At 47.6% G+C, this 70,491-nt stretch overlaps 6 protein-coding genes, 1 long non-coding RNA gene, 1 other non-coding gene and 1 pseudogene across 8 annotated transcripts; 6 read left to right on the forward strand and 3 right to left on the reverse strand.

Annotated features, from left to right (window-relative positions):
• Positions 1-7,332: 7,332 nt before the first annotated feature.
• Positions 7,333-8,076, reverse strand: LOC127320783 (uncharacterized). The gene is made up of 3 exons (XR_007863534.1): positions 7,868-8,076; positions 7,526-7,789; positions 7,333-7,454 (listed from the first exon to the last, which is right to left on the reverse strand). It is a non-coding gene; the product is annotated as an uncharacterized lncRNA (long non-coding RNA).
• Positions 8,077-12,591: 4,515 nt separating this feature from the next.
• Positions 12,592-13,377, forward strand: LOC127320785 (probable CCR4-associated factor 1 homolog 9). The gene has a single exon (XM_051349854.1). The coding sequence runs from the start codon at positions 12,592-12,594 to the stop codon at positions 13,375-13,377; it is 786 nt and encodes a 261-aa protein (XP_051205814.1).
• Positions 13,378-14,644: 1,267 nt separating this feature from the next.
• Positions 14,645-15,971, reverse strand: LOC127320786 (uncharacterized mitochondrial protein AtMg00810-like). The gene is made up of 3 exons (XM_051349855.1): positions 15,780-15,971; positions 15,570-15,666; positions 14,645-15,480 (listed from the first exon to the last, which is right to left on the reverse strand). The coding sequence occupies exons 1-3, from the start codon at positions 15,969-15,971 to the stop codon at positions 14,645-14,647; spliced, it is 1,125 nt and encodes a 374-aa protein (XP_051205815.1).
• An 8,110-nt stretch (positions 15,972-24,081) lies between these two features.
• Positions 24,082-25,065, reverse strand: LOC127320795 (germin-like protein 8-7). Its single transcript, XM_051349860.2, has 2 exons — positions 24,874-25,065; positions 24,082-24,787 (listed from the first exon to the last, which is right to left on the reverse strand). The coding sequence occupies exons 1-2, from the start codon at positions 24,998-25,000 to the stop codon at positions 24,225-24,227; spliced, it is 690 nt and encodes a 229-aa protein (XP_051205820.1). The 5' UTR covers positions 25,001-25,065; the 3' UTR covers positions 24,082-24,224.
• Positions 25,066-26,061: 996 nt separating this feature from the next.
• On the forward strand, positions 26,062-27,081 carry LOC127320793 (germin-like protein 8-11). Its single transcript, XM_051349859.2, has 2 exons — positions 26,062-26,223; positions 26,364-27,081. The coding sequence occupies exons 1-2, from the start codon at positions 26,109-26,111 to the stop codon at positions 26,924-26,926; spliced, it is 678 nt and encodes a 225-aa protein (XP_051205819.1). The 5' UTR covers positions 26,062-26,108; the 3' UTR covers positions 26,927-27,081.
• Positions 27,082-29,746: 2,665 nt separating this feature from the next.
• LOC139835678 (uncharacterized) lies at positions 29,747-30,418 on the forward strand. Its single transcript, XM_071825537.1, has one exon. The coding sequence runs from the start codon at positions 29,747-29,749 to the stop codon at positions 30,416-30,418; it is 672 nt and encodes a 223-aa protein (XP_071681638.1).
• Positions 30,419-31,463: 1,045 nt separating this feature from the next.
• On the forward strand, positions 31,464-32,069 carry LOC139835679 (uncharacterized). The gene has a single exon (XM_071825538.1). The coding sequence runs from the start codon at positions 31,464-31,466 to the stop codon at positions 32,067-32,069; it is 606 nt and encodes a 201-aa protein (XP_071681639.1).
• An 8,360-nt stretch (positions 32,070-40,429) lies between these two features.
• On the forward strand, positions 40,430-40,568 carry LOC127320818 (small nucleolar RNA Z247). The gene has a single exon (XR_007863561.1). It is a non-coding gene; the product is annotated as a small nucleolar RNA Z247 (small nucleolar RNA).
• Positions 40,569-47,514: 6,946 nt separating this feature from the next.
• LOC127320794 (uncharacterized) lies at positions 47,515-49,241 on the forward strand (annotated as a pseudogene).
• The last annotated feature ends 21,250 nt before the right edge of the window (positions 49,242-70,491 follow it).

The following is a 70,491-nucleotide window of genomic DNA, read 5'->3' on the forward strand; positions in this document are numbered from 1 at the left end:
CTATTAATAAATGCGTTGTAGTTGAAACTGCTGATCATGTTATTCCTGAAGTTTATATTGAAAAAACTCCTTTCCCTGCTAAAATGAAAGAGTACTCTGTTATAAATAGTGCGGTTCATAAAAGTGAAAAGAAACCTGTAGAACCTGAAGAACAAATAAAAGTTGAACCTGCTGTTGCAATAGTTAAAGATCTTGTGACTGAAAATGTGGAGGATGGTCATATTATTTTCTGTGAAGATGCTTCTAATATTGTTTCACATCCTAATAAACCCAAACAAGCTAGTGTTCCTATGCTATCTGTTAGAATTGGTGATCATTGCTATTATGGATTATGTGATATTGGTGCAAGTGTTAGTGCTATTCCGTATGAGCTTTACACGGAGATTATGCACGAAATTGATTCTTGTGAACTTGAAGATATTGATGTGGTTATTCAGCTGGCTAATAGAGAAACTATTTCTCCAATTGGTATTGTTCGAGATGTGGAAGTTTTATGCGGTAAGATTAAATATCCTGCTGACTTCTTGGTACTTGGTTCTGCTGCTAGTGATTATTGTCCTATTATTTTTGGTAGACCTTTTCTAAATACTTGTGGAGCTATTATAGATTGCAAGAAAGAGAAAATTTTGACTAAATTTGCTGGTGAATCTTATGAGTTTAACTTCTCTAAATTTACTAAAACTCCTTATAAAGCTGATTTGCCTAGTAATGATTTTAAAATGGAGCAATGTGCATCTATTGTTCTTGTTCCTAATAATCCTTTGCAGCAACATTTGGAGGATAGCGAGAGTGAAATTTTTAGGAAAGAAAGAGATGAGCTTGAGGAAATTTTTCTTTGCCAACCTATTCTCAAGCATGATTTACCGGTGGAAGATTTGGGTACAACACCGCCACCAAAGGAAGATCCTGTTTTTGATTTAAAGCCTTTACCTGATAATCTTAAATATGCTCATATTGATGATAAGAAAATATATCCTGTTATTATTAGTTCTAAGCTTTAAGAGATTGAGGAAGAAAGGTTATTGGAAATATTGAAGAAGCACCGAGGAGCTATTGGCTACACTCTTGATGATTTGAAGGGGATTTCTCCGTCTATTTGCCAACATGCTATTAATATGGAAGATGATGCAAAGCCTGTTGTTGAACATCAGCATCGTCTAATTCCGAAGATGAAGGAAGTGGTAAGGAATGAGGTATTACGACTTCTTGAAGCTGGTATTATATATCCTATTGCTGATAGTAGATGGGTTAGTCCTGTGCATTGCGTTCCCAAGAAAGGAGGTATGATCAAGTTGTGCCTAATGATAATGATGAGCTCATCCCTCAAAGAGTAGTTGTAGGGTATAGAATGTGCATTGATTTTCGAAAAGTTAATAAAGTTACTAAGAAAGATCATTACCCTTTACCATTTATTGATCAAATGCTAGAAAGGTTGTCTAAAAATACTCATTTTTGCTTTCTTGATGGTTATTCTGGGTTTTCACAAATTGCTGTTAAAGCTAAAGATCAGGAGAAAACCACTTTTACTTGTCCCTATGGAACTTATGCTTATAGACGCATGCCTTTTGGTTTATGTAATGCTCCTGCTACTTTTCAAAGATGCATGTCTGCTATTTTTCATGGTTTTTGTGAAAGTATTGTAGAGGTATTCATGGATAATTTTTCCTTTTATGGGAACTCTTTTGATAGTTGCTTGCGAAACCTTGATAAAGTTTTGCAGAGATGTGAAGAAACTAACCTTGTTCTTAATTGGGAGAAATGCCACTTTATGGTTAATGAAGGAATTGTATTGGGACATAAAATTTCTGAGAGAGGTATTGAAGTTGATAGAGCTAAAGTTGAAGCAATTGAGAAGATGCCCTATCCGAGGGATGTTAAAGGTATTCGTAGTGTTCTTGGTCATGCTGGGTTTTATAGGAGATTTATTAAAGATTTCTCCAAGATTTCAAAGCCTCTTACTAATCTTCTTCAAAAAGATGTACCATTTGTTTTTGATGATGATTGTAAGGAAGCTTTTGAAACTCTTAAGAAAGCCTTAACAACTGCTCCTATAGTTGAACCTCCTGATTGGAACTTACCCTTTGAAATTATGTGTGATGCTAGTGATTTTGCTGTAGGCGTTGTTCTTGGACAGCGAGTAGATAAAAAACTGAATGTTATTCATTATGCTAGTAAAACTCTTGATGCTGCTCAAAGAAATTATGCTACAACTGAAAAGGAATTATTAGCTGTAGTTTTTGCTTGTGATAAATTTAGATCTTATATTGTTGATTCAAAAGTTATTATTCATACTGATCATGCTGCAATTAGATACCTAATGACAAAGAAAGATGCTAAGCCGAGGCTTATTAGATGGGTACTTCTTTTGCAAGAATTTGATTTACATATTGTAGATAGGAAAGGTGCTGATAATCCTGTTGCTGATAATTTGTCTAGATTGGAAAATATTGCTTATGATCCTGTTCCTGTTAATGATAGTTTTCCAAATGAACAATTGGCTGTAATAAAGGTGAGCTCGCGAGACAGTCCTTGGTATGCTGATTATGCTAACTTTATTGTTTCCAAGTACTTGCCTCCAACCTTTTCAGCTCAGCAAAGGAGGAAATTCTTTTATGATTTGAGGCATTATTTCTGGGATGACCCACACTTATATAAAGAAGGAGTGGATGGTATTATGCGAAGATGTGTCCCCGAATATGAACAACAGGAGATATTGAGTAAATGTCATGGTAGTGCTTATGGAGGACATCACGCCGGAGAAAGAACCGCGCAAAAGGTTTTACAATCAGGTTTTTATTGGCCAACTCTCTTCAAGGATGCGAGAAAGTTTATTTTATCTTGTGATGAATGCCAAAGGGTTGGTAATATCTCCAGACGCAATGAAATGCCCATGAATTATACTCTTGTTATTGAACCGTTTGATTGCTGGGGATTTGACTTCATGGGACCTTTTCCGTCTTTGGAAGGGAAATTACTCTCGAAATGGGAAGGACCATATGTTGTCGAGGAGGTGTATCGTTCAGGAGCAATTAAAATTAGCTCTCTCCAAGGCAATGCTACGCAAGTGGTGAATGGACAAAGACTCAAGCATTATATCTCAGGTGATTCCTATAATGTTGATGTTGATATTATTCAAGTGGAAACACCGGAAGCTTTCATCAAAGGGCAAATTGACAGTCCGCCAGAACTCGACTTTGAATAGGTAACAGTACTGGTAATGAAAAGTACGAAATTTACTTTCCGAACAATATTTTCGCTGTTTTTGGAAAATATGAGAAATTACGAGTTCGAAACGGAGTGGAAAGGACGCACGAGGGGGCGCCACCATAGGCCGGCGCGGCCAAGCCTGGGCCCGCGCCGACCTGTGGTTTGGCCGCCCCGTCACCCCTTTCCGACTCTGGTTCGATCTGGTACTTTCCGTTTGTCGTGAAAAATTTTGCTATATAATCCCCCGGACCCCTGGAGGTCCGTATATCGTGTTTTCGACGTGTTTTGTTTCGAGCTGTTTCTGCCAGGATCTGTTTTCAGTCTAGAAGCACCATGGCCTCCAACAACAAGGGCAAGGGGCTGTCGGAGGAAGAAGTGAAGGAGGTGCCATCAAGACAAGAGCAGCAAGCCGGAGGGAGCAAGCAAATCTTGGTGGGATCTGTTGACACTCGACGTTCTTTTTCTCATAACCTGCAGGGACCTTTACCACCCGCTCTTAGCCTCGACTCCTTCCCCATGATGGAAGAAGTGCTACGGATTACCGATGAGTTTTGTGATCAATATCAGGCTCTAAGAAGAGAAGTGGAGATACTCCAGGAGGAGAATTGCCGTCTCCGAAGAATGATTGAATACCACTCGATTCGCATCACAAGGTCGTCATCGCCAACTTCAGATAACAATGAATCTCTTCGAATCTTAGTGCAGAATTGTCAAGCTGAGAAACTAAAGTTGAAGGAGCTTATTAAGAAGCGCGGGAGGAGTTCATCACCACCATCGCCGCAGGAGTAATTCATCATCGGTATTGGCATCCCCTTGGTTCGTTCCAAGCTTGGGGGAGTGCCGCGGTATCACATTATCACTACCTTTTACTTTTTATTGTCAAGTAGTGTCATATCATGAGTAGGGAAGTTATCATATAAGATGGGTTGCGTTTGGAAGTATCTCTCCTTTAGTTGGTTATCTATGTATCCCTTGGTGTGAGTTATCGTTATGGGATATTAATGAGAAGTCTTATCATTTACATATTGCACATCTTATTTTAGTTTGCAATCTCTACTATATGATTCACCTTGTTGTTAGTATTGGTATCACTTTGGGAGCATTGAATAAATCTATTTGGTTTTGGCAAACGTAGCATTGGTCAATAGCAACAACACTTTGAGGTTTAAATAGAAAAGAGAAATACATGTAGTTGTTTCATTGTCTTTCTTGTTAGCTCATAGCTTATTATTCTGAAGTTAAAATTGTTTGTGCTTACAAGGAAGATGCATGATTGTTTCTATCACATGTATATTTGTTTGTTTCCCTCGACTCTTATGCTTGCTAATTAACCTTGCTAGCCAAAGACCTGTACTGAGAGGGATTACTTCTCGTGCATCCAAACCTTAACCCAAACCTATGTCATTTGTGTCCACCATACCTACCTACTACATGGTATTTTCTGCCATTCCAAGTAAATACTTCATGTGCTACCTTTAAACAATTCAAAACTTAGTATCTCTTATTTGTGTCAATGTTTTATAGCTCATGAGGAAGTATGTGGTGTTTTATCTTTCAATCTTGTTGGGCAACTTCCACCAATGGACTAGTGGCTTCATCCGCTTATCCAATAATTTTGCAAAAAGAGCTGGCAATGGGATTCCCAGTCCCAAATTAATCAAACTAAATAGACACTCCTCCATGGTATGTGATTGATGGACGGCACCCGAAGGATTCGGTTAGCCATGGCTTGTGTAAGCAAAGGTTGGGGGGAGTGTCATCATCATAATAAAACTAAAATAAAAAGGCACTCCTTCATGGTATGAGATTGTTGGCAGGCACCCGAGGATTCGGTTAGCCATGGTTTGTGAAAGAAAGGTTGGAAGGAGTGCCACACAAAATGAAAATAATATGGGAGCCGCTCTTAGGAGGTTGTCTGGCAAGGGGGTTAGAGTACCCGCTACCAGTCGTTGACAACAACAAACACCTCTCAAAATGTTACTTTTATTCTCTTTATATGATTGCAAAACTGAAAAAACTCTAGCACATGATTTAATCCCTGCTTCCCTCTGCGAAGGGCCTGTCTTTTACTTTATGTTGAGTCAGTAAACCTATTTCCCTCCATCTCAAGCAAGCATTTGAGTAGTTGTGATCAAACCATTATATTGTGATTTGCTACATCATGTCTTTTATTCTTCCTTGTTTAGTACAAGTTTTATCTGAATGAATATAGCTTTGCAAGTTATCAATGATCATGAGAAGACCATTATGATTGAGTATGCAAGTTGTGCCTCATAAACTTTAACATGAGAGCGCTGCTCAATGAGATAAGTATAATCTGTTAATTGTTCTCTGACCAAGAACGAAGTTTGCCATCACCAATTATGATTTCTTATGCACCTTTACTTGTGATTACCTTATACTTGTTTCAAGATGAGTTATAAGAGGTTGTTTACTATAATGTCCTGTGTGAATGAATATGATGCTTCTTGTCCGTATTTTATTTATCGACTCTTCACTCCATAAACATGTGGTCCTGTCTATCGAGCTCAGTTTCACTTGGGGACAAGCGAAGTCTAAGCTTGGGGGGAGTTGATACGTCCAATTTGTATCACTATTTTATATCATAATTTGCTGATATTCATTGATATATTTCATATTGGGACACAATACTTATGTTATTTCATCTATTTTGCATGTTTCATCATTATTGGAGGATCAAGCACCGGAGCCAGGATTCTGCTGGAAAAAGCACCGTCAGAACGCAATATTTCGGAAGATCAACTGTGGGAGGAAATTATACCAAAAATCCTATTTTTCAAGATGACGAAGGAAGCCAGAAGGAGGGGCCAGGTGGACCCAGGGTGGGCCCACACCCTAGGGCGGCGCGGCCCAGGCCCTGGCCGCGCCGCCATGTGGTGTGGAGGGCCCACAGCCCCTTTCGCCTCCTTTTCTTCGCGAAATCCTTCGTCCCGAAAACCTAAGCCAGAGAGGGTACCTCGCGAAGAGTTACAGCCGCCTCTGCGGGGCGGAGAACACCAGAGAGAAAAGAGCTCTCCGGCGGGCAGGAATCCACCGGGGAAATTCCCTCCGGGAGGGGGAAATCGACGCCATCGTCACCGTCATCGAGCTGGACATCATCGCCATCACCATCATCATCACCCCCACCATCATCACCGCCGTCATCACCGCTGGACACCGTTACCGCCGTAGCAATTTGGGTTTGATCTTGATTGTTTGATAGGGGAAACTCTCCCGGTATCGATCTCTACTTGTTGTTGATGCTATTGAGTGAAACCATTGAACCAAGTTTATGTTCAGATTGTTATTCATCATCATATCACCTCTGATCATGTTCCGTATGATGTCTCATGAGTAGTTCGTTTAGTTCTTGAGGACATGGGTGAAGTCTAAATGTTAGTAGTGAACTATGGTTGAGTAATATTCAATGGTGTGATATTTAAGTTGTGGTGTTATTCTTCTAGTGGTGTCATGTGAACGTCGACTACATGACACTTCACCATTTATGGGCCTAGGGGAATGCATCTTGTACTCGTTTGCCAATTGCGGGGTTGCCGGAGTGACAGAAACCTAAACCCCCGCTGGTATATCGATGCAGGAGGGATCGCAGGATCTCAGAGTTTAAGGCTGTGGTTAGATTTATTCTTAATTACTTTCTTGTAGTTGCGGATGCTTGCAAGGGGTATAATCACAAGTATGTATTAGTCCTAGGAAGGGCGGTACATTAGCATAGGTTCACCCACACAACACTTATCATAACAATGAAGATTATTTAGCTGTATGTAGCGAAAGCACTAGACTAAAATCCCGTGTGTCCTCGAGAACGTTTGGTCATTATAAGTAAACAAACCGGCTTGTCCTTTGTGCTAAAAAGGATTGGGCCACTCGCTGCAATTGTTACTCTCGCACTTTACATACTCGTACTTTATTCAACTGTTACATCAAAACCCCCTGAATACTTGTCTGTGAGCATTTACAGTGAATCCTTCATCGAAACTGCTTGTCAACACCTTCTGCGCCTCGTTGGGATCGACATTCTTACTTATCGAAGATACTACGATACACCCCCTATACTTGTGGGTCATCAATGAGCTTGCGCACATCGCAGACTCGGCTCTTCTTAATGTTGAGGTTGTGACAGATTTTCCTGGAGGCGGAGATGAGATCTTTGCAGTCTTCTCCGGCCAGCTGAAGCAGGTCATCGCGCGGGAACTGGCTCCGACGTTCCTCGTCATATCCGAGTGGATCTGGAAGACGCAAACTTTGTTAAAAACAACAAGTCACACACATGCGGTTATACAAAGTTTCAAGGACGTACCCATGACGTCGGAGTTGAGCAGGTCCCAGCAGCTCTCTGCTGTTTCCATATATTTGCGAAGACCTCCAATTTCTTTTTGCTGCTTCTGGATGATGTCGCTGTCAGTTTGTCTTTTCAGCTCAAACTCACCAGTTTTCCCGATAAGCTCCGAGTTCTTCTCAGAGATTTTCTGTTCTGCCACTGCGAGTTTTGCTTCGAGATTCTTGTGTGCAGCACGAAGAGTCTCCAACTCGGAGGAAGCTGCAGCGAGAGAAGAGGAGGCACCTGTTCATAGTTTTATAAAGCGTCAAAGTCGGAAAGTGCGGGACATAACCAACAAACGTCAGATGATCGGAAACCAACCTTGAGCTTCTGAAAGTTGTTTCTTCAGAGCCGCATTCTCCGCCTGAAAGTGCTGGATTTTCTCCGCCTGGCTGATGGTCACACGACGCTGCAGCGCAATGTTTTTGTGCAACTCGTAATGCAGGGCTTTTTGTTCCTGCAAACACAGTCAGAAATGGAGTGAGTTCCGCCATCATGGTTTTGTCGCTGGAAATTTTTTCCGCCATCATGCTTGGGGGCTACCACGACATTTAAAAATTTCCTTTCAGATTAAGTTCTCTAAAAGTGTTCAGACGCTAACTGATAAAGTTTCCGCCTAAATACTTGGGGGCTACTGGGGAGTTACCTTTTGCTTGCAAACAAGCTTGTCGAAGAATTCGCCAATGTTTTTCTTGGCGTCCTGGATCTCCGACGTTTCAACGTCCGGTTTGCCCCAGGCATTGTTCAGCATAGCATTGAGCAAATCTTGCTCCAGCTCCCACTTCTCCGCCTCCGTTAGTTTGTTAAAAAACTTCGTGGCATAGGCTTTTGGGGTGGAAGTAAGATCAGCCGGATCTCCAAAGTTTTTGGGGAAAACGACCATATCACCTGCGGAGGCTTCAGCTTTGCCGGAGGAATTGACTTCTGCCTCCCCTTGTTTTTGTCCTTCAGTTTCGTCATTGATGGGACCCTTGCCGCTGGAACCATCTCCGCTCACTCTGTCGCTGCTAACCGAAATTACTTCCGGTGGAGTGGGTGCGGCAGGAGTCGGAGACTGGTCCGCGGGAGGAGGAGAAGGCTGCAGGGGGGCTTGTGGAGTGCTCGGCGGAACTGGCGTCGAAGGACCAACGGCGGGAGATTTCTTCTGCATATACTTAGTGATATGCTCCTGAACATTGGTCCGCGCGGTGGTAGGGTTCGGATTCCTGTGAGCAAGTAAAAGGAAAGTATACGTAACACAGCTTACCAAGATAAACAACGCATGTTACTCGGAAGCTTACGCTGCGCCCGGAATGTTGGGACGTGAGGGTTTCCCTGCTGTCGAAAGCATCTTCAGGCGCTGGCGCTCCGCCTTCCTGGAGTCAAGCGGAGGTGGTTTGACCACCCTGGGTTTCTTGGCGGAAGCCTCGCCGCTGCCTCCGGCGTCGGAGCCAGAGACTTTGGCGCGGGGACGCTTTGAAGGTCGAGGAGCAGCCTTTCGGGGCACTCGTTCTTCTTCCTCCTCAGGGTCTTCCGGATCCTCTTCCACCGAGTCACCGCTAACGGGAACCCGGAGTATGGTGCGTAGGTTTTCTTCCGCCAAAGAGTCAAGCTGCGAAAAGGGTGAGCAGAACAAGTTAAACACTTAGAAGATTATGAAAGGATAAAGGAATGCGAAGGATTAAGTGCTTACCGGAGGACATTTGTCGTGTGTGCTAATATCCTTGATCAGTTCCGGGACCTGTTGGCCCCTAGGAATTTTCACCAACGTCTTGAACCTTCTCTTGAGGGAGTCGGCCGGAAGATCGTGGCGAGTGACTCGGAGGAGATCGTCCGCCCCGGTATAAGCACACATCAGGCGTGCGTTGTAGCGCAGGGGCTGGATCCTCCGGGTAAACCAGCTGAGGGTGAGCTGAGCCCCGGTTAGTCCATCGTGAACTAACCAGGAAATCCTCCGCGCGGCCTTCTCCAGTATGGGTGTTTGGGCAAGCGTGGGGACGAAGCTCTAGCTCGCCAATTCTTCCGGAGGCGTGTTGCTGAAGGGCGGGAGTCCATCGTGGACGTTCGGAACAGACGCGTTCTTCACATAAAACCATCCAGCGTTCCAGTACCGGACGGACTCGTGGGAATCGTGAGGCGGATACATATGGCCAGGTCGGAGCATGAAAGTCATGCTCCCGCAGTTCAGCATGGCCTTGTCCTTCGTCTCCTTCTTCACTCGGAAAAAGAACTGCCACAGCTTGACATCAGGTCGGATCCCTAGATGCCCTTCGCAGAGAGTTGCGAAGTTCGAGAGCAGGAGGTAGGAGTTGGGGCAGATGTTGTGGGGCTGGAGCCCGTACGTGTCGAGGACGGAGAGGAAGAACTCCGAGCAAGGGAGTGATAATCCACGCTCGACCCAAGCCTTTGTCATGACGCGTTCGTCTGCGTCGGGATTGGGAATGTCGGAGTCGCGCGTGAAACTCCAATGCTCCGAGATCATGCCTTCGTTTTGAAGCTCCCGGAGCTCCGCGTCAGTTGTCTCGCAGGGCCACCATTGACCCCGCACCCCCTCACGGCTCCGGGCCTTGGAAGCTTTCTTATTCTCCACCTTGTACCTTGGCTGCCATTCTAGCTTGGCCTTGAAGCTCCTCTTCGAGCTCTTGAGCTGTTGGGATCCGGCCTAGTAAAGTACTGGAAGAGGCGGAGAATGGTTGAGCAAGCCTAACGTCGGAAACATATGGTGGTAGATACGCAATGGGATCCGGGCAAAATGGTTCCACGGCACTGGGATCCGGGCTACTCGGAGAACTACCAGTGCAGTGAGGAGAACCGTGAGACATGCTTCCGGCTGCACCCATGCGAGCTAAGTTGAGTAACTGGAAAATCTACGCTACAGCTACTTCTTCTTCTACAAGACCGGTGCACGTACCGGCAATGGCGCGACGGTCCGGCGAAGTTCCGGCAAAGTAGAGGTCGATGAACTGGCGGTTTTGAGCTCCCGATGACCACGAATCGGCGGCGGAGTTGATTTCTTGATCAACCGTGGCAATCTTGGTTGGAGGAGAGGCTTGAGGCGGCGGCGCGTGAAGCTCCCGTGAGGAAGGTTCGCCGGAGTTGAGATCCGTCGGGCGGCGCGGCGCGAGGAAGAAGATGAAGTGGTGAGATGCGGTGAAACAATGAAGAATTACCGAGCCGTGGGGTATTTATAGGCCCCTCGCGGAGATTCGGGATTCGGATCCAATGGTGGAAACGGAACGGTCGCATCGTTGGATGAATGACACGTGTCTTAGGTCAAGTGTGGTAAAACGACGTGGAGGTAACTTGACCATGCACTCCCGAAAGTTCCGGCTAAAGATTTGCATCTGCGAAAATTTAGCGCGGGAAATAAGGAGGTTGTACGTGGGAAAAGCGGAATCTCCGTTACAATACCCAATCTGAAGATGAAGGATTTTCGAGTGAATGAACCCGGAATCAAGTAAAAGTTTTGAAGCTCTTCAAGATTCTCTTCGGATCCGAGCTGAATGAAGTCGGAGGAATGATGAATCTCGGAGAACTTCGGGGGCTACTGTTGTGGGTATACTTTATGGGTATATCAACGGCATGGCCTAGATCCGGCAAGCCCGGGTGGCCCATAGCTGGTGGTGAGGCATGTGGCCCATCGGGCGGCCCAGTTGCTGTAGATCATGAAGGATGAAGTCCAGCTCAGGAACAGGAAGCCGGATCTCAACCGACCTACGAAGGAGGCCGGATCTGTGACAGCCCATGAAGTATCCGGATCCAGCACGTATTTGGAGGAAGGCGGATCCTTGACGTACACGGCAAGACATTGTACCGTAGTTAGGCAACTTGTATTCCGGCTAGGACTCTCCATGTAAACCCTAGATCCGTGCGCCTATATAAGAGGGATCCCGGGAGCCCTAGGGGGACAACCACAACTCATTGTAACAACGCGAAAGCGCCCAGATAATTCCAGACAAGCAGCAGTAGGCCCTGTCATCGTGCAGGTGTTCCGAAGCTGGGTAAATCGCGTACCACCGTCCCGAGAGCACTCCGCCCTATGGCCCCTACTTCTTCTCCCCCTCGTGAGGATCCCTCCTCCGGGGTACCGTCGATTAGACAACGACATCGAGGATGACCGCAAGAATCAGGTCAGGAGACATGTTGGTCCCTATGAGTGTCAGGACCCTCTTGTGGAGGTTGATCCTGAGGTGCTTGGAGATTTTGCTAATTTTCTCGCCATGCACGCAGAGATCCGTGACAGCAATGTCTATGAGCAAGTTCAAAATGAACTCGTTGAGCATATATGGAGGGCCAAAGGATTATCAGCAAATGCCGCGGCGCCTTGATCTAGCCCCACTTATTATATTTGTTTAGTTGTTTTATTATTTATTGTAGCCTACCCCAACTCCCAACTTGTTTGGGACTGAAGGCTTGGTTGTTGTTGTTGTTGTTGTTTTATTATTTATTATATTTTAATTTAAAAACAATTTTAGGGTATTTGTGTATGTTTAATAAAATGGTTGTGTTTTCAAATACTGTATAAAAAAGTTTAGGGCTGCGTTTTGGGGAACGACGTCCCTAAATGCGACACGAAAAAAAAAGTCTCCTAGACTCTCGATTCGGCGTTCCTTTAGGGGCGTGGATGAAGATGCTCTGAGTAATCTTAGCGGTCACTCAATCCGACACAGTAGTCACGTACGACGGTAGGAATAACTTGTTTGACAGGCTGGTTACTGTACGATTCGAACACCAGCACTGACGCACTGTACAGGCTACAGAGTGCAGATCGACTCGGCGTCCATGAGTCCAGGTAAGGGGATTACGAGCCGGACACGTTCGCCTCCTTCACAGCTCCTGATTAAATCATGAAGTCAGGATAGGCCAATAGGAAACAGGTAGAAAAACGAAAGCCAAAGCCGAATCGGAACTCGAGAAGGCATTGCCACAACTCCGCACGCCCATATATTTCAACAGAACGTTCCTTAGCTCTAAATCGTTCTCGTAGGGAGGCCACCGTGTCGCACCGATCGTACTTGAAGAAATAGACGCCGTAGCACCGCGAACTCCCGTCGCCGTCGAGCAGCATGGACGGCGCCGTCCGCTCGGTGTGGGCGCACAACTTCGCGGCCGAATCACGAGTGCTCCACCAAGTCGCGCCGGGCGCCCGGCACGTCGCGCTGAATGTCCAGTACCCCGGCTGCGTCGTCGTTCACAGCAGCGGCCGGCAACACTACGACCTCATCGCCGAGGAGCGGTACGAGGTCATCCGGGCCAACGTGGCCCTGCTCAAGCCGCTTCAGGTGGGGATCGCCGTCCGCACCGTCGACGGCCAACGCTTCGCGTGGGAGTTCAACCTGCGCGGGTTCGACATCGCGTCCGAAGAAGACGCGAGAGATCCCACGTCCATCGCCTACCTCGCCGACTGCGGCGTCGACTTCAACCGGCTTCCCCAGGCCGGCATCGATGGGTTCAAGCTCCGGTTCCTGCTTCGAGACTCCGGCCTACTCAGAGCCCGGCCGTCGTGGGCGACGTTCACGGGCGCGTACCACGTCGCCTACTTCGTCAGGTTGATGTACGGCGAGAACCTCCCAGACGGCGTCGACGACTTCATGAAGATGGCGCATCAGCTTCTCGGTCCGTTGTATGACGTGAAGCGCCTGGCGAGGGAGCACGACAGGAGCTGCGTAGGATCGCTGAGCAATGTCGTGAAGAAGCTCGCCGTCGTGCCGCCCGGTGAAGGGATCTCCAAGTCCAAGCCTGCCGGAACAGGTAGCATGCTGGCTCTTCTGGCTTTCGAGACGTTGAAGCAGAAGCTTGGCGCCAACATGGAGAAGTGCCGCCACGAGCTGTGTGGGCTTCAGGCTATTTAACGACGGTTTTTTGTTTTGACTTTTGAGCAGCCATATAACAGGTTGGGTAAACCGGCTTACGTGAATACAGTACGATGCTTCAGTGGCCTCCCAAAGTAGAGTATGCGCGTACGCTGACAATCGACTATTTTTCAGCGTCATCTCACCAAGCAAACTATTTTTTCTTTACTTTGTAGGAGCACTCATGTCAAGTATGTCAAGTCGTCATGCTCTGCAACCTTGGTTCCATTGAATAAGACATTTTTATAGTTGTTGATATCCATGTAATTTTCTAGTTGTTGATAGTCTTTTGAAAGAGTTTAGTTAAAATTTACTCAAAAACAAGGTTTATTCATTGGAATAGAGGGAGTATGTAGAAACTATTGCATCTGTTGAATATACACAAAATCCAAGGCATTAGTTTTTGGTGTGCGCTGAACATGCACGGGAGGCTTGTACTTTACAATATTTCTTGCAGACTTACGGTTGACGTTGTTTAGTGGCATCTTGTGCGGCTGAATTATTATTATGTGAAAATGGGCCAAACTGTACAAAGATGTAGACAAATAAACGGGTAGCATGCTGGCTCTTCTGGCTTTCGAGACGTTGAAGCAGAAGCTTGGCGCCAACATGGAGAGGTGCCGCCACGAGCTGTGTGGGCTTCAGGCTATTTAACGACAAGGCTGTTTAACGACAGTCTACCTGAATACAGTACGATGCTTCAGTGGCCTCCCAAAGTAGAGTATGCACGCAGATTAGCAAAAAAAAAAAAAAAAAAAAAAAAAAAAAAAAGTAGAGTATCCACGTACGCTGATAATTGACTATTTTTCAGCTTCATCTCTAAGATATTTTTAAAGTTGTTGTTATCTATATAATTTCGTAGTTTTGATAGTCTGTTAAATAGTTTAGTTAAAATTTACTCAAAAATAAGTTTTATTCATTGGAACAGAGGAAGTTTTTTTGTAGGAATTTACTCAAAATTTTGTAGAAACTATTGCATCTGTAGAAAGGGATTGCAACACATTGGGTGCATATTACATATATAGGCCACATCCTCGACTATACAAGAAAGGAGGCAGACCCAACATAAATACAAAAGATATGTATCGCTACACATAACTACACAAGATATGTATCTCAACACCCCCGCAGTCGAAACATCACTAGAGCTGACGCAAAGACCGGACCGAAACTCCTCAAAGGATACCGTAGGGAGTCCCTTGGTCATAATGTCCGCGAACTGCTGAGAAGTAGGCACATGGAGCACACGGATATGGCCAAGAGCCACCTATTCGCGAACAAAGTGGATGTCCAACTCGATGTGCTTGGTGAGGCGGTGATGAACGGGGTTGGCGGAGAGGTAGACAGCGGAAACGTTATCGCAGTAGACCATGGTGGCCTTGTCGATAGGACACGGGAGCTCTCCAAGAAGCTGCCGTAGCCATGAGACTTCGGCGACCGCGTTAGCCATAGCTCGGTATTCTGCCTCGACGCTAGAGCGAGAAACTGTGGGCTGTCGCTTGGATGACCAGGATATGAGGGACAAGCCAAGGTAGACGCAGTAACCAGACATGGATCGCCGCGTGTTGGGGCAGCCGGCCCAATCAGCGCCCGAATAGGCGACGATGTCCATGGTGGTGCCGGCGTGTAGAGAGAGCCCGAGGCCGAGAGTGCGGTGGATATAGCGAAGGATCCGCTTCACCACGGTCCAATGGGAGTCACGTGGAGCATGCATATGGAGGCACACCTGCTGAACAGCATACTGCAGCTTGGGGCGGGTCATAGTGAGGTACTGCAATGCGCCAATGATGGAGCGGTAAGACGACGCGTCCGACGCCGATATCCCATCCGTGGCGGAGAGCTTGGCCTTCGTGTCGACGGGGGTGGCCGCGGGTTTGCAGTTAAGCATACCAGCGCGGTCAAGGAGCTCGTGGGCGTACTTGCGCTGATGAAGGAAGAAGCCATCGGCACGGAGGACGACCTCGATGCCGAGGAAGTAATGCAGAGGCCCCAAGTCCTTCAGGGCGAACTCGGCGCGGAGACGATCAGTGAGCTGTCGTAGAAGGTCCGCGGTGGATGCCGTCAGGATGATGTCGTCGACGTAGAGGAGAAAGTGGTGGAGCCCTGGCGGTACACGAACAGCGATGCATCAGAGCGAGTGGAGCGGAAGCTGAGCTGATGAAGAAACGATGCAATGCGTTGGTACCAAGCACGGGGCGCCTGCTTGAGCCCATATAATGAGCGCGAGAGCAGGCACACGTCGTCGGGGTGGGCGTTGTCGACGAAGCCGGTAGGCTGCTGACAGAAGACCTGCTCCGCAAGGTGGCCGTGGAGGAAGGCATTGGAGACGTCATCTGATGCACCAGCCAACGACGAGAGACCGCAAGCTGGAGGACGGTGCGTATCGTCCCGGGTTTGACAACCGGGGCGAAGGTGTCGGTGAAGTCAACGCTGGCACGCTGGGGATAGCCGTGAACCACCCAGCGGGCCTTATGACGGTCAAGAGTGCCATCCGGAGCGAACTTGTGCTTGAAGACCCACTTGCCGGTGATGATGTTGGCGTGGGGGAGGGGGGCGCGGAACAAGCTACCAAGTCTGGTTGCACTGCAGAGCATCGAACTCCTTCTGCATGGCGGTGAACCAGTGAGGGTCACGGAGCGCCGCTCGGGTGGAGGCGGGCAGCGGGGACGGCGTGGAGGTCGACGGCGTGGAAGTCGACGCGGGGCAGGCATACTCATCCGGGGGGTACCGGGTGCTCAAACGAGAGATACCCGCACGCGCGCGGGTGATGGGCCCCGCAATGGGGGGTGGAGGCGGTGGCGGCGCAGCCGTAGAGGCAGAACTCGAGGACGACGTGGCCGACGCGGGGTTGCCCGAGGCAAGGCTCGAGGGCGAGGCAGCCGACGCGGTGGCGCCCGAGGCAGAGCTCGAGGGCAAAGCGGTCGGTGTCGGAGATGGCGCAGTGGCGCCCGAGGCAGGGCTCGAGGGCTCCATGGGAGGCGACGGAGGGGCACCCGAGGTGGAACTCGAGGGCGCCACTGGCGGAGGCACCGGTGGTGCAGCGGCGCCCGAGGCCGAGCTCGAGGGCGCCATGGGAGGCGACGGAGGGGCGCCCGAGGTGGAACTCGAGGGCTCCGCAGGGGGCGCTGCCGAGGCCAGGGGCGCGGCGCTGTGTGACATCAGCCGCGGAGGAGGAAGGGGGCGTCACCTGGTCCTGTGCAAATGGGAAACAATTCTCATCAAAGTACACATGTCGTGATGTGATGACGCGGTGGGAGACCGGATCATAGCAGCGGTAGCCTTTTGTGTTAGCCGGGTAACCGAGGAAGACACACGGGATGGAACGAGGGGTGAGCTTGTGAGGGGCGGTGGCGGCGGTGCTAGGATAACAGCGACAACCGAAGATGCGAAGACCGTCATAGGATGGTAGGGAACGGAAGAGGAGATGGTGTGGTGTGTAGTTCCAGCGGCTGCGGCACGGGCGTAGGTTAATGAGGAGGGTGGCGGTGGCTAGGGCGTCCGACCAGAAGGAGGGTGGGATGTGGGCGTGAAATAGGAGGGTGCGAACAGTGTCGTTGATGGTCCGAAGAATGCGCTCGGCTCTACCATTTTGTTGGGAGGTGTAGGGGCAAGTAAGGCAGAAGATGGTGCCGTGGGAGGAACGGAAGGCGCAAATGGTGGTGTTGTCAAATTCCTTGCCGTTGTCGGTTTGAAGAGCATGAATGGGGCGACCGAACTGGGTAGAGACGTAGGCGTAGAAAGCGGTGAGGGTAGAGGCGACATCTGATTTCCTACGGAGCGGAAAAGTCCACACAAAGTGAGAAAAATCATCTAAAATCACAAGATAGTGAATAAGACCAGTATTACTAGGAATAGGAGATGTCCATACATCACTGTGAATAAGCTGAAACGGAAAAGACGCAACTGTGTAAGAACTAGTAAAGGGGAGCCTAACATGTTTTCCTACATGACATGCATCCCAAGAATGAGCAGCCGTTTTATTACAAGAGAAGGAAAAACCCCTCATTATTTGGCGGAGCTAGGGTGGCCGAGACGGGCATGCCAGAGGTCGACGCCGGTGGAGAGGGCCCTGGTTGCAGCGCGTGATGAAGGGGACGGCTGAATAGGGTACATATCGTCGGGACTCTCACAGCGGTGCAGTACCATCCAGGTACGGGTGTCCTTTACAGAAAAACCAAACTCGTCAAATTCCACAGTAACAGAATTGTCATGGGAAAGAGTTTTAATGGAGACTAAATTTTGAATTAGATGGGAGGAAACTAGAACATTATTGAGATACAAAGGTCTAGAGGTAGAAGGAAAGTTAGTGGAACCAATGTGAGAGATAGGGAGACCAGCACCGTTACCGACGATGATGAGAGAATGTGTGGAAGTTGCAGATGAAGTGCAGAGGTTACCCGGGTGAGCAGCCATGTGGGCGGAGGCACCGGTGTCCATGAACCAGTCACCTTCACCGTTGTAGGCGCCCGGTGGGGGCGCGTACTGAAGAGCGGTGTAGAGAGCAGGATCCCAGGGTGCCGGCGGGCCGTGAGGGGAGACGTAGAGCGGCATGCCACCGTAGGCGGGGGCGTAGGGCGGCCCGCTCGGGGCCGGCTGTGGGTAGGCGAAGAAGGCCTGGTGCGGGCGCGGACCAAGGATGCCGGGGCGGGGGGCGAGGGACCGGCATGGTGTAGGTGTGCACGACCCCCATCCAGGGGTTGTGACCCCCGCTCCATGGCGGCGTGGGCTGCGGGTAGCCGGGGTGCGGACCACCTCCTATGTTGCCGCCGTTGGTGCGACCGCCTCCACGGCCACGATGGCGGTTGCGGCCAGTGCCACCATTTCCCTGCGGGTGAACGGGCGCTGCGGGCACCGGGGCCGGGGCGATCCCCGCGGCAAGCACGCAGTGGACGGCGGGGACTCCCTTCAGCTGACGTTCCTCAAGCTTGAGGTAGTCGACCGCCCGCTCGAAGGTGGGGTTGATCATGAGGGTGAGGTTGGAGGCGGCGTTGCCGAGGTCCTCGCTGAGGCTGGCGGTGAGGGTGGAGAGGAGGAGCTCGTCACCGACGCGGAACCCGAGGTCCTGCAGCTGGTCGGAGATGGACTTGAGACGCAGGCAAAAGGCGTCGAGGGGTGATACGTGTGAAGCACACATCCGTTGGGAACCCCAAGAGGAAGGTGTGATGCATACAGCAGCAAGTTTTCCCTCAGTAAGAAACCAAGGTTATCGAACCAGTAGGAGTCAAGAAGCACGTGAAGGTTGTTGGTGGCGGAGTGTAGTGCGGCGCAACACCAGGGATTCTGGCGCCAACGTGGAACCTGCACAACACAATCAATGTACTTTGCCCCAACGTAACAGTGAGGTTGTCAATCTCACCGGCTTGCTGTAACAAAGGATTAGATGTATAGTGTGGAAGATGATGTTTGCGAAGAACAGTAAAGAACATTATTTGCAGTAGATTGTATTCAATGTAAAAGAATGGACCGGGGTCCACAGTTCACTAGTGGTGTCTCTCCAATAAGAAATAGCATGTTGGGTGAACAAATTACAGTTGGGCAATTGACAAATAAATAGGGCATAACAATGCACATACATGTCATGATGAGTAGTGTGAAATTTAATTGGGCATTACGACAAAGTACATAGACCGCTATCCAACATGCATCTATGCCTAAAAAGTCCACCTTCAGGTTAGCATCCGCACCCCTTCCAGTATTAAGTTGCAAACAACAGACAATTGCATTAAGTATGGTGCGTAATGTAATCAACACAAATATCCTTAGACAAAGCATTGATGTTTTATCCCTAGTGGCAACAACACATCCACAACCTTAGAACTTTCTGTCACTGTCCCAGATTAAATGGAGGCATGAACCCACTATCGAGCATAAATACTCCCTCTTGGAGTCACAAGTATCAACTTGGCCAGAGCCTCTACTAGCAACGGAGAGCATGCAAGATCATAAACAACACATATATGATAAATTCATAATCAACATAACATAGTATTCCATATTCATCGGATCCCAACAAACACAACATGTAGCATTACAAATAGATGATCTTGATCATGTTAGGCAGCTCACAAGATCGAACATGATGGCACAATGAGGAGAAGATAACCATCTAGCTACTGCTATGGACCCATAGTCTAGGGGTGAACTACTCACACATCAATCCGGAGGCGATCATGGTGATGAAGAGTCCTCCGGGAGATGATTCCCCTCTCCGGCAGGGTGCCGGAGGCGATCTCCTGAATCCCCCGAGATGGGATTGGCGGCCGGCGGCGTCTCTGGAAGGTTTTCCGTATCGTGGCTCTCGATACTGAGGTTTTCTCGACGAAGGCTTTTTATAGGCGGAAGGGTAGGTTTAGAGGCGGCGCGAGGGCCCCACACGCCAGGGCGGCGTAGCCCCACCCTTGGCCGCGCGGCCCTAGTGTGGCGGCGCCTCGTCACCCCACTTCGTATCCCCCTCGGTCTTCTGGAAGCTTCGTGGAAAAATAAGACCCTGAGCGTTGATTTCGTCCAATTCCGAGAATATTTCCTTTGTAGAATTTCTGAAAGCAAAAACAGCAGAAAACATCAACTGGCTCTTCGGCATCTTGTCAATAGGTTAGTGCCGGAAAATGCATAATAATGACATAAAGTGTGTATAAAACATGTGAGTATCATCAATAAAGTAGCATGGAACATAAGAAATTATAGATACGTTTGAGACGTATCAAGGGGCTGATCGCCCTGGGGCGTGCCGAAGAATTCCTGCTGCAAGAAAACAACACGTTGAAGTTTGTTGTTAGTGAAGAGGCCATTGATCTTAAGCCACACCATGCGAGCGTCATCGCCCTCGCGAACTACGGTCTTGAAGATGTACGATGAGACGATGAGGAAGAGTGAGCGGATGATGGTGGCGTCGATCACCATCTAGTCGGTGTCGCGGGAGAGCAGGTCGGCGGTGCCATCAACATGATCCCGCAGGTTGTACTCGCGGAAGATGAGGTAGTAGTAGGTTTTCCAGGCGTGGTACTTAGGTTCGGTGAGGGAGAGTTTGATGGGGATGTGGTCGGTGATGGGTACGGTGCGGAGGTGGGCGGGGTTGGTGACGGAGAGGTCGGAGGTGGGGGAGGGGGAGGCGAAGGGGTTGGTGGTGTTGGAGTTGGAGGACATGGCGGCGCTGCTTGGGGAGGGGCGGCGCGACGCTGGGGTTGGAGAGGGGCCAGCGGTGGCTTGGAGAGGAGGAGGGGGCGGCGGCCTGGCTAGGATCGAGGAAGGTATGATACCATGTAAAAAGGGATTGCAACACACAATGAATTGATTGGGTGCATATACCGTTACATATATAGGTCACGTCCTCGACTATACAAGGAAGGAGGCGGACTCAACATAAATACAAAAGATATGTATCGCTAATTCGCTACACATAACTACACAAGATATGTATCAAGATATATATCTCCACAGCATCTATTGAAAATAAACAAAATCTGAGGCATTAGTTTTTTGTGTGAGCTGAACATGCGCGGAAGGCGTACAGTATTTCTTGCAGACGAGGAAATTGTACATACCATCAACACTCGGGAAGAGTTTTGCAAGGACCAGCGACTCAAAATTTTTGTTGCAACGATCAGCGACTCTAGGTGTGATTCCTTGCAAAGAGCTTTAATTACCAGACTACAAAATTAAACAACACATGATAGCCACGTTACCTTGCAGCTAGCAATAAGCGTGGATGTTGGCTGTGGGCCACACCACACCGACTCGCTATTGCTGTGGCAGCTACACGGAAAACAAAATAACATGCACAATATGGCTAAACCCTATCAATGGTATAGTTCATCTTACAAAGACTGCAAATTTCTATGCCTGAGGGTCTTGCCCATCTTCTCTTCTGAACTTGTCATCAAAGTTGGAGCTGCCTATCTCTCCGCGAGGAGTCACCCATCTGGTATAGGTAGGTATCCTGGGCGTCCCTTGGCTGGCATCGGCCCAGCAAAAATCGGCCAGTTTGGTTACGTGGCCAAACCCGCGTTGTTGCACGAATCACTTCTCAAAGCACCCTCGGGCCAAACCCTGGAGGAATGCCTGGTTCGGCCGTTTCTAGCGAGCCACCCTGTTCCGGCAGACCTGGAGAATGCCGCGTTCCCGCAGAGCCACCGCGAGAGATGACGAGAGCTCGCGCGGGATGGCGAAATCTCGGCGGGATGAATTCGGTCACCGCGCTTGAAATTTCGCCATCGTATATAGGGCGGATCTCTCACCACCAAATCCGAATCCCCCATTTCCCCCCTTTTCGAGCTCATCCACAATTCCCGATCTAGCGCCATGGCCGGCTCTTCCTCACCCGCACGGTCGGCGAGGCGGTAACGGTGGCAGTGGCGACTGGCCGCGGATGGTCATCTTCTTCCTCTGTGTCGATGACTTGCTTGAACCTGATCCCCGGTCTATAATGATGAACTTGTTCGAGGTGGTATATACTAACCCCTCATGTGATAAACCTGCGATGTATCACAAAGTATAGTTGCTTCGCTCGTGATGCATCGGCCATTAAGTAGTTGTTGTGTATTACCAGCACCTTTTGTGATGAACTGAATGTTGTAATTCAGTTATTAGCACTGCTGAGTAACCTTACTACTCTAAGGGGAGGGGTTACCACAGCTCGCCCCTATCTCCAACCAAACAGCGCGTGGGCTGCACGAGCAGGGAAGAAAGTAGTTTGTGCAGGCACCCAAATAATGGGGTTTGACTTCCCTCTCCGGCTCAGAAAAGGCCACCTAGACTATCAAACGACCCGCGTTTCATGGCCCATGGCCCGTTCATACATTGCAAACATATCTACAATTTTTGATGCTCCATGCTTGTTTCACACCAATTTATATATATTTTTCTCACACTTCGTTGCACTTTTATACATTTTCTGGCACTAACCTATTAAAAAGATACCACAATGCCAGTTCCATGTTTTCTGCTGTTTTGTATTTCAGAAAAGTTGTACATGAAATATTCTCAGAATTGGACGAAACAAAAGCCGAAATCAATATTTTTCCGTAACGAAAACAAAGTCTAGAATGGGGACGAAGAAGAGGTGCAGGGCGTCCAGACCACCCCATGGCGCGGCCTGGGTGTGGCCCGCGCCTAGGGGTGGTGTGGGCCCTCCTGGCCTCCACCGACCTCGCCCTTCCGCCTATTTATTCACGATCTCGAGAAAAACCTAAACACCCGAGCCTTTATCCACGAAAAGTTCCGTTGCGGCCGCCATCACAGACCCTAGCTCGGGAGGGTTCTGAAGCTCTTCTCGGCACCCTGCCGGAGAGGGAGATCATCGCCGGAGGCCTCTACATCGTCATGCCCACCTCCGAAGTGATGCGTGAGTAGTTTATCCTTGGACTATGGGTCCATAGCAGTAGCTAGATGGGTTGCCTTCTCCAATTTGTGCCTCGCCGGACCCACCAAAACTCTCAGAGAAGGGTCCAGCAGTTGGCATGCGCCCCCTCAAATCTCTAGCATGCCGGACCCACGAGAACTCTCAGAGAAGGGTCCCAGCAGGCTCTGACCTGCGGGACCATGCGTCTAGAATTGACGGCAGGCAGACACTTGTGCTGACACGTGCGGATTTTTTTGGCATAGCAACTGACATGTGGAACCCATGTTGGTGGTACTGACAGTTCTGGTCCACTTCGCATGCTAGGAGGCTGTCGGAACGGGTGGCCCCACGCAGGTGGGTCATGTCGGCACCTGACATGCGGGCCCGAGTGGTGCAAGCCAAGTACATGTGTGCAGACAGTGGTTGTCTCCCCTTACAAATATGGATCCCAGTGCTGCAGGCCTTGGACTGTTGTGCGGGCAGACTCAAAAGTACGTGAACATGAGCATGTAGAGTGTGGGTCAGGTGTGTCCACCGGCCCGAAGCCCAGTTGTTGTGACGCGCGCCCACTGCTGACTCAGCAGTTCGGGCCGCCAACCACCCGCGACGCTCATTTCTGCACAATCGCTGACGTATAGACCTTGTCCGTCACTATTTTTTCGGGCCGAGCGGCCCAAATCGTCATCTATGACGCGAAAACGTCCTATCGTCATAGAAAAAGACAATCGCTGACGGATTTCCAAATCATCAGTATCATTTCGTCATTGAAGACCCGGATTTAACTAGTGGATAGAGAGGAAGAGAGATTGCCGAAATATGATGGAGGTTGTATTGAGTCTCATGGATGAGTATATATAAGAAGGCTCTCCTAGAAATAAGATAGGATACGGATTGCAAATCCTAAACTACCAAATACATGCACACCTAATATATCTCTAACAAGTACACCTGATGCCCCTAGTCCATACTATATGCCCCCCACTTTCTCTCTTTTTGACATAAATGCTTCCGCATCCTTCAAACTCTATGTCTCCTTATTCCGTCTCCCCTTCTGATGCAATCTTATGGGTTCACTTTTACAAATGAGCCGGGATTTGGTGTGCAAAACAGGCATCCTTCCACATGGCCTTTTCCTGGTGATTTGATATATTTAAACACGCTCTCAGTATAATATCATTGTTCAATGTTCTTAATTAAATCGGTGATTTTATATATTAAATCAAGGCTGGGTCGAAGGTCACAGGTTCAACATTCTAGAATTCCAGTGTAGCACGACGCTCACCATACTGAGCGGGTTAGAGTCACATCTCACATGGTACATTATTTGATGTTCTAGCATGAGCAGTTGGATGGTTACAAGAGAAAGAGAAAGTAGAACAATATATTATTCATGTTTGAATTAAACCAATACATCACACATACTAATGTGCTGATCACACATAACAACTTTTTGTTTTTACAATAGAATGGAATTTTATTGTGAAATGCTAGTGGCTGGTACAATGTTTAATTAATTGTGATTGTCAGCCCAGAATTGAGCTTGGAGCCAGTCAACGGTCTTCTTCTCCACCTGAAAGGCCTTGGCGAGCACATCATCCGAGATCATGGGCTTTGATCCGAAAACGGCATTGGCAATGGTAATTGCCCCCGGATTCTGGCTGCTTAGTGCAGCAATTGCGACAGCCGGCTTGTAAGGATTGGGGTTGAACTGAAAGTGGATGAGTCCTTGTGGGAAAACAAACACATCACCCTTGTTGAGCACCTTGGAGAAGAGCTTGTTGTCGGTGTTGGACGTGACAAAACCGACATACAGTGTGCCCTCAAGCACCGTGAGGATCTCAGTGGCACGGGGGTGCGTGTGTGGTGGGTTCTCGCCTAGGGGTGCATAGTCGATGCGTGCTAGGGAGATGCCAAGCGTGTTAAGGCCAGGAATCTTCATGACATTGATCAACGTCACGTTGGAACCGACCTTGCTCATCTTGGTGTCCCTTGGCATATCGAGCTTGGCCGCCAGGAAGAAGTCCTCCACTGTCACAACTTTTGGGTCCTTGCAGACGAATCCATTAACTAGCACTAGATCAAGAGAACCAACATGAGATTGATATGGTTGTCAGAACTAAAAATTCATATATAAACTGATGCAAGAATTAACTCCGTACCACGTGAGCTATTGTCTGCGACGCAGAAGTCTTGGAGAGGGCTAGGATCAGAGGCTACAGCCTGCCATGAGATCACAGCAAGAATAGCAATGAAGAGAAGGATGCACGAGGAGGAGAAAGAGGCCATTCTTCTGTTTGAAAAATCGATGTTGGAAACTCTTAGATCTTGGCTTTGTGTGTTCAGTATCTATGTTGTGTTAGCTGATTCTCTATGTTCTCAGCATGCAGGGATATATATAGCTCGCCTGCAGTGACTAAATGTTGCTGACCGAGTTCACGGTCGTGCCAATTAAAATCCAGCGTAGATTGACATGGTCTCTTGCAGGGAAGCTAGCCAATTTGCTCTGATTAAGTGTCTTCGGAACGCGGCTAAACTGGTTGACCGGTTCTCCTCATGCATGCAATGCATTAACTAATTAATTAGACACCCTGTTAAATCTTGTGTGTGTATAACTGTGTATGCGGTCAATGTCGATGGCAACAAGCCAAAAAATGACATGTTCAACGGCAAGAAATATTCATCAATTAGCTATAGCTTAATCATATGTCATGCATTAACTAATTGGAAGGAGAGGAACGAACACGTCTTCAACAACAAGTCCTCACTACCATCAATCGTTATGCACAAGATCCGGGAAGAAGGAAAAGACTGGATCCTTGCAGGAGCCAAGAGCTTAGCAGAGCTCGTTAGCTAAGCTGTTTCTGGGACGGAGTTTGTTCCGCCCCTCCCCCTTTTTTTCTATTTGTATGGCTCTTGCCATGTACCTGTTTGCTTCTCCTATATCAATATAAGGCAAAAGCTTTTTTGCCCGTTTCAAAAAAAAAATCATATGTCATGCATGACACTAACACAACGTTACAACATAACCACTTCAAAGTAGATTCACGAAAGCGTGTAATCCATAGATCATGGAGTATCACATCAGAACAGCACTTCTATGACCACGTCAGGTCATCTGCCTGAGGTAGAAAACATATACTGTATTAAAAGATATACAAAGAAACTTCCTGAAGTTGATCGATTCAAGGTAACATATGGCTATTTAGTCAGCGCACTCTACCTGCTCGATTAAATCAACTGCCTTCGTTTCTACTTGGCCGGCTACACATTTTTCTTGACTATTTCATGAAATCACCTGACCTTTTTCTGCTATAAATACCTAACGCCATTCAAAGGTGAAGCACACAACAATACAACAAACCCACAAGCACAGCAGCTTTCAGCAAATATTCAAATGGCCTCCTCTTCCTTTCTCATCGTCGCTCTTCTCGCCTTGGTCTCATGGCAGGCTATTGCATCTGATCCAAGCCCTCTTCAAGACTTCTGCGTTGCGGACAAAAGCTCACGTGGTATGTATTCTCAACACTGGGTGAATATCAAGTACATGTTAGTATCATATACATAGTTCTCAAGGTATATTTCACATGCATATTGCTTATTGTTGTTAGCATTCTGACTCACTGATGCTAATACGTCATCTCTCGTGCAGTTCTTGTCAATGGATTTGTCTGCAAAGACCCAAAAGATGTGAAGGCCGAAGACTTCTTCTTGGCTGCCAAGCTTGACATGCCAAGAGACACTAAAATGAGCAAGGTCGGGTCTAATGTCACCTTGATCAATGTAATGCGTATTCCCGGCTTGAACACATTGGGTATCTCCTTGGCGCGAATCGATTATGCACCTTTAGGTGAGAACCCACCGCACACTCACCCTCGTGCCACCGAGATCCTCACCGTGCTTGAAGGGACCTTGTATGTCGGTTTCGTCACATCCAACCCAGACAACAAGTTCTTGTCGAAGGTGCTCAACAAGGGTGATGTCTTTGTATTTCCACAAGGACTCATCCACTTCCAGTTCAACCCAAATCCCTACAAACCGGCGGTGGCAATTGCTGGACTTAGCAGCCAGAACCCTGGGGCTATTACTATTGCTAATGCTGTGTTTGGGTCAAAGCCAATGATCTCAGATGATGTTCTCGCCAAAGCCTTCCAGGTGGATAAGAAGACTGTGGATTGGCTTCAATCTCAGTTTTGGGCAGACAACCACAATTAGTTTAACATTGCATCGACTACTGGAAAGTAGTATCATATAGTTTGATATTACATTTGTTTGTTGTATTTTATTAGCTTCCAAAATATACCATGTACTGCCAGTACTGGTGAAATATGTGGTTGAATAAAAATATTGTTCCTGTATTGTACACCACACATGAAATGCTCCAAACATGTTAGTAATTTTGCCACTTATGATGGCTCTGCAGATCCCCTAGTCTGGATCAACCATTGTGAGAAATTTTTGTGTACACAACGATGGAGGAGAAAAGGTGTGGATTGATTCGAAACATCTGATTGATGATGCACACCTCTCAAACATGCAATTGGAGATGGAAGAGAGCACCCCATCTTGGAAATGTTTTGCAAAACTCATCAATCTACGTTTTGGACCTCAAATCCGCAGCAACCCGTTAGGTGAGTTAGCAGCCCTGCGTCGCACCATTAGTGTGGAGGGATACATCAGACAATTTTCCGCCCTGCATTGCCACTATCTGAAGCTTGAGTCTGAACAACATGTGCATATCTTTACTTTTGGCATCCTAAAACCCTTGCAGACGAAGGATCAAACTCCAAAACCCAGCTTCGCTGCAGATGACGATGAGCCTAGCCCAGGCATACAAGGAGCTATAAGTGAAGAAACGACGCCTACTCCGGCACTAAAACCTCCAGCATGTACACCTTTGGTGGGCAAAGCCGTGTGTCTCACCCAGCCTGCCCTTCCCGTTCCAATTTTGCGGTCAAAATCTCCTGTAAAAACCAGTGCTACAGCCGCACCACAACATTAGTTTAAGAAACTCTCATCATTGGAGATGGCTGATCACAGAGCTAAAAAAGCTTTGTTTTAATTGCGGTGAGAATTTTTCCTAGGGTCATCGCTGTCGGAAACTCTTTTTTCAATGACGAGGAAACAATAACAACCTAACAAAGGAGACGAAATGGTGGAGCACCTGACGCTCGTTCACGTTCAGGATGCACGGATACACACCCAGCCCAGATGCTTGCCTGGGAGAATGGTGGCCGAAACTGTCGAACGCCACACCTAAGCAGAGTAGAAAGGCAATGAAAGGTCAGAGTTGTGGTGATGAGTTGTGGCTTAAGCGAAACGTCAGGGTTTTCGACAAGATAGTGGTGATGCCTGCAGAGCTGGTGTAGCGTATTTAAGGCTGAGTTTGAGCAGTGGAAGAGAGCAAAACATTGTGGTAGAGTGGTAGTGGACATCAGAGTGATCACGTAGTTGGTGCATAGTTGTTGTGGAGTATGAGACCGATCACTTGTGATTGTGCCATGTTGATAAAATCTTGTAAAACTAGTTCTTCTATCTATCTTAATGAACGAAGACACGTGATGCTAGCGTGTGTTTTTGAAAAGCAACATCCTAACAATTTCTCTCTCTCAGAACACACAAGGAGACACCTCCGCGGGGGTGGATAATCGTGATGGCCTTCCAGCTGATCGATGTACCGACTATCTCATTTCGCGCTTTAATAGGAATCTGCATAGGACAAACAATGCAACTCATGGTAGCCCTTGTTGATTTGAGGTCAAGTTAGAATTTTCTTGCTGAAGAAGCAATTAAGGTGCCTGAGTCCAGCTACACCCCCAACACATGCCTGCATGTCGGTATGTCCAATGATGACTGGGTCGTAAGCCCCAGCATGGCCTAAGGAACTACACTCGATATCCTTGGCAAGTCGGCAAGAAGTTCTAAATCGATTATCATGCTATTCTGCTAGATGGCTTTAACATTATCCTTGGTGTACAGTGGCTCGGAACATTGAGTCCATTTCTTTGGGATTTTGAACACTTACTATGTCTCTTTGGCACGAGTCTACTCACGTCACATGGTGGACCATCAACAAGGCACCAGGGCAATTGCAGCAGAATGCAGCCAACATGGATGACCTGCTGTCCACATCCTTCCTAAGGAGTTCACCGATGTCTTTGCTAAACCTCGGGGTCACCATAGGCAAGAGTTTATGACCACCGCATCCATCTCCTTCCAGGGACTGCACTGGTTGCTGTTCGTCCATACCACTAACCCCAGTTGCAAAAAGATGAGATCCAACGCTAGTGTGCTGACAGGCTTGAACAAGGCATCATGGCAGAGAGTATCTGCTTTCTCTGCACTCTTTATTACTTGTGAGTAAACATGATGGATGTTGGTGTTTCTGTGTGGAATGTCGAGACCATGAAAGACAAATTTCCAATGCCAGTCATTGAGTCACTTGACAAACTTAAATGCGCCAAGTATTTCACTAAGCTAGACCTTCGGAGTGGCTACGCCTACCATCAGGTGCACATGCACCCCCAAGATACAGAAAAAGTGCGACTTCACCAAACAATCAGTAGCATATCTCGGACATGTCATCTCTAAACTTGGCGTGTTTGCTGCCAAAGAAGACCAACACAGCACAAACCTCTGACTACAGGCCTGTGAGCCTCATGCATAGCGTGGCCAAAATTCTTTGCAAGGTCTTGGCTAATAGGCTTGCCCCTGAGTTTCATCGTCTGATCTCGCAGAGCCAGAGTGCTTTCGTCAAGGGAAGGTCAATCCAAGACAATTTTCTTTATGTCAAGAATGTGATTAAGGAAGCACAAATTAGACATTGCTAAAGCTTTCGATTCAGTCAATTGGGGATACTTGCTGAAGGTGCTAGAGAATATGGGGTTCGGGCACAAATGGATAAATATCATTGCACTTTTGTTTGCCTCTTCCAGCCCCAGAATTATGTTGAATGGCAGCCCTGGAAACCTATTCTATCACCGTCGTGGGCTGCGGCAAGGAGACCCTCTGTCTCCACTTTTGATCATTCTGGCGATGGAGCCCCTTCAAAGATTGCTTGAGTTGGCAACATTGCATCAAGTCATCTCGCCTTTAAAGTTGCATGCAGCTCAGTTAAGGGTCAGCTTCTATGCAGAAGACGCGGCACTCTTCGTCAACCCAAAGAAGGAGGGCATCTCGGCAATTCAACATATCCTACATTTATTTGGCAATGCATCTGGGTTGCATACTAGTATCCACAAATGCGTGGCATACCCTGTTGCTTGCAATAACATTGACTTATCTGAGATTCTGCAAGACTTCGGTGGTTCCCAGGGGTCTTTCGCCTGTCGCTACCTTGGGCTGCCTTTGGGTTACAGAAAGCCAAGAATGGTGGAGGTGCAGCCTTTGTTGGACAAACTGGCTGGCCGCCTGCAGGGCTGGGTGGGAAAGTTGATGAACCGAACTGGCATGCTAACTCTAGTGAATGTCGTCCTAACGGCCACAGCTGCATATTTTCTGTCAGCATTCCCTGTTGATAAGTGGTTTATCAAGAAAGTGGATAAGCTGCGCCGTGGTTTTCTATGGGCAGCCGAGGAGGAGGCTAAGGGAGGGAAATGCATGGTGAACTGGAGGAAAATATGTGCCCCTCGTAGGTTCGGTGGCCTGGGAATCAAGGATATCCAAAATTTTGGCAGGGCGTTACGCCTAAGATGGGAATGGCTTTGATGGGCCGATGAAGATCGACCATGGAAGGGAACACCGACGCCATGTGATGGCGGTGACAAAGAACTCTTCAAGGCTTGCACTTCCATTACCACTGGAAACGGAGAAAAGGCGCAGTTTTGGCATGATAATTGGCTCGATGGAATTGTTCCTTGTCAGTTAGCTCCAGAGATTTTTAAGCTAGCTAGATGGAAAAAACTAACGGTCAAGGAGGCCTAGTGGATGAGGGGCGTGCACCACATCAATACTGAATATCAACTTTACCAATTCATTGTGCTTTGGAGCAAGCTGCAACATGTCCAGCTGGTGGCTCGACCTGACAACATCTACTGGAACGTGAACGCCAGAGGGGAGTACTCGGCCAGTTCTGCCTATGGGGCTCTTTTCCATGGGCGTTTGTTGCAACCTGATCTGGAACAGGTGTGGAAGACCAAGGCCGAAGGCAAAGTGGAATTCTACGTATGGCTACTGCTGCAAAACAGAAATTGGATTGTGGAGAGACTGAGATCGAGAGGCTGGCCACATGATGACACGTGCAGTTTATGTGATCAAGAGTTAGAAACAGCTGCTCATCTTGCCCTTTTTTGCCCTTTTGCAAAAGAGGTTTGGCATGGCCTTCAGGCCACTTTCCCGAGAGTGGCAATGGTGGCCAGCTCTTCTACGAGCATCTCCAGTTGGTGGACAAAGATTACAAGAGGAAGACAGAGCGAGGGTAAGAAGAAAGAAGTGGCCATGGCAATGTATGTGGTTTGGAACATCTGGAAGGAAAGGGGGCGGCGTATTTTCCAGCAAAAAACCATGACAGTGTTAGAGATAGAGTTGTAATAGGTTTAGTTAGGAAACCTAGTTACATACGATATAAACAAACACCACATTGTACTCCTATATATAGACGAGGACGAGGGACACGGAGATCATCCGGGTAGCTTGTATCTACCTGATCAATAAAGTATCGATCTATCTCGTTTTACATGGTATAAAGCCGGCTCTTCAGCCGATAAACCCTATCGAGTCGAGCTCCATCGCCGACGTCGACCTTCTGTCGACCATGGCGTCTTCTTCGTCCACTGCTGCGCAGATCAACCTCGGCCTGCCGTCGCGCGAGCTCCTCACGCGCGACAACTACCCGCTATGGCGCTCGCAGGTGCTGCCCGCGATTCGCGGTGCCCAACTCATCGGTCTCCTCGACGAAACCGACATCGCCCCTCTGTCTCAGATCGTCGATGTCGCGGCTGACAAGACCACGGACACACCGGCCAAGATGAAGGCCAATCCCGACTACACGGCGTGGCTCTCGCGCGACCAGATCGTCTTGGCCTACCTGTTTCAGTCGCTCTCCGGGGGGATTCTTCCCCATGTGCATCGACTTGAGTCTTCCGCCGGTGTCTGGCATGCCATAGATGAGATGTTCGCCGCCCAGAGGGAGGCAAAAGTCACCAACCTCCTGATCGCCCTTGCCAATACCAAGAAATTGCAGCTGACCACCTCTGAGTTCTTGTCCAAGATGCAGGGACTCGCTGATGAACTGATCGCTGCTGGCCATCCCCTGCCCGACAAACAGCTGGTCTCCTATATTTTGGCCGGTCTCGGTGCTGACTATAACTCTCTCGTGGCCGCTCTCGGCGTGGTGACCACGCCGATCTCCCTCGCCTAGCTGTACTCTCACATATATGGCTATGACCAGCGTCAACTCATGCTGCAAGCTAGGGCCGCCTGCTCCCGAGTTCGAGACCTCAGCCAACGCCGCTTCCCGACAGTGGCATCCCCGTTCTGCTCCTGATGGCAACTATGGGCGCAACCGCGGTGACCGCAGTGATCGCGGTGACCACCGTGACGACCGCCGAGATGGGCGTCGTGATGACCGCTCGTTCTACCAGGGACGAGGTGGCGGTTGTGGCAATCAAGCTGGTGGCCGTGGGCGTGGCTGCCGCCGCACCACTCCATGGGTTGATGCAACCTGCCAATTTTGTAACAAGGAGGGGCACTATGCCAAGGATTGCTGGTCCAGATATTCCAATGATGATGATTACGGTGACAAAGAGGTGCATGCCGCTTATGGTGTTGACACCAATTGGTACCAAGACTCTGGTGCCACACACCACATTACTGGTGAACTCAACAATCTGACGATGCGGGATGCGTACAAGGGGCATGACAAGGTTAACACCGCCAATGGGCAAGGTATGGGTATTGCACATATTGGTCACTCTATAATTCGTAGCCCTTCTAAAAAATTTGAACTCCGTAATGTTCTTCATGTCCCCAATGCATCCAAGAATTTGCTTTCTGTTCACCGCTTCACATATGATAACCATGTCTTCATAGAGTTTCACCCCTTTTTCTTTTTGATCAAGGATCAGGTCACCCGGAGAGTCATTCATAGAGGGCGGTGTGTTGGCGGCCTTTATCCCTTGATTTCATCCTTGGCATCCTCAAGGTCCCTGAAGCATGCTTTCCTCGCTGCCAAGCCGTCCCAGTCCCAATGGCATAGTCGTTTAGGACATCCTTCTCTAGTTATTTTTAGGCAAATTATTAGCAAAAATAAAATTCCCTGTATTAGGGATGATAGTAGTGCATCAGTTTGTGATACGTGTCAACAGGCTAAGAGTCATCAGCTTCCCTATCCTATCTCCACCAGTGTTTCTACAGTTCTCTTACAATTAGTGTTTTCTGATGTGTGGGGTCATGCACCTACTTCTGTTGGTCGTCATGATTATTACATAAGCTTTATTGATGATTATAGTAAATTTACCTGGATCTACTTACTTAAAAAAAAGTCTGATGCCTTTGATGCCTTTGTTAACTTTCAAAAACTTGTTGAACGCAAATTTGACAGGAAAATCCTTACTGTTCAATCAGACTGGGGAGGTGAATATGTCAAATTAAACTCTCTTTTTCAAACACAAGGGATATCTCATCATGTCTCATGTCCACATGCTCATCAGCAAAATGGCTCTGCTGAATGCAAACATCGCCACATTGTTGAAGTTGGTCTTGCCCTTCTTGCACATGCTGGTATGCCACTGAAATTTTGGGATGAAGTGTTTCTTACAGCCACACATCTCATCAATATGCTTCCCAGTCCAGTTCTTAATAATGACACTCCTGTTCATCGCCTTCTTGGCACTCGACCAAACTACTCCTCACTTCGTGTTTTTGGCTGTGCATGTTGGCCTAATCTTCACCCATACAACAAACACAAACTCGCCTTCCATTCCAAACAATGTGTCTTTCTTGGTTATAGCCCCGTCACAAAGGTGTTAAATGTCTTGAAGTTTCCACTGGTCGAGTTTATATCTCTCGTGACGTTGTTTTTGATGAAGTTGTGTTTCCCTTTAAACATCTACATCCCAATGATGGTGCTCTCCTTCGCAAGCAAATTCTTCTTCTTGACCCTTCTCTTCATAATTTTCATGAAGGGGACGAATTTTATAGTGACTCTAATATGCAAACTACCCGTGCTACTAACCCTTCTGTTAGCCCTGTTCCTCAGGTTGTGCAAGGTGCAGGACAACAAAACATTGCAGCTGGCGAAAATTTGAGTCGAAATGCTGCTTCGAGCCATTCTGGGGGCTCGTTTTCGTTCTCAGGTGAAAGCAGCAGAGGCACGCCGTCCCAGACGGATTCTCTGGGCGGATCTCCCTCGGGATCGGCTCCCGATCTCTCGGGTCGCGTGCACTCAGCGTAGTCTGGCGCGGCGTCAAGCGCACACGCGCGGGGGACTGACTCCCCAATCAGTGCGCGGTCCCCCTCTGTCACGCGGGATTCGCCCAGATTCTCTGCGGGCGAGACGACGCCTGGAGCCTCTACCTCCACACCTTCGGCCACATCGTCGGCCACACCGGGGCATTCGGATCCGCTGCACCCTGCCACCCCATCAACAACAACGTCAGGTGCGGCTGACAGCACCAGCGCAGCATCTGGATCCCCTCCGCCGCGCAACTCTGCGGCCCCGCCTATGCCTCTCCACCGCATACACGAGCTTCTCGTGGGCTTGTTAAACTGCGGGAATACAAAGACAACACTGTTCGCTGGCTTCTTTCATGCACTACTTCTGCAAAATCCAAAAATCTTTACTCGGCGTTGACTGATCCGAATTGGAAGGTAGCAATGGATGAAGAGTTTGGTGCACTCATGCAAAATAACACATGGAGATTGGTTCCTCCACACCGAGGTAAAAATGTGATTGACTGTCGTTGGATATACAAAGTTAAGCGCAAGTCAGATGGTTCTATTGACAGATATAAAGCTCGGTTAGTGGCCAGAGGATTCAAGCAATGATATGGGATTGACTATGAGGATACTTTTAGTCCAGTTGTCAAAATTGCTACTGTTCGTCTTGTTTTGGCGCTTTCTGGTTCCAGAGGATGGAGCTTGCGACAGATAGATGTAAAGAACGCGTTTATTCATGGCGTTCTGGAAGAGGAGGTCTATATGAGACAACCACCTGGGTATGAAGATCCAACTCAACCAAACTATATTTGCAAGCTTGATAAGGCGTTATATGGGCCCAAAGAGCATGGTATTCCCGGTTGAGTTCTAAGTTGATGGCTATTGGCTTTGTTCCTTCCAAGTCAGATACTTCATTGTTTATTTATCAAAAGTCCCATATCACTATCTGTATGCTCATTTATGTGGATGATATTATTGTTGCTAGTTCATCTCAAGCAGCTACTGATGCTCTGTTGAAGGATTTGAGTCATGAGTTTGCCTTGAAGGATCTTGGCGATCTTCACTTCTTAGGCGTGGAAGTTAATAAGGTTGACAATGGTATTGTTCTTAGTCAAGCTAAGTATGCTCAGGACATCTTGACCCGTGTTGGTATGGTCAATTGTACAGGAGTTGCTACACCATTGTCTGTTTCAGAAAAACTTAGTACACATCCGGGTGACTTGTTGGGTCCAGAAGACAGTACCAACTACAGGAGTATGGTGGGAGCTTTGCAGTATCTTACTCTTACTCGTCCAGACATCTCATATGCAGTCAACAAAGTATGCCAGTATTTACATGCTCCTACTACTGTACATTGGGCTGCAGCTAAGCGTATTCTGCGGTATGTCAAGCATACAAGAACGGTTGGACTTACATTTCTGAAGTCTTCCTCTACACTAGTCAGTGCATTCTCTGATGTCGACTGGGCAGAATGTGTTGATGATTGTCGGTCCACGGGGGGATTTGCAGTATTTGTGGTGTGATAATATGGGAGCTACATATCTATCAGCAAACCCAGTCTTCCATGCTAGAGCAAAGCACATTGAGAATGATTTTCATTTTGTGCGAGAGCGGCTGATGAAGAGGCAACTAGAGGTTCGGTTCATTCCTTCCAAGGATCAAGTTGCACACGGTTTTACCAAGCCCTTGTCCGTTAGAGCTTTTGAAGAATTTAAGCATAATCTCAACTTGATGAAGTTGTGATTAAGGGAGGGTGTTAGAGATAGAGTTGTAATAGGTTTAGTTAGGAAACCTAGTTACATACGATATAAACAAACACCACATTGTACTCCTATATATAGACGAGGACGAGGGACACGGAGATCGTCCGAGTAGCTTGTATCTACCTGATCAATAAAGTATCGATCTATCTCGTTTTACAGATAGCACACGCCCTGGTTGGCTTGATCTTGGCCGATATCAGTCTCCTAGAGTTGGCAAAGCGAAGAGTTCAGTTTTTGGATGTTTAGCGCCCCTTCGTGTATGTCTGCGTAGATTTTTCTTTTTTTCTTTTGAGCCTTTGTGCTCTTAGTTTTTTGAGTTGGGTTTGTTGATGCCTTGCATCACTCCTGTACATGTTTTGGTCCCCCTTCTATAATGCAAAGGTAGAGCTCCTGCCGTTCACCGTCAAAAAAAAGCTGGAGGTGGTGGCACCCTAGACCACGCCGCGACGCCGCGTAATGTGAGGGCCTTATGTGGATTTCTAGGACTTGCTAGTTACTACCGAAATTTTATAAAATATTATTGTATTGTTGCAAGCCTGATCACCAACATCCTTAACAAGGTCTTGTTTGGTCAGCCAAGGCAGTGGATGCTTTTCATGCACCTAACAAAGCCTTGCCTTCATCATCGCCTTTGGATCTGCCTGACTTCGATGCTCAATTTTCGTCGATTGTGATGCTTCTGGATTGTGATTCATTATTGTGTTTGTGTTACACCAAGGGAATCATCCACCACAGCAAGCAGGTTGCTCGAAGACATGCCAAACTTGCAGCATATGAGTGAACTTGTCAAAGCCTGAGGCATTGACAACCTTATTCATGGGGACGCCCATTCATAATTTGGACAGATAATTACAGTTTGAAGTATTAGAGCAGGTCTAACAGACCCCTTAAAAGGGCCAAACCCGTAAAATAACTGCCAAAATACGGGGTTGGGCTCTACCCGGCCGTCTAGCAGACCCCGTAAAACTGGCCCCTGGGTCGATTTTTTACAGTTTTGGATACGGGGCAGCTCTTCGCCCCCTACTTGTACGGGGTGGGAAGGGGAATACAGGGCCAAACCATCATTGTTTCCTCCACTGCGCGCGAACCATTTCAGTGAAACCCAACCGCTGCCGCCGCCGCCCGATCTCCTCGCTCGCGCCCTCCAGCCTCGGAAGGGGCGCCTTGCCCGCGGCGACGGCGACCGACTCGCGCATCCCTGTTCCCGGCGGCGCCCAGGCGTGGCGCAGTCCCACGATCGCCGCCATGTGGTGCTTGGCCGACAGTGCCGGAGCTAGCGCGGGCGGCCGGTGGGAGGTGGCACGAGCGGGAGCGTGTGGGTGCGGTCCTGGCTGCGGCTCCGCCGAGCGGGCGCTGGTGGCGTGCTGCGCAGCTGCGCTGCGGGTCAAGCGAGGGCAGGCGGGAAGCGTGCAGGGGCGGCGGCCGCGGCGGGGCGGGCGGCGGCCGCGGCGGGCGGGGCAGCGGCGGCGGGGGCGGCGGACGGGCGGGGCAGCACGCAGGGGCGGCGGTGGGGGCGGCTGCCGGCCGGGCAGGGCTTGGGGCAGGGGTGGTTGGAGGAGGAAGAAGGAGAGGAGGAAGAAAAGAAAAAAAAGAAATTGATTTGGCATATTTTAGGAATATGCCCTTTTACAGTTTAGAGATACGGGGTCTGCTAGCTCGGATGAGTTTTCGGCCGATCGAAATCGAATACAGGACCCTCTACTCGCGTTTTAAGGGGCAAAAAAATACGGGGTCTGTTAGACATGCTCTTAGCTTGACGACCAACCACTCTCAATGATTCTGCAACATCAATAGGCTAGCAAGCTCTTCGGCTATGACTTTCGTGAAGTATCTCTCCGGCCAGCAAAACGTTGTAGCAGATGCCTTACCACACAGACACTTGGGAGAAGAAGCAGTTCTGGCACTCTCCATACCAGAGCTTCAGATTTTTGCTGGCATTGGTGAGGAGGTGGTACGTGCAGATTTAAAATAATTGCATGGTAAAATTGCTGCAGGTACAAAAGTGACCATTAATTGGTCTACACATGACTGTCTTACCTTATTCCCTGATGGGAGTCTATGTGCCATCTGATTCTCTATTATGGCGGCACCTCCTTTTTGATGCTTACAACATGGGCAATGAGGGAGTTCAGAAAACCCTTCACCGCCTACGTGCAAGTTTCCATGTTCCGCTGATGAGAAAGTTAGTACTGTACAAGAGTTTGTTCGGAGCTATGTGGTGTGTGTCAGCACAACAAAACGGAACATCTACATCCACCAGGACTTTTTCAACAGTTAAACATTCCAACAAAGTTTGGACCAACATATCGATGTCTTTTGTCGAGTAATTTCCTAAGGTCAATGGCAAATAAGTTGTCTTGACTATGGTCGATAGGTTTTCTAAGTCTGCACACCTTATTGAACCGGTACATCCCTACACGGCAAGTTCAGTAGCCAAGGTATTTTTGAGAAGATCGTACTCTTCATGGGATTTTACTTCTCATTTTAGTGCTTGTGATCCTATCTTCACCAGCTAATTCTGGGAGGAATTACTTCAACTAACTGGTGCCAAGTTATATATAGGTTAGGGCAATGGGGTGACGTATGTTGGATCACAAGCCTCTAAACTCAACGCGATCACAGTGGATTGATTTGTGGGAATTAGCAACGCCACACAGACCTCTCCCTCGCTGACGAAACTGACGAACAAGGAACCGAGAGGAGACAGTTTTTGGCGACGCGCTCGTTCAGCGTCTTTTCTGATCTCTTCCTTTTATTCAGTCGACTAACAAACTTGATGATAGAATCGCCACGATCCAGACGAAGCGTGTGCCATCCCAGGTGCAGTAGATCGTGCCGATTGACTCAATACAAACGGTAAGTAAAAGGCTTGGTCGCAACGTGAACACAACACGTTTCTGACCCTATCTAATTCACAAGTAAACTCTTACATGACTAGAACTCTATCTAGAATACGTTAACGTGACAGTTTAACGAAAACAATCTAAACTGAAATTTTGTAACAAGATTAAACCTAACAATCACCTCCTAATCTTGTTACCTTCATCTTCATTATTGAGCTATACATGCTGAAACTTCATGCCGGCTTGACTCCTGCTATGCCGCGTCCTGCATCACCGCTCTTCACTTCTCTTGCCGCCATTGTCACCTTGGATGCCGATGAGCGTGCGCGTGGCGGAGGCTGAGCTCCAATGCCACGCATGACGCCCCTCTCACCAGTTGGTACTTGCAGCTTCTTTGCGCTTGGAAACACGCACACAAGTTTCTTCAGGTTCCACGCATAAGCCGATTCCTTGTTCTCTGTGCTCTAGCTAGGAGCTCTCCGGACTGATCAAACACGCTCAGCAGCCCGCGGTGCAGAACTGACTTGCACCCTTCTTCATCAAGCTGCCCCAAACTGACTATGTTGCTTCTAAATTCTAATCTTTGGAATGAAGTACACATTCTTGAGCACATGTTGTTTCCCAGTATGGAAGCTGAACAAGACACTTCCACGACCATGAACTTCAACAACAGATCCATCGCCGAACCGCACAGTGCCCTTGACGCTGGTGTCCAGTTTGCTGAACATCTTTTTATTACCTGACATGTGATTACTTCCACCTGTGTCAAAATACCAAATCTCGCCATTGTAACACTCGGCGGCACCAAGTTTGGGAGTAATTTTTCCTTCATTCAGCTCGATGGCATCAGTGCTCTTCTCCTTGGGCTTCACTGGCATCATCACGCCAGGTGTCTCCATCGACGGCAACTTCACGACTGACGTCACAGCCATCACCGCCAATGGAGTTGTTTTTGTACTTGTTGGCATGGCTCCTGTCATTGCCTTCTTGCGTTTGCCCTGTACACTTTGGACATGGCTGTTAAACATGAAGCTTCTAGAACCTCGCGTAGAGATAAGCTGTTGTAATCTTAATGGTGTAGATAAACCGTTCTAGATCCTTTCTTGTTGATCAATCCGATCTGTAACAACTCTGTAAATCTATCTGGTCGTTTGACCCCTATTTAACACGCAATGCGGCCGAGTTCCAAGGCACGCTTCAAACCATCTCATACAGAATTTCCACATGGTATCAGAGCTTGTCCTCTTGACATCGATGACGAGCTCATCCACCAACCCCACCGCCGGAACCAACTTCGGCCACAACATCACCGAGAAGCTGACCAAGAGCAACCATGTCCTATGGAAGGCTCAGGTCATGTCTGCCATCAGGGTGCTCAGATGGAGCCCTTCCTCGACACCGAGCAGGCCCTGCCTGCCAAGGAGATCGAGGTCACCCATGGCGACAACACAGAGAAAGAGGCAAACCCTGCCTATGGTATGTGGCTGGCAAGAGACCAGAAACTTCTGTGTTTCCTTCTGACCACCTTGTCTCGTGAGATCTCCACACAGGTCGTCAACAACACTACCTCGGCAACGTTGTGGGCGGCCATCCAAGGCATGTTCACTTCGCAGATGCGCGCTTGCACCATCAACACGCGCATCGCCCTCGCCAATCTGCAGAAAGGGAACATGACCATCGTCGAGTTCTTCGGCAAGATCCGAACCCTGGCGGATGAGATGGCCGCTGCAGGCAAGAAGCTGGACGAGGAAGACATTGTCTCCTACGTCCTCGCCGGCCTCGACTCGGACTACAACTCCATCGTCTCCGCCATGTGCTCCCGCGTCGAACCTATCACCATCGCGGAGCTGTACTCGCAGCTGCTCAGCTACGAGACGCGCATCGACCTTCTCCATGGAGGAGGCAACCAGTCTTCTGTCAACACTGCTTTTCGCGGTGGACGTGGAGGTGGCTTTGGGCGTGGTGGCGGTGGCCGAGGTGCACCTCCACCTCCTCCACAAGGTCGTGGCAATGGAGGACGCGGCAACGGCAACAGCAGCAACGGCTCCAACTACAACAACAACTACTACAACGAGAACACCCGCAACAACAACAATGGTGGCAGTGGCAGCATGCCACACCCCCAGCTGTGTGGCAAAACTGGCCACATGGCGCACAAGTGCTGGGAGCGCTACAACCCAGACTTCGTCGTCGGTGTTGAGGAAAAGAGCGTCGGAGCTGCAACCACTTCCCCGTACGGGGTTGATACCAATTGGCAGTCCAATTGGCACATCGACTCTGGCGCGATAGATCATATCATTGGAGACCTCCACAAGCTGACCATCCGCGACAAGTACAACGGCAATGATCAAGTCGACACTGCAAGCGGGTCAGGTATGGACATTAGCCACATTGGCCATTCTGTTGTTAGTACCTCTGGTCGTGATATATATCTCAAAATCATTTTTCATGTTCCTCAAGCTAGCAAAAGTTTACTGTCTGCTAGTCGCCTTGCTGCTGATAATAATGCCTTTGTCAAAATTCACCCTTACTCTTTTTTCATAAATGACCGGGAAACCAGGAGAACGCTCCTCCAAGGTTCGGGTAGACGAGGTCTCTACCCTCTTTTGTCCACTCAATCCAGCTCAAGAAAGCATGTCTTCAGCGCCATCAAACCGTCCTCGGAGACATGGCACTCTCGCTTAGGTCATCCGTCATCGATCATAGTCAAGAAAGTTATCAGTAGCAATAATCTCCCTTGTTCAAGTGAGTCCAGTGATGAGTCTGTGTGTGATGCTTGTCAGAAAGGCAAAAGTCACCAACTACCCTACCATAAGTCATTTAGTGAATCTAGCGCTCCCTTAGAGCTAGTTTTTTCGGATGTTTGGGGTCCTACCCTTGAGTCTGTTGGACGAAAGAAATACTATGTCAGTTTTATCGATGATTTCAGTAAATTTGTTTGGATCTACTTGATTAAACACAAATCCGAAGTGTTCCAAAAATTCCATGAATTTCAAAGTCTTGTAGAAAGGCAATTCAATAGAAAAAATCTAGCCATGCAAACCGATTAGGGAGGAGAGTATGAAAAACTCAATTCCTTCTTTAACCAAGTTAGTATCTCTCATCATGTGTCATGCCCTTATGCACATCAGCAAAACAGCTCGGCAGAGCGAAAACATCGCCACATAGTAGAAGTAGGTCTCTCTCTACTTGCTCATGCCTCCATGCCCTTAAAATATTGGGATGAGGCATTCATAGCCGCCACCTATCTTATAAATCGCACGCCAAGTAGAATTCAGAATTTTGACACTCCTTTGAATTGTTTGTATCATGAAAAACCAGATTATAACTCACTTCAAATTTTTGGATGCTCATGTTGGCCAAATCTTAGGCCATATAATTCAAGGAAATTGGAATTTCGTTCAAAAGAATGTGCCTTTTTGGGCTATAGCAATCTTCACAAGGGATTTAAATGTCTTGATATATCTACTGGCAGAATTTATATCTCTCGAGATGTCGTTTTTGATGAATCAGTTTTTCCCTTCTCCAAATTAAATCCCAATGCCGGTGCTAGATTGAGATCCGAAATTCTCTTGCTTCCTTCTGAATTATTGAATTCTTCAGATCACACAAGGGAACACTCAAATAGCCAGGCTAATAGTCCTATTTTTACTGACCCTAGCCGTGCAAATTTTGTTCCAAGGCGTCATTTTATGCAGCATGAACAGCCAACGGAGACAGGCACGGGATCCCAAGCTGATTCTCCCGCCCGCACCAATCCCGAGAGATCCGCTGCAGGGCCATCAGCATCGAAGTCCGCGCACTCCCCACCAGCGTGCGACACGCGGCGCATCGAGCCGACCGAAACCGCGTCGCCTCTCGCAGCTCGAGGCGCCACGAGCCCGCCACACTCCTCCTGTGGCCCAGAGCGCACCACGTTGTCCGGTCCCAGCGGCTCACCTGCGTTAGGCGACAGGGAGGATGGGACAGTAGATTCGCCTGCACCTGCCTCTGATTCGCTGCGTCGGCTCCTGCTGATTCACCTGACCGCCTGCCACACCGATCCTCTGTGGCTGCTTCAGGTGTAGCTTCTGTTGTGCCAGCTCCAAATTTGAGGGCGCCACGCACACGCTCACAAAGCGGAGTCTTTCGGCCACTTCAGCGTACCGATGGTACGGTCAGGTATGGGGGTTTTGCCTCAACCGGTGGACCTGAGAATTTAGGTGAAGCATTGCAAAATGTTGATTGGAAAAATGCTATGGATAGTGAGTATAGTGCATTTATGAACAACAAAACTTGGCATCTTGTTCCACCTAGTCAAGGAGGAATATCATTGATTGTAAATGGGTCTATAAAATAAAAAAGAAAAGCTGATGGTACTATAGATAGGTACAAAGCTAGATTAGTAGCAAAAGGTTTTAAACAACATTTTGGTATAGACTACGAGGATACTTAGTCCAGTAGTTAAGGCGGCTACTATTAGATTGGTTTTGTCTATTGTTGGCTCCAGGGGATGGTGTCTTCGCCAATTGGATGTACATAATGCGTTTCTTCATGGCATTCTTGAGGAAGAAGTGTACATGCGATAACCTCCAGGTTATGAAGACAAAGCTAGACCACACCATGTGTGTCGGCTAGACAAGGCATTGTATGGGTTGAAACAAGCACCAAGAGCATGGTACTCAAGGTTAAGCATGAAGTTGCAATAACTTGGTTTCAGCCCTTCAAAAAGTGACACGTCACTCTTCTTCTATAGGAAGGGAAAGGTGACCATTTTTATGCTCATTTATGTCGATGATATTATTGTGGTGAGTTCCTCTCAAGAAGCAACTACAACATTGTTAAATGATCTAAGAAGTGATTTTGCTCTTGAACATTTGGGTGATCTACACTACTTTCTAGGAATTGAAGTTAAGAAAGATGGTAGTGATATTCTGTTAACTCAGGGAAAATATGCTATGGAATTACTGTCTCGTGTGGGTATGACAAATTGCAAGATTTCGAGCACACCACTCTCCACGACAGAGAAGTTATCTTTGCATGAGGGAGAATTGCTGAATCCAGAAGATGCAACACGGTACAGGAGCATTGTTGGAGCTTTGCAATACTTAACTCTGACAAGGCCGGATATGTCTTTTTCAGTTAATAAAGTTTGTCAGTTTTTACATGCTCCTGCAACTTTGCATTGGATAGCAGTGAAAAGAATATTGAGATATCTTAGAGGAAGTGTACTACTGGTCTTAGGATTGGTAGGTCATCATCCTCACTTGTTAGTGCTTTTTCTGATGCTGATTGGGCAGGATGTCCTGATGACAGGAGATCAACTGGTGGGTTTGCTGTGTTCTTTGGCTCTAATCTTGTGTCATGGAGTGCTAGGAAGCAAGCCACAGTTTCTAGATCAAGTACTGAGGCACAGTACAAGTCAAGTAATGTGGGTTAAGTCTATTCTTAATGAGCTTGGAGTAGAGCATCCACAAACTGCTTGCTTATGGTGTGACAACCTTGGAGCAACATATTTGTCTGCTAATCTTGTATTCCATGCAAGGATGAAACACATTGAAATTGACTTCCACTTTGTGAGAGAACGAGTGGCTCGAAGATTGCTGAAAATTCGGTTCATTCCAACATGAGATCAAGTAGCAGATGGATTTACTAAACCACTGCAAGTTCGACAACTAGAAGCATTCAAGAACAATCTCAACATGTACACGTTGAGATCGAGGGAGGATGTTAAACATGAAGCTTCTAGAACCTCGCGTAGAGATAAGTGTAATCTTAACGGTGTAGATAAACTGTTGTAGATCGTTTCTTGTTGGTCAATCCGATCTGTAACAACTCTGTAAATCTATCCAGTCGTCTGACCCCTATTTAACACGCAATGCGGCCGAGTTCCAAGGCACGCTTCAAACCATCTCATACAGAATTTCCACAATGGCATGCAGCTTCACTTCGGTTGCGGCCAACTCGCCACGCAGCCGCTCGGCCTCAGCCTTGGCAGCTTCCAACTCCTCCACAAATGCACCAGGGGACGTGACCTCAGCCTCCTTTTCTTCCGGCTTGTCCGTGTACTCCACCACTGGCCCATGCTGACATGCAACGGCCATCAGCAGTGCCGGCTCATCATCGATGTCGACGCCGGCGAGTAGCGCCTTCTCTTTCTTCGGCGCCTCACACTCCGAGGCGAAGTGCCCTTCTCGCCACACTCCCAGCAGGTAATCTTGGACTTGTCAAACTTGCCGCGACGTTCCTTCTTCTTTCCATCGTCGTCATTCTTGTTGCCGCTACTAGAGCCCTCCCCCTTCTTCTTCTCTTTAAGGATCAGCGCCTCCAGCTGGGAACGAGAAACCAGCATCAACTTCTCCCCTTCGTCGTCGTCACCACGCCCACGACGGCGTCCTCGGTGACTTTCCTCAAAGGCCGCTAGGTGTCCAACAGCCTCAGCCGCGCTCATGGTGGAAAGATCGCCCCACTGCTCAATGGTGTTGACGATGTCGTCGAATCGCTTTGGTACTGCATTGAACATCCGCTCGATGACGGCCTCGTCCGAGATCTGCTCACCAAGGGACCTAATCTCGCTCACTAGCATAGTGAGCTGATGTGCGAACATGGTTATGGTCTCACCGTCGCCCATCTCGAGATGATCGAGCTGCCGCTTCAGCTGCTTCACCCTCGCCTTTTTGACGCGGTCTTCTCCCACGCGCATGCAGTGAATCGTCTCCCACGCGTCCCTCGCGGTGTTGCATCCCGTGATGGCCATCATGACCGCATCGGGGACAGCCTGGGAGATGGCGGCGAACGCTACTTCATCTTTGTCAGCATCCACCTCTCCCTCACCTTCGATCGCCGACCAGACACCGAACGGTCAGAGAAGCACCTTCATCTTCACGGCCCATAGCGCGTAGTTCGTGTCGGTGAGCTGCGGGTACTGGACGGGGACGTTGCTTCTCCTCAACGCTGGGCGGACGACGATGGCTCCATCGTCGCCCCCGCTGCTGCGGCGACCTGGGGGCGTGTAATTTCCGGCACCACTGCAGCTACCGACGCTCCTCTGAGGTGTCCTGTCTCCCATCACAGATCACCTCCGCCGATGCACCACCAACAACACATCCGCCCCCAATCGCCGAGAATCAAGAACCCTAAGGCTCTGATACCAAATGTTGGATCACAAGCCTCTAAACTCAACGCGATCACAGTGGATTGATTTGTGGGAATTAGCAACGCCACACAGACCCTCTCCCTCGCTGGCGAAACTAACGAACAAGGAACAGAGAGGAGACAGTTTTTGGCGACGAGCTCGTTCAACGTCTTTTCTGATCTCTTCCTTTTATTCAGTCGACTAACAAACATGACGATAGAATCGCCACGATCCACACGAAGCGCGTGCCATCCCACGTGCAGTAGATCATGCCGATTGACTCAATACAAAGGGTAAGTAAAAGACTTGGTCACAACGTGAACATCACGTTTCTGACCCTATCTAATTCACAAGTAAACTCTTACGTGACTAGAACTCTATCTAGAATACGTTAACGTGACAGTTTAACGAAAACAATCTAAACTGAAATTTTGTAACAAGATTAAACCTAACAACGTCAACCTTTGTTTAGATGTGCAGTGTTAGATTTTTGCTTAGTTGTAGGTGAGAGAATAAATATAGAAAATGTTATCGTCCCTGAGCTAAAGGATCATCTCTTAGAAAATAAGGGACAACTATTTTCTCTATTATACCACATTTCTTCCTTTGGCAACATAAGGGATGGCTATAAGAGATAATGCATTGTGTGTTTTATATGTTTTGCCTTCTCTAAATGATGTAGCGTGATAAGGAAAGGCATGCTTCCCTACCATTGTACAAGAAGGCAATGGAGTGCTTGGTCAAGGCCAATCCATGGTGGTTAGTGGAGTGCTTGGTATTTTTTTATTTAATAACAAGAGGCGCCAAATTTTTATTCAGATAAGTTGCAGGGTAGCATGAATTACAAAGTCCTACCGGACTGAATTTTGTAAGATTGGGAAAGGAGGACATATAGCATGAGCTGAACACGCAACTATAAATAGGCTGCCTTAGGTCCTGCCTATGAGCATATTTCCAGAAAATCCTAATCATCATTATAAATTACATACTTCCTCCAATTCATCTTACTTGTTGCTAATATGGATGTATCTAAAACTAAAATATGTCTAGATACATCCATATTAGCGACAATTAATAAGAACCGGATGGAGTATTATGTTTTGCATATGCATTTCTCGTGGCGACAGTAAAGGATTCATCCTTGTGTTCTACCCCTCTATGCATCCCGCTTTGAGCAATTAAGCTTTTATGTGTAAGGGCTTGCGCTTTGGCTTGATTAACTTATATGGCATGCTTGATTAGGCCTTGGAACAGTGGAACTGAAGATATCTCTGGCGTCTTTCCAGTTCTCTAGTGTCTCTTCCCCAGTTCTTCGGTACCTTCCTCCTTCAACAGAACAAAAACAGGCCGATAAAAAACAGTGGCACCGTCAAAAGTACTCCCTCCGCCCCGGTTCATAGGGCTTGCATGTGTCCCTAGATCGTAAATTTGACAATGATAATATAAAACATATATTACAAAATATATATCATTAGAAAGCTCACGTGTTCTACTTTCTAATGATATAATTTTTATGTTGTACAATTAATATTACGTTGCCTAAATTGAGAGCCTAGAGATACGCGTAAGCTCCGTATGAGCTGGGACGGAGGTAGTAAGGTAGATTTATTTTAACAATGTCAAAGGTAGTAGTATCATATTTATTTCAGCTACGTGCCTACATGTCGTAATATCTCCGCAGCGGTGGATTGCCTAGCCAACTATATTGGCCCTTGAGGCTGACAGCGTCCAGAAGGACCTCCAAAAACTAAAGCCACAAGCTGGTCAACCATGGAGATGGAGAGGCCGCACGGCAACCAAACCACAGATAGCAACACCACAACTGCTCTGCTCCGTGGCTCGCGCTCTCCTCCCAAAATCCTAGCCTCTGCCGTGCCATGGAGCCACCGCCTGCGCCACCGCCGGCGCTGCTGGACGAACTCCTTGAGGAGGTCTTCTCCGCCTACCACCGGACGAGCCAGCACACCTTGTCCGCGCCTCCCTCGTCTGCAGGCCATGGCGCCGCATCATCGCCGACCATGGCTTCCGTCGCCGCTACGGCGAGTTCCACCGAACACCTCTCCTGTTGGGATTCTTTGCAAACCTTGCAAGGAAACCGCACAGCCAAGCCGTCTTCGTCCCCACCTCCGCCTTCTGCCCTGCTGAGGACAACCGGCCTCAATGGATTGTCATTGACTGCCGCCACGGCCGCGCGCTCTTCGCCCCATATCACTGGAAAACCCGCGGGGCCGCTAGCTTTGACCTCGTCGTCTGGGATCCTATGACGGGCGACTGGCATCCCGTGCCCTTGCCCGAGTCACTGGACTTGAGCGTGGGCTTCAGTGCGGCGGTGCTCTGCACTGCAGGAGGCTGCGACCACCGCGGCTGCCAAGGAGGGCCATTCTGCGTCGCCGTTGCGTTTTCTAGACGGCAGGTGAACAGAGCGTCCGCCTGCCTGTACTCATCGGAGACTGGCGAGTGGAGCGAGCTCACATCTGTTCATCACGCCCATGCCCTTGTCAAGAATACGCCTAGCATCCTCGTGGGGGATGAGCTCTACTTCAGCTGCACTACAAGACACATATTCAAGTACCAGCTAAATTCCCTCTGCTTGTCACTGTTAGAACTGCCCCTGGCCTCACAGGACAATGGGAGACTCATCACAATGGACGACGGCGGGCTGGGGTATGCTGGCATCGACGGCACGGACTTGATACTGTTTTCAGGGGAGACCGGCGGCGGAGGAGAAACCGTGGCATGGGCACAACGCAGGGTGATCGACATCAACTCGCTGCTCCCGGTCGGTGCCCTCTTGGATCCAGCATTCGCTGGTGGTAGCCTGCTCAACCCACGTGTGAATGGCTTTGCGGAGGGCACCCAAGTGATTTTCGTCGGCACCAGTGTTTGTGTCTACATGGTCGAACTCCAGTTTGGGCGAGTGACAAAGGTGCTTGATCACGACGCGGATGTGGTTCCCTACATGAGCTTCTGCATTCCAGTCTTTTCAGGTATCATACTACTATGTCCTTATGACCCTGTACATTTTTTTGGCTATGATCCGCCAGTTATACTTGGCACTTCACAATGTAACCATGTACACCTATAAGAAAGCAAGGTGTTATTATGGACGGCAAATCCATCTTTCTTAATGGTTCTGTGCATGTGTGGATTTGGCTGGTGCTGTTTGGCGTGAAAAACGATTAATCAGCATAGCTGATTTTATTTTCTGAATTCTTGCAGCCATGGAAGCAGCTTCTTCAAGCCGGCGAAAATTGAGTTGGTATTTCAAGTGTATGCCAAACTCTAGACGCTGAAGCAAGGGCTTCTGGACCAACAACGGAGGTGGTGATAGTGGTGTGAGATCGATATGGCACAGATGTGTGGCTTTGAATCTGTGAGTTTACTGCTCATATTAGTCTTGATTTTTATGAAACTTTGCTTACGAGGTTGTATTATTTGTGAGCTTGCTCGCTGGTGTCAAGTTCTACAAGTGCTAGCTTGTGTATAACACTATGACTATGTAGCTCGAATTATCTGGAAATCTGGGAATTAGTGATTCCTCTTTACTAAATAATTTATGCTCATGAAAATGGGCCCCTAGATTTAAGAGAATCGCACTGGCATAATCTCCTAAGCACTGAGACGGTGCTACCGAATTTAGTTTTCGTGCCTTGAAAAATGGCTGCATTAAACTCAAAGAATTTTAAGCATTACACCCAGCGTCTGCATAAATAAGATGCACACAGCCGTTCAGAGAAACAAAATGATGAAAATAAGAATATTCAAAGTCAAAAAAGGTAAAACACTAGATAGTCCCGGTACAGCCTAATTAGCCTCAAGACGCCTATTATGCTGCCACCCATGTTGGGAAATAAACTCTTTCGCCGTGTTCTCCAATCGTGGAGACACCTTCGTACAGAGGTCGCGATCCTCCAAACGTTAGAGTGGCGACCATGAACGGAGCAAAGCCGTAGCGCGGTAAACAACCTGCAAAAGAGAAAAAAATTGTCATTAAAAAATTTGTCATTTCTACATAGCCAAAACGACCATACAACATCAATCGCGCCCGTCCTGATAAGCGTTTTATACCTAGCGTTAACCCCATTTAGCCAATTGCCGAAAATGTTTGTAACTCTACGGGGAGGATATAAGGTAGAACCTATCTGAATGATTGACCATATAGACCTAGCAACTCGACAGCTGAAGAAAAGATGTTTTATTGTCTCTTGTTCATGACAAAAAACACATTTCGTGCAGCCATTCCAATTGCGTTTGGCAAGGTTATCTTTAGTGAGAATCACACCCTGACGAAGGTAACATGCAAAGACCTTTACTTTCAATGGTATATTCATCTTCCAGATGGATTTTTTATTAACAATCGGTTGACTAGGTATAATTAAGACTTTATACATGGAACTGACCGAGAATTTACCATTCTTGGTAAGATTCCAACGAAATTTATCGCTCCCCTGAACCAATTGGACCGAAGCTAATCTCGTTAGTAATTCATTCCATGAAGCTAGCCTGGGACTAATGAGAGGCTGCATTTAACTTCACTTGTCCATTTATCACCATGCCCCTCCAGAGAATTCGTAGCATTTTTGGGAACTTATATAATTAGATTGTTATTCTCCCAAAAAAGTATATTTCTAACATCAACATCTGCATAAGCTACTACAAAACAAAAGAAAATTGTACTACTTAACCATGGATCTTCAGCGTTTGTCATCATAGAACCATCTACATAATCGCTACAGATCAGTTACAGATTCAGGGACTTCTAATTCATTAGTTTCACATTCTCTTCTCTTCCTTTTCTAAAATGAATCAATGGTTTTTTCCTTGACCATCGTTACTTCCTACCTACAGAGTGAAACAATAATCTGTAACCAACAATTTCAGTATCCTGAAAAATCGATGACCTAGCTATTATAATTATCCCCCAATTCTAAGATGCATGAATCAGAACTTAAAAAAGCGAGAAGTAGAATTGGAACCATAGTAGGAAAAGAGAAAATTACCAGCAGGAAAACTAGAAGACAGGAAGAGGGTTGGCCTTCCCGGACGGCCGTCCGGACAAAGGGTAGCTTGCAATATACGGGGGCGGTCGGGCGGAGCCAGTTCGAGCTGCGAGTCCGTGCTGCTAGCTGCTCCAGGCGCGCGGCCAGGAATAGACGAGAAAATCTCCGACAGACCGCTGCCGTAAGCCAGCGTCGCCGAAGGCCGGTCACGCCCCCGTCGACACCGTCGCACGGTCAGTCGCCGTCGGCTGTCACAGACAGAGACAGAGGATTTGTATCTATCTAACGCGTTCGAAGCTCACAGGCTAATGGGCCTTCAGAGCATCTCGTCCCCGTCACCTAAGGGTGTGTTCGGTTCCAGAATCTGGAGGAATGGGACGGAACCGTTTCGCACCTGGAGCCCGTTCTCGTGTTCGGTTCGGCAAAGGAACGAAACGAAGTGGTTCCCCGAAAGAGAATATTCCTCAAATATGCGGAACGGCCTCGTCCGGCTGAATCGGTGGAATCGCGAGGAACGGCTCGCAAATGCCGAAACTAATCTCTCTCTCACGCTCCCTCTCATGCAGCCAGGCGCGGCGGCCTCGGCCAGGCGCGGCGGCCGGCCAGCACGAGACGACGGCCAGTGCGCGGTGGGAACCCAGCCCGCGGCGGCAAGCTCGCGGCGGCGCCCAGCCCGCGATGGCCAGCACGCGGCGGCGCCCAGCACGACCGGCGAGGGCCAGCGCACGGCGGCACCCCAGCACGCGGCAGCCAGCCCGCGGGAGGCCAGGCACGAGCGGCGGCCAGGCAGGGCACGCCGTGCTCCTCCTCCGTTCCTGTTAATTTTGGTCTGAGTTGACTTTGGTTTGTAAAAAAATCATGTTTAGCTCATGTTAATTTTGATTTGGACAAATAAAATCATATTTAGGCCGTTCCGTTCCGCTGTGGGATTCCTGAACCGAACAGAAAACGGAACCGTTCCGTTCCTCGACTTTTTCTGAACCGAACACGGGGTCGGAACCATCCCGTACCGTCGGAATGGAACCATTCCGTTCCATTCCTTCCGGTTCTCAAACCGAACACACCCTAAAGGAATTTGGGAAAAAAACTTTGTTTCCAGCCGCGTCCGGTCCGATCCTATAAAATGTTTGGCGTTCTAAGCCCGTCTCTCCTATACAAGGGACGCTTGCCGGATACAATAAAAAGCGAGGTGGGGAGTAGCGGGACCGACGCGTCAGCGACACATAAAAATTCGCCCACCTCTCCAGCCAAATCGCGCCTCCACCACCACATCACGCCTCTTCCGCCTCACATTTCTGCCCTCCCAACAGGTTTCACTGCCTATCCCGCCGATTCATTTCTCCCTCCCGCCGTCGCTACTCTGTCCCTCCCGCCGCCGTTACCCTCTCCCCATCCATGGTGTCGCCGATAGGCCCCAAAAAATGGCCAAGAAAACGGCCATCAAGCCGCCGGGCAATGAGACGAAAGGGCCGAAGGCACCCTTCGCGAAGTCGCGGAAAGCGCCTACTGTGAAGAAGAAGCCGGAAGGCTGGACCGAGGATCAGTGGCAGCAAGACTGCCTACGCCGCAAGCTGTCGACGGCGGAGCGGAAGGGACGGAGGGCGGCGCAGCTGGAGAAGAAAACAGTGGTGATGCATGCGCACCAACACGCGTTGGCCGCGTGTATCGCGGCCAGCAGCGCGAGCCCATGGAGTACGCCGGCGCCGGTGTACATTGCGGGAGTGTTGTCCCCGTCCACATCCAAACTTGTCGCCGCGGTACGAGGATACGCTGCCGCATGGCGGCTTCAACCCCAATGCTGTGTTCGACTCTCCGGCGTACGACCAAGCGCCCCAGCGCAAGACAGGCCCCGTGCGGACAGCGCCCCATTCACTGGTCGCAGGGGCCAGCTCGAATTTGTGGGCGTCGGTGGTGATGAGGAGGGGGAGGGCGGGAAGGGGTGGAGGAGGACGAGGACGAGGACGAAGAGGGTGGCGACGACGAGGACGCGGGTGTCGTGGAGGATGCAGATGATCTCGTGGAGGTTGACGCGTCTGGCGTGAGGAAGAAGAGGAAGAAGAAGGCCTCAGGCACATGAGGCCCCAAGTGGACGGTTCTAGAGGATGACTGTCTCTTGGAGTCGCGGTCGACGGTGATCCATGACTCCATCATCGGCTCCAACCAAAAGTACGGGTAGTATTGGGCAAGGATCAAGGCGGAGTTCAATAAGTGCAAGCTAGTCAACAACGATTACCGCAAAGTAACAATGAAGAGGAGCCAAAAGGCAATGTCGACGCGATGGGCCATCATCCAGATGTCGGTGAACATGTTCCATGGGTACCATAATGAGGCCGATACCAGATGCGACATCGGCAGCGACATCAGCGGCGTGGTACGCCTCTTATTACGATAATTTTTAGCGTCTAGTTTTTATTCGATGATCTAATTGCGCTTCCTTCGGTTAGTTTGACAAGGCCATAGCAATGTACCGAAAGCACTCGGAAGGGCATAAGTCTTTCGCATGATGCATTGCAATAGCAAGCTCAAAACGAACGATAAATGGCGGTTGACGCGCCATTCGTTGTCGAAGGGAAAGACGCCATTGATATGGATGCGTCGCTCGTAACATCGGCAAGGCGCCCTATCGGCAACAAGGCTACCAAGGCCGCCTTGGCCGATGATGCATCGACCGAGAAGATGCAGGCATCGATCACGTAGTTCCTCCCCGAGGTCTCCTCGACCCTGCTCTTCCGCGACAAAAAAGACCGACGAAAGGTGGACGGCGCTGCTCAAGAGGCAAGAGGAGAAGATGGAGCTCAAGAAAAGCAAGGAGGACATATCCCCGCTGACAGCGCCGACAGCTGGAATGTCTTCTACAAAGGCTCATAACTTCTACAAAGGCCAGATCCTCGACGACATCGAACCCAAAATGGCGGTGGCCGAGGCAGCGGCAGCAACCCCACCCCCGGAGCAAGAGCCGACACCAGCAGACACGTCTGCGACAGCGTCTACTAGTACACCTGCGTCAGCGGCATCGGCGTCTGCCTTGGCGTCAGCGACGGAGCAGGCACACCGGGCAGATCTCGACGAGGTCGTCGTGATCGACGGGCCTACGTCGACTCAGGATGCATCGTCGGCGTTGCCCAAACCCTTCTTCTAATTTGCGTCTTATTATTAGCTTGCACCACCGGTCTATAATATGATCGCGCGCCCAGTACTTTGATCGCACCTACTCTGATCGCGATGACTTCGGCGGGAACGGTCTCTTTTGAATGTAAACTATTTGAATTTCTGTTTGGGGGCGGCGTTTAGGGGACGCGGCTGTGCAGCGACGTCCCCCAAATACGACACGAAGGAAACATATCCCCCAAACGCTCGATCCGGCGCTGTTTGGGGACGCGGCTGGAGATGCTCTCAGCGGGGCTATCCATTCTATCATGCACTGTCCGAAATAGTTCGTGCGGACAAATCACAAATCGACTCACCCGGTTCACCGACGTGATCAAAACGAACCGACTCCCGTAGATCAATGCATCCATTTATCAAGTTTGGGGACGGATGGATCGGCCGGACAATGCACGCGTCCTCCCGTGTCATCTCGTGTGGGCTAAGAGCCTGCATGGCAGCGACTCAACAGATTTTTCTTCTAGCCATCAATGGAACATAATGAGTTGTGCCACTGGGTGCGCTGGCCTGGTAGGCTGAACCGCGATCTAATTTATGTTCAGGGCACAACCCAAATAAAAAGAACTGGATCATTTGGATCGTCGCGTTAGAGATATCCTTATGAGCTGAAACACATTACGGGGTAGTACATTTCCGCTAGGGGAGTACACAGTACTCCGAACCCACTTCATCTGGGCGTTCTACTACCTGTATTCATTATTAATCGACCAGAGGTATGTAGGTGCTTATGCTACTTTCTCTACACAATTCACGTCAATTTAATCCGAACGGAGAGTATATAATAGCTGGTAGCAGTGGGACAGAGATTTGGTGCTCCTGCTATATTAGAAAAATAAAAAATCACATTTATGTGTTTCAAAAAAAATTAGAAAATAAATTATGGTGTAGCCAATGAATTATCCCATAAAGGTGCAAAATTTCAATTTAAAATACAAAATATTCTGGGCTACACAAAAATAACAAATGTGTGTATGTGGGTATGCATATTTCAAATCTCAAAATTTCAACATATTTTGTCTTTTTTATGTAGTCTATAATATAAAGAATTTCATATTAAAATTTTACACGCTTGTAGGTTACGTCATTTATTATATCTAGATTTATTTTCAGATTTTATTAAATAGATATGTATGATTTTCGAAAAAAAATTAAACAGCAGGAGCACTGGTGCCCATGAGCCAAAAACATTTTTCGGTAGCAGTGTTGATATAGCTGTCGTCGTGGTGAACAGACAGATGCCATAGGATGGCTTAAGTTGGGGCCGAATGTGCGCTTGAGAATTCTACTTGCTACGCTAGCCAACTTCCTTCTAATGCGATCCGTCTCGCGCAGGCGTGTGCCCCCTCTCCTTATATAGGGGAGAGGGTGGCTTACAGGGGAACAAACCCTAATGGCATCTTTGATGAGCTAAGCTACTTTATAAAGCTTCTTTGGCCTTGATGACACTGGTCCTGTCTTTAATCAGGGAGCGATGACCTTGTCCGGTACCTTTTACGTCACCTTCTGCTTTAGCTTCAGAACTTCGATTAAATCTGATGTGCTTCGTTCATCCTTGTCCTCTAGTCCTTGGTGGAATCTTTGACCAGAATGTCGACATGCTACAATTGAGTTCATGACGGTACTCCGGCCTCTCTCATGTTTACCGCATTCCAGTATAACCCTCCTGGGATACCGGTACACTTTCACTTAGCACTAGCCAGCTTAACTTGGTCATCCGGATTAATCTTTAATCCGGTATCTTGATAGCTAAAACAGGGTAAGTTTGCCAGGCCCTTGGCCTACCGGGGCCATCTCCCCCGACATTAGTCCCCGAAGCTGGTATAGTCCGGCGGATTCTATCCGACGGACCATGCCAGGTTCCCACTCCAAATGTACCGGATTAATCCTTTCGGTTTCAAGTTAAATTATCCGGGATCTTTGCCGGACTCAACATACCGTTCTCAACAAAACCTTCCGGTATCTTTTTTACGGTTGCTTTGTCATTAGATCCTCCTCGACGAAGCCGAGAATATATTGGAAATCATGCCTGTCAGTGACATGCGCACTGTATCTGACACGCCAGTGTCCGGCGTTAAATCCTTCGGCTCCCGCACGCATTTAATGTGCCGCACCGGATCCCTGTGGCCCTCTGTGTGGCATCTCCCCGCAGCGCGTGTATCTTCGCGCCACGTGGCAGCCCATGGGACGAAGTGGAGCGGGCCTGGCTGTCTTTCGGCCCACGAACTCCTTCGTTATAAAGGGTGCGACGGTTCCTCGCCGTCCCCCACACTTTCACTCCTCGCATTCTCCAACTTCCTGCGCCCAGTGTCGCTCAAGCTCTCCGCACCGCAGTCCGCTGTCACGCTCTAGCCCTTCGGCGAACCGCCGCAGGAGCGCACTGCCGGGCGCACTTCTTCTCCTCCGCCAAGATCTCGCTGCACTGCTCCTCCTCGGCCCAGAGACGTTGCGCAGCACCCTGTTCCGCTTCTCTGTTCGCCGCCGCCGACGCTCTCCTCGACGAACTCCGGCGTACGCTCGGGCCCTTCAACCCTCAGGTCCTCCGCCACCATTTTCAGGTCAACCTCTCATATTTGGTTCACTTCCCCTTTTCACTGTTGTTCTTGAGTACGATAGGGTATTTATCCCCTATTTTTTCTCGTTTTCTCTCTCTTGCGTAGATCTTCGCGAAGATATAGCTTTGAGGAAAGTTGTTTTTAGTTAGCTTCCGCACTTAGGTAAAAATGTCGTCCGAAGACTCTTTGCCGGAACTCTCTGCCAGCACCCGGCACAGCGAGAGCCCAGAAATCTCCTCGGGTGAAGAGCTCCTGGTAGATCAACCTGCCGATGGGCTCGAGGAGGACCTCGCCCAGTCCAAGGAAGAGGCCGGTGGCTCTGGTCAAGCTACCGGCGATCAAGGAAAACACACCGACAGCTCGAGCCAGGGCGCCGATGCCAACAGTACCGGTATAGATCTTGATTCCTATATACGCGGAGCCTGGATAGGTTCCGACGTGACTCAAGCTGAGATAGATTGGCTCTACCGGTCCCGAAGGATACCGGAGGAGGTCTTCTGCCGGATTCTCAGCAAGGAGCGCCAGCCTGCGCCCAGGCCAGGCGAATATGTTGTCTTTGTCGCCCATTTTGAGCGCGACTTAGGCCTTCCAGCGTCGGATTTCTTCTGGCAGTTCCTAGATTTCTATGAGCTTCAGCCCCACCATATTCCAGGCAACTCTATCTTTTACCTTTCTTCCTTTACCGCTTTCATGGAGGGATACGCCGGTATCACTCCTACTGTTGATAACTTCTCTTACTTCTACAACTTGTGGAAGAACTCGATCCAAGATCGGAAGCTTCCGCTCCCGAAACCTTTTGTCCGGTGCGGGGGTGCATCCTTGCGCCCCGCCAAGGGAGCATCTTCTACAAGTTTGCCGGTTTGGAATCGGTCTGGATCTGGAAAAAATCCTTTTTCTATGTCCGGAACGGAGGCCCCGAAGATTTTATCAATCTACCGGCGTATGTTCCTGGGCCTCCCGCCATGACCAACTGGCTGTACCACCCCAAGGATGATAAAGAATCGAAGCGGGTCACCATGTTCGTCGAGAGGCTCAAGGAGGAGACCAACCTCTGCTCCGACGATATAATCTGGTTGTTCCTCTCGCGCCGAGTTCTGCCCCTCCAGCATCGCGCTCACAAGATGAGCCAAATGTCGGGTTTGAGGGATCCAACAAGGATCACCACTCACTCGTTGAGCCAAACTGACTTGGTCCTTAAGTCCAAGCAAATTTTCCGGACCGCGATGCGGCCTAACGGGAAGTTTGGCCTGAAGCCTTACAGCCGCTCCGATCCTCCGCCGCCCCGAGTAAGATCTCGGGATCTCCGGAAAACTGCTTCTGATATGTTTGTATACCATAATACTGACTTGGTTTTTCATTATGTTGCAGAACTTTGCCCGGATCCGCTCTGAGGAACCGGCCTCTTTTGCTCCCAAGCGCAAGTTTCACGACGACGTGGATGCAGATCCCTACGTAAAGGGAAAACACAAGATGGGCCCAACACACTTCCGGCGCCCCAGTAACTTTTCAACTCAGCATCTGGCAAAAAATTCTGATACTGACGATGAGGTCATTGTTCTCGAGGTACATTGTACATCTCCTCTGTCTTATAAACTTTTCCTTTGTAGTACCCCTTCAGCAGATGAGAACCCTCAGGTCCAGGAGCACGTGGCTCCCCTAGCGGCCGAGGTTGGCCAAGAGTTTCTGGACGCTTTGGCTTCGAAAGCACGGAAGGATAAGGCCACGGCTGAGGGTGCCGGCACCAGCGAGACTCCCGGAGTCCGCAAGGCCCCAGCCTTCGAAGCCGGTTCTGGCGAAGCTTCCCCCGCCAAGCGCTACAAGAAGAGCGGCTCTGGGCCTACCGGGAGGAAGCGCCGGCGCGAAATCCCGGTCGCCTCTGGGTAAGATACTAGTGTCATATATTTTCGGTTTAGATTTTCGTAGTTGTTGTCTCATGGCTAACTTTTACATCTTTTTCTTTTTTCAGGGCTCCCCTGGTGCTTTCCAGGAGTGCTCCTGGTATGAGGCCGGAGACTTCCGAAGAAGCTGCCAGGACCTCTCCTCGTCCTCCTCCAAGTCCGACAAATCATGATGCCGGCAAATCTCCATCCTCCCCTCGGGGTGCGCGGCCCCTAAACCGCCAAATTCCCGCGCGGAGGAGGACTTCATCTCCCCTCCTGATCACGAAGACACCGACGCCAGCAACATGGGCGCCGGCTCCGAAGAAGCCGGACGGCCGGAACCTCTGGTTCCGCCCGTCCTTGAGAAGAAAAAGAAAAAAAGAAGACAACTGCCCCTTCCCCCTCCAAGACTACGCCGGCAACTTCCTCGCCGGCGAATGATGTCTACGCACGCTTCTATTCCTGTAGACAGTTTTGGGCCTCCAAGAGCAGAGGTTTGTAGAACAGCAACAAGTTTCCCTTAAGTGAATCACCCAAGGTTTATCGAACTCAGGGAGGTAGAGGTCAGAGATATCCCTCTCAAGCAACCCTGCAATTACGATACAAGAAGTCTCTTGTGTCCCCAACACACCTAATACACTTGTCAGATGTATAGGTGCACTAGTTCGGCGAAGAGATAGTGAAATACAAGTAATATGGATGATTGTAAGTAGCAATTGCAATCTGAAATAAATATGGCAGCAAGCAAACATGTAGCAGAACTTGTTGGAAACGGTGCCAGAAAATAGCTTGCTGGCGTGGGAGGCAATTCTCTGTGGTGTAACTTTTCTATACGGAAACAAGGCCTAGGGATCCTACTTTCACAAGTGGACACTCTCAACAATGATCACATAAATAAATAACTTCTCTTCCTTTATGCTACATACACTCTTTTGTTGGATAACAAACACCATTCATTGTGTAGGGCTACAAGAGCTCCCTCAAGCCGGAGTTAACAAGCGCCACAACATTCAGAGTTCATGTTTAAGTAACCTCTAGAGCATAATAGACCGTTGCAATTTAGACCGAGTACTAACATAGCATACACACCGTCACCAATAGCTATGAAAGGGGGAATAGATCGCATCAATACTATCATAGTAATAGCTAACTCCATAATCTACAAGAGATTACAATCATAACCTACGCCAAGTACTACATGATGCACACACCGTCACCTTTACATCATGAAGGAGGAATAGACTACTTTAATAACATCACTAGAGTAGCACATAGATTAATAGTGATACAAAGCTCATCATATGGATCTCAATCGTGCAAGGCAGTTCATTAGATCATTGTATTGAGGTACATGAGAGAGAGAGATTAACCACATAGCTACCGGTAGAGCCCTTAGCCTCGAGGGAGAACTACTCCCTCCTCATCATAGGAGACATAAGCGGCGATGAAGATGGCGGTGATTTCGATGGAGATGCCTTCCGGGGGCACTTCCCCGTCCCGGCGGCGCGCCGGATGATGACCCACAAGTATAGGGGATCGCAACAGTCTTCGAGGGAAGTAAAACCCAATTTATTGATTCGACACAAGGGGAGACAAAGAATACTTGAAAGCCTTAATAGCGGAGTTGTCAATTCAGCTGCACCTGGAAACAGACTAGCTCGCAAGAGTTTATCAGTAGTAACAGTTTTATAGCAGTAGCAGTAGTGAAATAACAGCAGCAGAGTAACAAAGACAGCAATAGTGATTTTAGTAAACAGCAGGATTAAAATATTGTAGGCACGGGGACGGATGAACGGGCGTTGCATGGATGAGAGAAACTCATGTAACAATCATAGCAGGGCATTTGCAGATAATAATAAAACGGTGTCCAAGTACAAAGCAATCAATAGGCATGTGTTCCAATTATAGTCGTACGTGCTCGCAATGAGAAACCTGCACAACATCTTTTGTCCTACCAGCCGGTGGCAGCCGGGCCTCTAGGGAATCTACTGGATATTAAGGTACTCCTTTTAATAGAGTACCGGAGCAAAGCATTAACACTCCGTGAACACATGTGATCCTCACATCACTACCATCCCCTCCGGTTGTCCCGATTCTTGTCACTTCGGGGCCATTGGTTCCGGACAGCGACATGTGTATACGACTTGCAGGTAAGATCATAAAACAATGAATATCATGATGAAACAATAACATGTTCAGATCTGAGATCATGGCACTCGGGCCCTAGTGACAAGCATTAAGCATAGCAAGTTGCAACAATATCATCAAAGTACCAATTACGGACACTAGGCACTATGCCCTAACTATCTTATGCTATTACATGACCAATCTCATCCAATCCCTACCATCCCCTTCGGCCTACAGCGGGGGAATTACTCACTCATGGATGGGGGAAACATGGCTGGTTGATGGAGAGGCGTTGGCGGTGATGATGGCGATGATCTCCTCCAATTCCCCGTCCCGGCGGAGTGCCAGAACGGAGACTTCTGGCTCCTGAGACGGAGTTTCGCGATGTGGCGGCGTTCTGGAGGGTTTCTGGCGACTTCGACCTCTCCCCGTGCGTTTTTAGGTCGAGGCCGATAATTAGTCTGAAGGAGGGCGTCGGAGGCCGGCCGAGGGGGCCATAGGGCCGCGCGGGCCCCCCCTAGGCCGCGCCACCTTATGGTGTGGGGCCCTCGGGCCTCCACCTTACTTGTCCTTCTGGCTCCGTCAGTATTCTGGGAAAATAGGGCCTTCTGCATAAATTCCGAGGATTTTTCCGAAAGTTGGATTTCTGCACAAAAACGAGACACCAGAACAGTTCTGCTGAAAACAGCGTTAGTCCGTGTTAGTTGCATCCAAAATACACAAATTAGAGGCAAAACAATAGCAAAAGTGTTCGGGAAAGTATATACGTTTTGGACGTATCAACTCCCCCCAAGCTTAGCTTATTGCTTGTCCTCAAGCAATTCAGTTAACAACTGAGCGATAAAAGAACTTTCACGAACACATTTGTTCATATGATGTAAATATTCTCATGCTATGGCTAACACTTAAACAGTTCAAAATGAGATATATGCAAATAAGATCATCTGGCAGCTATGTCAATCATGGAGAGGTACCAACAATTAATAATAAGCATCATGAATCATGTATATAAGCAGGATTGCAATGTTCATAAGAGAGTATGATAAAGTGGTATCTCGCTTGCCCGTATTTGATCGGCAAAACATAAATGCCCAGGCACCTCTGGAGTTCATAGAAAGACTAGAAGTAGTGATTGTCAAAGATAAAAGCATCAAAGTTATACCACAATCAATCATATTTTGAGACAAGCATATTATACTAAGAATGACAGTTGTGCTCTCAAGATAGTGCTCAAAGAAATAATGGAGACACAACATAGAAGTAAAAGATTGACCCTTCGCAGAGGGAAGCATGGATTAACATGCGCTAGAGCTTTTCATTTCTAAAATAGGAGTAAAATTATTTTGAGAGGTGTTTGTTGTTGTCAACGAATGGTAACGGGTACACCAACTACCTTGCCAACCGGACTTTCAAGAGCGGCTCCCATGAATTATTTGCACGTTTATGTGGCACTCCTTCCAACCTTTCATACACAAACCATGGCTAACCGAATCCTCGGGTGCCTGCCAACAATCTCATACCATGAAGGAGTGCCTTTTTATTTTAGTTTTATTATGATGATGACACTCCCCTCAACCTTTGCTTACACAAGCCATGGCTAACCGAATCCTTCGGGTGCCATCCAACAATCACATACCATGGAGGAGTGTCTATTTAAGTTGATTAATTCGGGACTGGGAATCCCATTGCCAGCTCTTTTTGCAAAATTATTGGATAAGCGGATGTGCCACTAGTCCATATGAGAGTCCGTCAAAAGTAAATGACAAGGTTGAAAGCTAAACACCACATACTTCCTCATGAGCTATGAAACATAAACACAAATTGAGAAGCATTTTGAAGGTTTTAAAGGTAGCGCATGAGAATTTACTTGGAATGGTTTGAAATGCCATGCATAGGTATTTATGGTGGACACTTTTGGAACAACTTGGTTTTCAGGTGTTTGGAAGCACGAGCAGCGTTCCCGCTCAGTACAAGTGAAGGCTAGCAATAGACTAGGGAGCGACAAATCAAGAGAGCAGTAACTGTCATAATCATGCTTGCGGCAAAATAAATTAACGGAGACATAAAAATGATACAAGAACTCTGAAGCAATATAGATCATCGAGGCTTAATTGACTTTTTGTTCAGTCATATGCATGCGTGAGCATGTGCCAAGTCGATATAAATGAATTATTCAGAGGAGGATACCACAATGCCATACTTACTTATGAATAAAACAATGCAAGAAAACATCCATGACATGCTACTCATATTAATAAATTGGAGCTAAACATGAGAGATCATAAACTACTAGACTTTCTCAAATAACATATACCTCACATGAACCAACTAAGCATGCTCACATGGATGAGTATATGTACAAAAATGAAAACAAATAGAGTTCATACCAGCCTCTCACCACAATCCAATTGTCGTAGATCGTCATTATTGCCTTTCACTTGTGTACCTTGGACAATATGAAATGAAAACCACGCTCCAGCCACCGAAGACCATTGAACTCAAGATGAACTTTACAAACCAAAGAAGAACAGCAAATATTTTTGGTGTTTTCGAATTTGAGAACAAGAACAAAAGGAAACGAGCGAACAAAGCAAAATCTTTTTGGGTTTTCTTATAGCAAACTAGCAATAGCAAATAAAGCGAAACAAATGCAAGAAACCAAGATAAACAAATGGTGAAGAGAAACAGCAGAAATATTTTTGGTCTTTTTGTGTTTTAAGAAAGAAACAAAGCAAGAACAAGAAAATGAAAACTAAAAGAAACACAGAAAAGCGAGATGGCAGAAATCTGCCAAAACCTGACAGCAGTACAGAAATCGATTTTTACAAAAATCTTACGTTGCTCAGCTCGAAAAGTGTTCAACTAATGAAAGTTATATAACAACCTGGGGAACCTGCACAAAAATTGGCAGCTCAAAATAACGTTCTGGCTGTCCGCACGAATTTTTCTAGTAACAGTCCAGAATCTGTTTTCAGGCAGCACCTCCCCAAATATCATCTTCCTCTCATTAGAAAACCACTCAAAGAAACTAAACAAGTATGTACAAGTACCCAGCAACCATAATATGCAAAGAATGAGTGATGCCGGTATACCTCCCCCCAAGCTTAGGCTTTTGGCCTAAGTGGAGTTCAATCCCATCGAGGGTCGCTGTTCCTCGCCGGTGGATAATTCACGGCGTAGTCATAGTAAAGTTCCTGTGCAGAAGAAAAGCGTGGAGGCTCCACATGCCCAACATGTTGATGCGAGGAACTTGCTGCATCGGATGATGAGTCGAGGTGTTCCTCGACCTCCGGGTCGTCTCTTGCATGATGGCCTTCTCCCTCTATGTGTGCATCTAGTGCACCTTCTGTGACCGACCAATCCTCCCTGGAATCAAGGTTAGACAGAACAGGCGTAGGCAATCTTACTAGTTTCTCAGTTTTCTTAGTTATTCTCCAGACTTTCTTATAAAATGTCATCTTGTAAAACAGGTTACCCAAGTTGGAGGAATCAGAAACAAATTCATGTTTAATCATAGAGGCTATGTCAAGTTTTTCTATGGAAAGTGGAATATCAAGATGATGAGGTTCTACATTATGAAAAGCTAGTAAACGAGAAGCGATAAGACCTCCACAAATTCCACCTTTCTCACGGTTAGTAGCAAGTCTATAAGCTATCAGTGCCCCCAAATTATAAGTCCTACTACTTTGCAATGCCGCAGCTAGAAAAGCTAAATCCGGGATCGATAGTTTACCACCAATCCTTTTAGCAAGAACGCATTTAGTAATGTAATAAGCAAAGTAGCGGATAGCCGGTAGCTGAATGCTAGTGATTTTACCACTATCCTCTGAGAAACTCCTTCCATAGCAAATCATCTTGAAGAGGCTTAAGAGTTCTTGCGGCGATCCCCTTATCTTCTCGCATGATCCCCATTGCGATACTCTAATTGCTGCACAAAAATCTCTGAATGGCAAGTTGACAGCTTTATTATAAATTTTGTACTGAACCGTGGGGTTAGATCGCGACCAATTGAACTTAAATTCCTGCACAACAGACATAGTTAGTTTTGCATATTGGCTTGGCTCTCCTTCAACAAAATCACTCAGCCCTGCACGAGAAATTAGACTCCGAACATCTTCCAATATTCCTGCGCTTCTCATGAAATCCGCGCACGGGTAGTAAGAGGGGTATACTCCCTCTTCACGGTTCACCCTCATGACTTGTTGGACCTCCAATTCTTGTTGGTTCAGTTGATATCTATTCCATTCCATTTTCTGAAATTTTCAACAAACAATATAAAAATTTGATTTGATGACATATAATCAAGGGGAACTACTATAGGAACTTGCTAGAGTACTAATCATGCATCAAAACTAGTTTATACAACTTAGAACAAGCATGCAAGCTCACTAAACATGTTACCTACAGCAGCAAAATATTCAAGATATACTCAACCAAACAAAATTCTATTTGGATAGGCGGAGGAGTCACATACCGAAGAGCAAATATGCCAAATCTCAGACAGAAATCTGGGCTGAGCAAAGAGATCGAAAAATCCTGAGCTCTTGAGCAAAAACGCGAGTGAGAGAAAACTGGTTCGAGTTTTTTCGGGAGAGAGAAGATGCTGGGAGAAAGAGATGAAGTAGTGGGGCAAGGAGGGGCCCACACCACAGGGTGGCGCGCCCCCCTCCTTGGCCGCGCCGGCCTGTGGTGTGGCACCCTGGGGTGCCCCACAGGTCATCCTCTGGTGCTCCCAGGAGCCTCTTCGAAAAATAGGACCAACGGTATAATTTTTGTGAATTTTTGAAAACTTTGAAAAATGCACATTTCTGGGTATTAAGTTTATTATTACTGGCCAGGAAATTTTTTGAAAACTCTAATTAACTAAGGAACTTTGCAAATTAAAAGTGCTACAGCAAGTAAGACAAGTGGGGTGAGAAAGAGATGTTGTTTACCTCCTCTATGCATATAAAAAGTATTTGTTAACAAGGTTGATCAAGTCTTGCCACCAAATAAATTTTACATAGCATAAGAAGAAATAAACCTCAAATCAATCATGTTACCTTGAATTGTATTGATATGGATCCAATCACGAGAGTTTGATATTCTTCTTTAGGCTCATATATAGGACAATCAATAGTTCCCACTTTGATAGTTCTCACATTAGAAATAGTATTAACTCCACACGCTTTCTCAATCCTCTTGGGAAAATAAACGGTATGCTCCCTATCATCAACATTGAAAGTAACCTTTCCTTTATTGCAATCAATAACAGCCCCTGCGGTGTTAAGAAAGGTCTCCCAAGAATAATAGACATATTATCATCTTCAGGCATTTCCAACACAACAAAATCAGTTAATATCAAGCAGTTATTAGTAACTTGAACAGGAACATCCTCACATATACCAACAGGAATAGCAGTAGATTTATCAGCCATTTGCAAAGATATATCAGTAGGTATCAACTTATCTAATTAAAGTCTCTTATAAAGAGAAAAAGGCATAACACTAACACCGTCTCCCAAGTCACATAGAGCAGTTTTAACATAATTATTCTTAATAGAACAAGGAATAGTAGGTATACCTGGATCGCCCAACTTCTTTGGAACTTTGCCATTGAAAGAGTAATTAGCAAGCATAGTGGAAATTTCCTCATTGGGGATTTTCCTTTTGTTAGTAACAATATCTTTCATATACTTTGAATAAGGAGGCAATTTAATAGCATCAGTCAAAGGGATTTGCAAGAATAAAGGTTTCATCCAATCACAAAATTTATTATAGTGTTCTTCTTCCTTTGATTTTAGTTTCTTAGCAGGAAAGGGCATTTGCTTTTGCACCCAAGGTTCTCTTTCATTACCATGTTTCTCAGCAATAAAATCTTCTTTAGTGTACTTTTTATTTTTAGCATGCTTTTCAGGTTCTTCTTCAACATCTTCTTTATCAGAAGCATCATTCTTATCATTATCTTTATCATGTTCATTACCACTTTCAGTTTCAGCATCAGAAATAGAAATACTATTAGGATCATTAACAGGTTCAGAGGATTCTACAACATTCTTATGTTTCTTTTTCTTTTTCTTAGATGGAGCACTAGTTTTAGTTCGTTGAGAATCTTGTTCAACTCTTTTGGGATGTCCCTCAGGATATAAAGGATCCTGAGTAGAAACACCGCCTCTAGTTGTTACTTCATAAGCATGTTTTTCTTTAGAATTATTTCCCAACAAGTCATTTTGCACTTTAGTGAGTTGATCAATTTGAGTTTGAACCATATGAAAATGTTTAACAAGCATCTTAACATCATTGGAGGTTCTCTCCACAATATCATGCAATTCACTAATAGCTTGAGAATTTTCCATTAGATGATTCTCTACTCTCATATTAAAATTTTCTTGCTTAACAATATAATTATCAAACTCATCTAAGCATTGTGCAGGAGGTTTCGAATACGGAATATCTTCCCTAGTAAAGCGTTGAAGGGAGTTTACCTCAATCATGGATGAAGGGGGAATTATCTCACATATATCTTCTATGGGAGGAAGATTCTTCACATCTTCAGATTTAATACCTTTCTCCTTGAGAGACTTCTTGGCTTCCCTCATATCTTCATCATTTAATTTAATCATACCCCTCTTCTTCAGTATCGGTGTCGGGGTTGGTTCAGGTGTAGACCAATCATCATGATTCCGGCCTATTTTAGCCAATAATTCTTCAGCGTCGTGCAGGTTCTTTTCTGAAAACACAACCAGCACAACTATCCAGGTATGCCCTAGACTCAATGGTTAGTCCACTATAAAATATATCAAGTAAATCATGCTTTTCCAAATCATGGTCAGGCCGAGCTCTAATAAGAGAGCAAAATCTCGCCCAAGCCTCAGGCAGTTTCTCTCCATCTCCCTGGTCAAAATTATAGATTCTCTGCAAAGCAATATGTTGAGCACTAGCAGGAAAGTATTTACGGAAGAAAACATCAAGCAATTCTTTTGGACTTTTAATAGAATTAGGTGGCAAACTATTATACCAAGTTTTAGCGTCATCCTTTAATGAGAATGGAAAGATTTTAGCAACAAAGTAAGTACGCTTCTTAACATCATCAGAAAACAAGCTACTCAGAGTAGATAGCTCAATCATGTGTTCAACAACACTTTCTTTTTCAGTACCACAAAAGGGTGTTTTCTCAACAATAGCTATATGAGATAAATCAAGAGAAAAATCATAATCTTTATCTTTAATGTTTATAGGAGATGTGGCAAACTTAGGATCAGGAGACAGTTTATATCTAACAGCATGTTCTGCAAGCAACTTTTTAATTTTTCTTGCATCAGTAGTAGCATTGCATTTTTCAATAAAATCATCATTAAGGTCCACATAATCTTCATCAGGATCATCACTAGAATAATCAAGTTCAGGTGAATTAACAGGTGTAGTAGCATTAGGAGTTTCAGTATTTTCAATTTGTCTAGACCTAGCAATTGTAGCATCTAGAAAAGATCCTAACGAACCATCATTATCAAGCACAGTAGAAGCATCATCACAATTATAAGGGGAATTTTCAGATTCAGCAGAAGTACCAGCATTTGAAGCTTGTGGTGGTGAAACAAGTTTACTTATCACAGATGGTGAATCAAGAGCAGCAGAGGTACTCAGAGTTGTACCTTTTCTTGTAGTGGATGGTAATATGGCGACCTTAGTATCGCGAGGTTTACCCATGATGGAGAATTTGCAGCGAACAATATCAATCCAAGTGAACTTCCAAATAAAGCTATGCTCCCCGGCAACGGCGCCAGAAAATAGTCTTGATGACCACAAGTATAGGGGATCGCAACAGTCTTCGAGGGAAGTAAAACCCAATTTATTGATTCGACACAAGGGGAGACAAAGAATACTTGAAAGCCTTAACAGCGGAGTTGTCAATTCAGCTGCACCTGGAAACAGACTAGCTCGCAAGAGTTTATCAGTAGTAACAGTTTTATAGCAGTAGGAGTAGTGAAATAACAGCAGCAGAGTAACAAAGACAGCAATAGTGATTTTAGTAAACAGCAGGATTAAAATACTGTAGGCACGGGGATGGATGAACGGGCGTTGCATGGATGAGAGAAACTCATGTAACAATCATAGCAGGGCATTTGCAGATAATAATAAAACGGTGTCCAAGTACAAAGCAATCAATAGGCATGTGTTCCAATTATAGTCGTACGTGCTCGCAATGAGAAACCTGCACAACATCTTTTGTCCTACCAGCCGGTGGCAGCCGGGCCTCTAGGGAATCTACTGGATATTAAGGTACTCCTTTTAATAGAGTACCGGAGCAAAGCATTAACACTCCGTGAACACATGTGATCCTCACATCACTACCATCCCCTCCGGTTGTCCCGATTCTTGTCACTTCGGGGCCATTGGTTCCGGACAGCGACATGTGTATACGACTTGCAGGTAAGATCATAAAACAATGAATATCATGATGAAACAATAACATGTTCAGATCTGAGATCATGGCACTCGGGCCCTAGTGACAAGCATTAAGCATAGCAAGTTGCAACAATATCATCAAAGTACCAATTACGGACACTAGGCACTATGCCCTAACAATCTTATGCTATTACATGACCAATCTCATCCAATTCCTACCATCCCCTTCGGCCTACAGCGGGGGAATTACTCACTCATGGATGGGGGAAACATGGCTGGTTGATGGAGAGGCGTTGGCGGTGATGATGGCGATGATCTCCTCCAATTCCCCGTCCCGGCGGAGTGCCAAAATGGAGACTTCTGGCTCCTGAGACGGAGTTTCGCGATGTGGCGGCGTTCTGGAGGGTTTCTGGCGACTTCGACCTCTCCCCGTGCGTTTTTAGGTCGAGGCCGATAAGTAGTCCGAAGGAGGGCGTCGGAGGCCGGCCGAGGGGGTCACACCATAGGGCCGCGTGGGCCCCCCTAGGCCGCGCCGCCTTATGGTGTGGGGCCCTCGGGCCTCCACCTTACTTGTCCTTCTGGCTCCGTCAGTATTCTGGGAAAATAGGGCCTTCTACATAAATTCCGAGGATTTTCCCGAAAGTTGGATTTCTGCACAAAAACGAGACACCAGAACAGTTCTGCTGAAAACAGCGTTAGTCCGTGTTAGTTGCATCCAAAATACACAAATTAGAGGCAAAACAATAGCAAAAGTGTTTGGGAAAGTAGATACGTTTTGGACGTATCACCGGAACAGAGACTTCTGTCCTCCGAATCTTGGCTTCGTGATGGCGGCGGCTGCGTAACTTTTCTCGTCCCGTGGCTTATTCTCTTAGGGTTTTTGCGACGGAGGCTTTATATAGGCGGAAGGGCGGAGTTGGAAGAGTCCTGGTGGAGCCAGACCATAGGGGGCGCCCCCCCTTGGCTGCGCCGCCTTGTGGGGTGGGGCCCCCCTGGCTCCCCTCCGGCCCCTCTTCGGTGCTCTGGAAGCTCCCGGGAAAAATAAGATACTGGTCGTTGATTTCGTCCAATTCCAAGAATATTTCCTTTGTAGGATTTCTGAAACCAAAAACAACAGAAAACAGGAACTAGCACTTCGGCATCTCATTAATAGGTTAGTTCCGGAAAATGCATCAAAACGATATAAAGTATGAATAAAACATGTAGGTATTGTCATAAAACTAGCATGGAACATAAGAAATTATAGATACGTTGGAGACGTATCAAGCATCCCCAAGCTTAGTTCCTACTCGCCCTCGAGTAGGTAAACGATAACAAGGATAATTTCTTAAGTGACATGCTACCAACATGATCTTGATCAATACTATTGTAAAGCATATGAGATGAATGAAGTGATTCAAAGCAATGGTAAAGATGATGATTAAACAACTGAAGGGCGTCGCGTCGTGGCGTTGCCAGGGCATGTGAGAGGGTCAAGGCTGGTGTCTAGCATGTGTGTGTAAGAGAGAGGATGCTAGTGGCGCGGTGGGACACGTTGATTTACTGTGTGCATGCAGAGGGAGAGAGGTGGCCACGG

Source organism: Lolium perenne, chromosome 2 (assembly GCF_019359855.2).
Source record: "Lolium perenne isolate Kyuss_39 chromosome 2, Kyuss_2.0, whole genome shotgun sequence".
Taxonomy (NCBI): Eukaryota; Viridiplantae; Streptophyta; class Magnoliopsida; order Poales; family Poaceae; genus Lolium; species Lolium perenne.

What these genes read in the sequence shown, in the direction of transcription:
- LOC127320785 (XM_051349854.1), top strand. Translation starts at nt 12,592, where the DNA reads ATGGACGGCGCCGTCCGCTCGGTGTGGGCGCACAACTTCGCGGCCGAA.
- LOC127320786 (XM_051349855.1), bottom strand. Translation starts at nt 15,971, where the DNA reads ATGCTCTGCAGTGCAACCAGACTTGGTAGCTTGTTCCGCGCCCCCCTC. An exon ending in TCACCGACACCTTCGCCCCG is followed by an intron (nt 15,667 to 15,779) that starts GTTGTCAAACCC and finishes CTTGCGGAGCAG; the next exon opens with GTCTTCTGTCAGCAGCCTAC. An exon ending in TGGGCTCAAGCAGGCGCCCC is followed by an intron (nt 15,481 to 15,569) that starts GTGCTTGGTACC and finishes GTGTACCGCCAG; the next exon opens with GGCTCCACCACTTTCTCCTC.
- LOC127320795 (XM_051349860.2), bottom strand. Translation starts at nt 25,000, where the DNA reads ATGGCCTCTTTCTCCTCCTCGTGCATCCTTCTCTTCATTGCTATTCTT. An exon ending in CGCAGACAATAGCTCACGTG is followed by an intron (nt 24,788 to 24,873) that starts GTACGGAGTTAA and finishes CTCTTGATCTAG; the next exon opens with TGCTAGTTAATGGATTCGTC.
- LOC127320793 (XM_051349859.2), top strand. Translation starts at nt 26,109, where the DNA reads ATGGCCTCCTCTTCCTTTCTCATCGTCGCTCTTCTCGCCTTGGTCTCA. An exon ending in TGCGGACAAAAGCTCACGTG is followed by an intron (nt 26,224 to 26,363) that starts GTATGTATTCTC and finishes TCTCTCGTGCAG; the next exon opens with TTCTTGTCAATGGATTTGTC.
- LOC139835678 (XM_071825537.1), top strand. Translation starts at nt 29,747, where the DNA reads ATGGAGCCCCTTCAAAGATTGCTTGAGTTGGCAACATTGCATCAAGTC.
- LOC139835679 (XM_071825538.1), top strand. Translation starts at nt 31,464, where the DNA reads ATGGCGTCTTCTTCGTCCACTGCTGCGCAGATCAACCTCGGCCTGCCG.